General features: G+C 47.5%; 8 protein-coding genes and 2 long non-coding RNA genes across 12 annotated transcripts; 4 read left to right on the plus strand and 6 right to left on the minus strand.

Moving 5' to 3' along the window:
- Positions 1-2,237: 2,237 nt before the first annotated feature.
- LOC136534089 (classical arabinogalactan protein 9-like) lies at positions 2,238-3,081 on the plus strand. Its single transcript, XM_066526566.1, has one exon. The coding sequence runs from the start codon at positions 2,378-2,380 to the stop codon at positions 2,930-2,932; it is 555 nt and encodes a 184-aa protein (XP_066382663.1). The 5' UTR covers positions 2,238-2,377; the 3' UTR covers positions 2,933-3,081.
- A 3,240-nt stretch (positions 3,082-6,321) lies between these two features.
- LOC136534100 (mavicyanin-like) lies at positions 6,322-7,571 on the minus strand. Its single transcript, XM_066526577.1, has 2 exons — positions 7,106-7,571; positions 6,322-6,987 (listed from the first exon to the last, which is right to left on the minus strand). The coding sequence occupies exons 1-2, from the start codon at positions 7,275-7,277 to the stop codon at positions 6,539-6,541; spliced, it is 621 nt and encodes a 206-aa protein (XP_066382674.1). The 5' UTR covers positions 7,278-7,571; the 3' UTR covers positions 6,322-6,538.
- Positions 7,572-11,405: 3,834 nt separating this feature from the next.
- On the minus strand, positions 11,406-12,422 carry LOC136534093 (peroxidase 3-like). The gene has a single exon (XM_066526569.1). The coding sequence runs from the start codon at positions 12,420-12,422 to the stop codon at positions 11,406-11,408; it is 1,017 nt and encodes a 338-aa protein (XP_066382666.1).
- A 3,245-nt stretch (positions 12,423-15,667) lies between these two features.
- Positions 15,668-16,352, plus strand: LOC136534094 (uncharacterized). Its single transcript, XM_066526570.1, has 2 exons — positions 15,668-16,174; positions 16,263-16,352. The coding sequence occupies exons 1-2, from the start codon at positions 15,668-15,670 to the stop codon at positions 16,350-16,352; spliced, it is 597 nt and encodes a 198-aa protein (XP_066382667.1).
- Positions 16,353-20,757: 4,405 nt separating this feature from the next.
- Positions 20,758-23,084, minus strand: LOC136534090 (peroxidase 1-like). Its single transcript, XM_066526567.1, has 3 exons — positions 22,626-23,084; positions 22,346-22,514; positions 20,758-21,301 (listed from the first exon to the last, which is right to left on the minus strand). The coding sequence occupies exons 1-3, from the start codon at positions 23,079-23,081 to the stop codon at positions 20,760-20,762; spliced, it is 1,167 nt and encodes a 388-aa protein (XP_066382664.1). The 5' UTR covers positions 23,082-23,084; the 3' UTR covers positions 20,758-20,759.
- Positions 23,085-25,658: 2,574 nt separating this feature from the next.
- Positions 25,659-31,207, minus strand: LOC136534095 (peroxidase 1-like). Its single transcript, XM_066526572.1, has 5 exons — positions 31,116-31,207; positions 30,608-31,037; positions 30,335-30,503; positions 29,705-29,892; positions 25,659-25,991 (listed from the first exon to the last, which is right to left on the minus strand). The coding sequence occupies exons 1-5, from the start codon at positions 31,205-31,207 to the stop codon at positions 25,659-25,661; spliced, it is 1,212 nt and encodes a 403-aa protein (XP_066382669.1).
- LOC136534102 (uncharacterized) lies at positions 26,173-29,135 on the plus strand. Of its 2 annotated transcripts, none has more exons than XR_010778656.1 (3): positions 26,173-26,227; positions 26,746-27,009; positions 28,301-29,135. It is a non-coding gene; the product is annotated as an uncharacterized lncRNA (long non-coding RNA). The 2 variants fall into 2 exon arrangements; XR_010778657.1 differs by having other exon boundaries at positions 26,198-26,227; positions 26,676-27,009.
- Positions 31,208-41,248: 10,041 nt separating the features above from the next.
- LOC136534092 (peroxidase 1-like) lies at positions 41,249-43,575 on the minus strand. The gene is made up of 3 exons (XM_066526568.1): positions 43,117-43,575; positions 42,837-43,005; positions 41,249-41,792 (listed from the first exon to the last, which is right to left on the minus strand). Exons 1-3 carry the CDS (start codon positions 43,570-43,572, stop codon positions 41,251-41,253), a joined length of 1,167 nt encoding a protein of 388 aa, XP_066382665.1. The 5' UTR covers positions 43,573-43,575; the 3' UTR covers positions 41,249-41,250.
- A 2,574-nt stretch (positions 43,576-46,149) lies between these two features.
- Positions 46,150-51,698, minus strand: LOC136534096 (peroxidase 1-like). Its single transcript, XM_066526573.1, has 5 exons — positions 51,607-51,698; positions 51,099-51,528; positions 50,826-50,994; positions 50,196-50,383; positions 46,150-46,482 (listed from the first exon to the last, which is right to left on the minus strand). Exons 1-5 carry the CDS (start codon positions 51,696-51,698, stop codon positions 46,150-46,152), a joined length of 1,212 nt encoding a protein of 403 aa, XP_066382670.1.
- LOC136534103 (uncharacterized) lies at positions 46,664-49,626 on the plus strand. 2 transcript variants are annotated; one of them, XR_010778658.1, is made up of 3 exons: positions 46,664-46,718; positions 47,237-47,500; positions 48,792-49,626. It is a non-coding gene; the product is annotated as an uncharacterized lncRNA (long non-coding RNA). The 2 variants fall into 2 exon arrangements; XR_010778659.1 differs by having other exon boundaries at positions 46,685-46,718; positions 47,167-47,500.
- Positions 51,699-69,071: the final 17,373 nt, after the last annotated feature.

Genomic DNA, 69,071 nt, shown 5'->3' on the forward strand with positions numbered 1-69,071 from the left:
AAGACGAGGACATCATACATAGGTGGGATATCCCGCTTTGAGATGGTCTTTGGTTCTGAGACAGGCAGAGTCACAGACGTTCCATCAACGAATATGCTTCCTAGATCTAAGCACTGTATGCCACAACACCAAAATCTTTATCACCGTCGGCTCGCAAACCCCCCATCACCGTTGGTTTTTCGAGTCGGTGATGTTATTTAGCGGTGGGTGAGGGAGGGGGGGGGGGGCATGACCGCTGGATTAAAGCCGATGGTGAAAAATTTGGTCCGGCGAGGTCCCTTGTTAGTTCCTTGCGTCCGCGCGCCATGGCTGCTCGAGCTCGCTCCCTCGCGTGGTCGTGCCGCCGCTCACCCAAATTTCGGCCAAGGCCCTTGGTGGCTGCTTGTGGCCTCTCATCGCCGCCACTTGCCCAGATCTAGGTCAAGTCGTCGCTCGCCGGGAGGGGAGCCGCCTCGCGTGGCCCTTGCGCCCTCACGCTGCCCCTGTGAGGGAGTGAAAGGGAGGACCTGGCCAGCATGCACAGGAGGGAGAGGGTGGGGAAGGGGCCATCCCCATGAGGAAGAGCAAGGGAGGAAAATATAATAGGGAAGAGGATTATTATAAGTTTATAGCTAACTGGTGCACAAGCTCTATGAGAAAAGAAAGTAGACCATGTCTTAATGATAAAGTATGTTCTAATAGTGGATTACTGTATGGGCCGGCTGATAGCAGGCTGTAAATGAACATTCAACTAGCAGTTTAGGTGATATCGGCGCGTCGACACGACCAACGATTTTCTTTAAATCAAACATTTGAAACTTAGTAGTGTCTTTGAAAGTTTTGAAAACATTCTAAATATCGTTTTTATAAGTGGGATAAAGTATATTCTGTCAAAAAAGTGGGATAAATTATAATAGGAGTATTGGACCCCAGAATATCTAGAGCTTCAAACAAAACTGAACCTTTTGTTCACCCACTCCTTCTCTCTCTAGAGAAAACTATTTTTTTCTCGATCGTGTCCTTGTGATAAATTTTTCATTAAGAAGAAGTAGAGTTTAAATGGTTACAACCAACCCAAGTAATCCAGAGACTACCAAGTAGGGAAGTGACCCCAACACATAAAAGAGAGGAACAATGGCGAAGAGGAAGAACCCACAACCCCAAAACCCTACTAGCCATAAAATGCAAGAAGATACATCAACGCAAAAGTTGCCTGCAGACTAGGCCACGGTGGCAAAGCATCCGCCCGAGCAACCCTGGCGGCAAAGCATCCGTTAGGTGAGAGGCCCACACATACTCGGCAGCAAAGTATCTGCTAGAGAGGGGGCCCAAGACAGTGACAGCGGCAAAGTATCCGGAAAGTGAGAGTCCCACACCAGCATGGCAGCAAATCATCTGCCGGAAAGGGGATCAAAGCCAATAACAGTAAAGCATCCGTCAGAGACCAAACTACGGTGGCTAAGGCCCTGTTTAGATCCCACCCAAAATCCAAAATTTTTCAAGATTCCTCGTCACATCAAATCTTGCGGCACATGTATGGAGCACTAAATGTAGGTAAAAAGAATAACTAATTGCACAGTTTTCCCGTAATTAGCGAGATGAATCTTTTAAGCCTAAATAGTTCATAATTAAACAATTTTTGTCAAATACAAACGAAAGTACTACAGTAGCCAAAAAGCCAAAAAAATTTTGCATCTAAACAGGCCTTAAGTCAAAGCACTCAGGTAGGCAGACTCTGGGGACGCTGGACAATGCACGCGGAGTACTACTATGGTTATGGTTGTACTACAAGTAGTAATCATTTATTTATTACTGAATTTCTCTCCCTTTTTTCGGTGCTCATTTCCTGTGCCTCTCTCGCAGGAGGTACTCTCTCCAATAAAACATGCCTGGCAAAAGTAATTTATGTTTGATCAGATTTTTAGTGAATACTATTTATATTTATAACTTCAAATTAATTTATTAAGAAAATATATTTTATAATGAACCTAATGGTATTTATTTGATATTATAAATATTAATATTCTTTTATTTATAATTAATCGAACTTGTGATACTAAACTACGACTTAAACGGAGGGAGTACCGGTAGTATAGCCAGCAGTAGCATTCCTACGTTTTCCTTGTGAAGCACAAGGTCAATCCACCATGGGCCATGCGTCAATGGCAGGTCTCGTGCGTTAATGGCGACGACCGACGAAGGGCCTCTGCCACTGTGTGTGTGATCCAATCTGGACCGCACAGTCGATCACCACCAGCCGGTCTTGTGTGACACGAGTAACTCCACCTCCACTGCTGAGAGCCTGAGAGCGAGAGCAATCAGCTTCCCAGGCAGCCACCACCAAGGCGTCGAGTCGGAGTGTCGGACGGCTGAGAAGCAGAGCAGAGCGGCAGCGGCCATGCGGGGCGGCTGCTACGTGGGCAAGGCCACCAAGATCTTCCTCGCCCTCTTGGCCGCTCTCGCCGTCGTCGGCGTCGTCCTCGCCTTCCGCGCCGTCCTCCACCGCGCCGCCGCCAAGTCCAGCTCCAACTCCGCCCCATCCGCGTGCGCCGCCGCCGACGCGTGCCAGCCCGTCCTGCCCGACACCGACCCCGCCGTCCAGCAGCCCGCCGCCGCCACGGCCGCCCGCCCACCGCCCACGGCCGCGCAAAATCCCACCTTTCCCTCCCCGGACGCCGCAACCTGGCCGCCGCCGCCGCCGCCCTCGCAGCCGATGCCTGTGCCCGAGACCCCTCTGTCGCCGCCGCCGGTGCCCGTGCTCCCACCTCCCCAGCAGCAGTTGCCGCCGCCGGCACCAGTCGTGCCACCCCCGCCGGCAGAGATCGCGTCGCCCCCACCCGCACTCGCGTTGTCACCGCCGGACCTTCTGCCGCCGCCTCCAACACCACCTGCGTTGCCGTCGCCTCATGCGCCGCCGGCCGCCCCAGAGGCGCCCAGCCCAACGGCGTCTTGACTCATCCTCCATGCCGACGAGCAGGGCAGACCTGCGGCACAGAGGGAGAGGTGGATTTGTTAGAGGAGTTAGCTGCCGTTGATGTACTCACTGCTTGTGCTTGTTCAGTTTGTCTGATAATTCAGTTGCAATTTTGTTGAATTTCCATCGATCACCGTCAGGATCTCACAAAATCAGTCTGCGCGCGTCTCTCTTGTCCAAAAATCTCTTCTGTTCTTTGCATTTTGTTTCAATGTGCAGAATCTACATTCTTTGCTGAGAGACAAATCTTTAGTGTTTCTCGGGGAAATTCAGTTTGTAGCATCACTGCTTTTCACACCTGCATGTCGACTGGATTGACATGAATTAACCATGGAGTCTAGTCTGGTCTGGTCATGGTCTCATGGAGAGAGTCTGTCTGACAGCACCAGAAGCATGCGTCAATGGCCATGACCTGTTGTTGACCACCTTGGGTTGTGCTGTATGAGATGAGAGTGACTGAGAGATAAGATTCCTCGGCTCCACAGATCTACCCACCACTCTGCATCTAACAAAGCACACATGACAGCGGTGCTTCTCTAATTTGGTCTCTAGCGCCTCCACTTGCAGCAAAAGAAATAAGAGAACAGCTAAAGAAAGAAACAAGAGAAGAGGAGCTGCCCACTTGCCCAGAAATATTCTGCTATAGGAGTACTTTGGTACAAGTATCCATGATTTTCGTAATAGCAGAGGTAGTTTTGGAGAATTGTGCAGAGTGACGTTTCAACATCCACGGAGCTACAGATCACTCCATCACTCCCAGTTGTTTTTTAATAAAAGGTTAAGAATGCAGTGGCATGATTTTTGGAGAATTGTGCACAGTGCAATATGCAAGTATGATCATCCACAGAGCTACTACAGATCACTCAATCACTTCCATTTTTTTTAATCAAGAATGCAGTAGCATGAACATGTGTAGGAGACTAGGAGTACCTGCAATGCCTGAAGAAATGCATGGCAGCCACTAGATTCCATTCCACTTTTGTGAAACAGCAGCTCATCATCATTTACCTAAAAGAGCTCAGCAGCACCTGTAGTACAAAAAGAATCCATTACTCAGAAATTAGAAGAAAGGTTCTGCAATATATACCCTCAATGGAAGAAAGAGGTAGAAATCCTAAAAGAAGTTAGAGCAGAAATGAATGAAAATTTTGAAAAGATGAAAAAATAATATGATAACTCTTTTGATATCAACAAATATTTGCAAGATGACACTATATTAAATGAAAATATGGATATGAGCTCCTTTCATTATTAGAACAAGAGTGAAAATTATTACAGGAGAAGAGCTCCAGTCCTTTTCAGGAGAAACACCTGTGCTGAGCTTGGCAGCAGACAGCAGCTCATTCTTCTCGTCTTCCTCCATGGTCTCTGTTTCTTCTTCACTCAGAATATGCGAGAACCATTAAGAAGTTTAGTTTTTTACCAACAAAGCTACTGCTGCAAGGTGCAAAAGGGTGACTGATGCTCTTGTCGCATATTCTTCTCATGTTCCTCCATGGTCTATGTTTCTTCTTCACTCAGAATGATGCTCTATTGTCACATGCCCTTTACCTTGGAAAAAGGTTGAATCAGAAGAAAGTAAGCAGCCAGGGTCAGGGATATGCTGAGATGTAGGGAATCAGGATGAAGTTTTCTTTTCTCCCTCTGAAAGAAGAAAAGCTACCGCAGCTCTCTGTTATAATAGTATCACCTTACCTGTCGCCACATACCAAGTCCATGATTGTGCCTTTGTCATCTTTAGGCCCCCATTCCACGGGGTTAGAGGGGATCGAGAGGGATTAGGAGGGATTTTGACTTTCTAGGGATTTAAACCACCTCAATCCCCTTCAGGCCCCGATCGGCTGCATCAGAAGGATTCCCAGCGAATCAGTTTCTTCACTAATTTGTACTAGCATGGAAGATTTCGTGGCTTGGAACGTCCCATTCCAGGACAACCGAACAGGGCCTCAATCCTCTCGGATTCATTTGCAACCGAACGTGGCCTTAGGGGGAAAAGAAACAGAGCAATAGGCTTGCTACACCACATCGAACTAAGCGAACTGAACCGAACACGTGAGGACAAGGACAGGAGGGCATAGTGTCGTTTCTTCGGGTTCAGGTAGCTTTCTCTGTGCTGTGCAAAACTATAGGCGCATGCTGCCTGTTTTGTGTTTGGACTAGCTGTCAGCTGAGCTCTGCTTCTCTGAACTCAGCAATGCCAAATGGCCAAGCATCAGTTAGTAAGCAGAACGTACCCAATTAACGCTGAAAGAGTGAGGATAGATTCATCCCATCAGCAGTTAACAGATGAGTAGAGTCAACCATGCATGGCTGGATCTCTCAGATGGTCAAGGCCATCCCGACGGCGAGCGTCAAGCCAACCTTGTTCTCGAACAAGCGAATGCTCATCGCACCAGATGATCTCAGGACCGGCCGGCGCAGCCGTGGGCGTGGAGGCGGTGGGCATGTCGTCGGTGGACGACGGCACGGGACAAGGCTCCGGTGCTGCCATGGTAGGCGCCGGCCGGGGTGGGGGCGACGCTCCTCATCTGGTGCCGGGGCTGGCTCCTGGCCGGCGCGGGCGCGGTGACCGCGGCCACGGTGACGGTGACCTCGAGCTTCATGCCGCGCCGGGCGGGACGGGCGCGGCAACTGCTTTGACCACCGACGGCTTGGATTGGACCTTCTCCAACTCCCCTTCGTTCTCGCTCTCGCGCCAAATGATGGCAGGCCAGGCCACCTTCGGTTCCGTGCTGCCAAAGCGGGCTCCATGTGTAGACGACGTGCACCAAATCAAAAGCCTGCCGAGTCCACTCGTCAATTCCTTCGGTTCCCTCTGAATATTTTTTTGAGTGAAGTATTATAAAACTATTTCTCATAGTAAATCTTATTTATGTTATATTATATGAATTTCTATAAATTGACAGTCAACGATGGAAATCTTTGGCTTTACACAAACCTAAAACAACAGTATTTACGAAGAGAGAACTAAAACAACAACCCCTTTGAAGTTTGAAGCGGGGGAATTAGGTTTAGTCCGTAATAAAAATGGGCTACCAAGGAAACAAACTACTCCTAAGTCAATTCATATAGCGCTGTCCTCGAGGAATCCTGATGCATTTCTGGATCGTTGAACACGAATAAGCGCTCTGTGATTGAGCCTGTTAACATATCACACCAACTGTCAGACAGTGCTACAAAAAATTGTTTGGTACCAGTAATATATGTTCGCTGATGCTAAAATTTGGATTATGCTGAAACGTTGGGAGAGAAAAGTACTGTTCCATAATAACTGTTGAAAAGCACTTCTGAATAAGAACAACCGAACGTATCGTGATTCAGACCTTTAAAACAGGTCGTGTTCACCAAATACCAAATGTGTTGGAACTTGGAAGAATAATGATTAAATTATTCGATCAACAGTGACAACGAATACATATTATACACTAATAAATAAAGTAGTAGCAGTATAATAATCGAATCAAAAGGCAAAACAACAAAAAAACGGCGAACTTCTCAGCAACAAACTGTCGGTGCGCCGCACAATGCAATAATGAATGGCTGTATATATTTATCTGCAAAAATCATGCATGTCACGACCCGCTCTCACATGGCCAAGGCGGCCACGGCGACGGCGACGGCGAGCCCCACGACCGCCTTGCTTGCGAGCGTGGCGGCGCCAGACGACGACTTGGGCGACGGTGCGGCGGTGGGCGAGGACACGTTGGGCAGCTCGCCGTCGGTGGACGTAGCGGCGGCGTCGGGAGCCGGCGCGGACGGGGCCGGGGTCGGGGCGACGCTCCTCTTGTGGCGGGGCTTGGTCGTCTTGGCGGGCGCCGGCGCGGTGGCCGCGGCGGCGGCGACGGTGACCTCGAGCTTCATGCCCGCGGCGCAGTGGCCGGGAATGCTGCAGATGAAGTAGCGCTTGCCTGGCGCGGAGAGCTTCACGGTGGCGCTCCCGCTGGTGTAGGACTTGACGGGGTTGGCGCCCGAGCAGGCGTCGTAGCCGGCCTTGGTCACCTCCGTGACGTCGTGCGACGACAAGAACTTGAAGGCTGCGGGCAGATCCAGCACGAGAAGCATCGTCATATATATATATATATAGCTACTGCAGTATTGCCTGACAATGGCAATTGAAAAATGCAGCATATATTGTGTGTTTTGTGTTCTTACACAAGGTGTCGCCCTGCTTGAACGTCTGCTTGGCGGACCAGGCGTCGTAGCCGTTGCCGCTGGCGTCCCAGGAGCCGTCGCCTCCCACGGGGTGGTCCGCCGCCGCGGCGAGCTGCACCGCGAGAGCGGCGACGGCAGCGACGGCGAGGATGGCGGCCTTGGCCATTGCCATTATATATCTCTGACCAGAGATCTTCTTTCTTCTCTTCTTAGCTTCCTGATCCGGATCTGGCTGGCTGGCTGGCTGGCTATCTAGAGGCAGCTAACGGCTGTGCTGCGACCTGAGCTGCGCAATGCAATAGAGAGAACTGAAGCTTGTGGTAATGGACTGATGGCTCCTGCACACTGGGTGGCCTCGCTTTCGCTTATATAGATGGAGCAAACTGGGGCTCGGGAATGCCGGATGCATGCAATGGACAGCAAGGTGGCGTGGCCGTCGTCGTCGTCAGAGCCTACGCCTGATGGAGCCTCACTGACTGACTGATTGACAGGGAGGGAGAGAGACAGGCAGATCATGCAGGCCATGCCCGATGCATGGTTCACGGCCGGGGTTGGTGGCCGGACACCGGACACCGGACACGGACAGACAGACGCGCGCGACGCGGCAATTCTTTTGACCTCTAGCTTGCAGCTAAGCTCGCTGCTAGCTGTTGGTGGTTCAACTTCAACTTCAACTCAACTGTCCTCCTGTACGTAGCTTCCGGCCGCCATATTTTATTGCAAAAAAGTAGTGAATTGGGCACGCAATGCTCTTCTTCTTCTTCGATTCTTCTTCTTGCTTGGCTTGCATTGCAAAGAAGAGGGATGTCCATGTGCAGATGCATGATTATAATGTGAATGTGAACCAAACCAGCAGTAGTGCTTCTTAATTAACAATGGATTTAGTATGCCCTTCCGCGTACACGTACATCCATCAGCTGCGACTAGTAGTATATACATATTCTAATCCATCCGTCGTCGGTTAGCTGGGCATAGTTAAATGATGATTGTTTACAGGTAACGTCTCCACGTTAGGTACCGTTTAGTTCCCTCCCAAAATGCCAAAATTTTCAAGATTCTTTGTCACATCGAATCTTTGGAAGTATTAAATATAAATAAAAAATAAAACTAATTACACAGTTTAGACGAAATCCACGAGATGAATCTTTTAAGCCTAATTAGACTATGATTGGACACTAATTACCAAATAACAACGAAACTGCTACAGTGTTATTTTGCCAATTTTTTCGGCATCTAAACAGGACCTTAGTTTGGCGACTCGGACGGAGGCCGAAAAGCTCGGCAAACTATAGTCGCTGTGTGTGTTCATGGCTTCCACACACTAAGGAATAGGGATACCAAGGAAAGCTTACTTACAAATTAAACTATTCTAATTAAGCATTGATTGTTGATAGGATGGCATGTTGCTTCACATTGCCGTTTAGCAGCTGCTAGGCGTTTGCAGCCAGGGAAAGGGAGAGCACCTATCATGCATCATCCCGGCCGCCCCGGGAGACACAAAATAAAATGCATATACCACTTCGTCAAGGCATATATCTATTGACAGTTTGACACATTGAACTTTGGTTACTCACACACACACATATTATTGTTGTACTCTAGACCACCATGTCTCAACATTCCATTCCAACTATTGGAAAATGTTTTATATCTTCATAATCATAACATCTTTAGTACTCCCTCCGTTCCAAATTTTAAAAATCGTTCTGGCTTTTCTACGTACATAGCTTTTATTATGTATCTAAATATAGCTTGTATCTAGGTGTATAGTAAAAACAATGTTCCAAGAAAAACTAGAACAAACTATAATTTGGAACAGAGAGACTAGTAATGAAAGCCCCCGAATCGGTACTATTTAGTGGTCCTTCGGTTGAAGCTAGTGTTTGGTTCGAAGACGAGGACATCATACATAGATGGGATATCCCGCTTTGAGATGGTCTTTGGTTCTGAGACAGGCAGAGTCAGAGACGTTCCATCAACGAATATGCTTCCTAGATCTGAGCACTGTATGCCACAACGCCAAAATCTTTATCACCGTCGGCTCGCAAACCCCCATCACCGTTGGTTTTTTGAGTCGGTGATGTTATTTAGCGGTGATGGGGGGGTCCATGACCGCTGGATTAAAGCCGATGGTGAAAAATTTGGTCCGGCGAGGTCCCTTGTTTGTGCCTGTTGCTCCTTGCGTCCGCGCGCCACGGCTGCTCGAGCTCGCTCCCTCGCGTGGTCGTGCCGCCGCTCACCCAAATTTCGGCCAAGGCCCTTGGTGGCTGCTTGTGGCCTCTCATCGCCGCCACTTGCCCAGATCTAGGTCAAGTCGTCGCTCGCCGGGAGGGGAGCCGCCTCGCGTGGCCCTTGCGCCCTCACGCTGCCCCTGTGAGGGAGTGAAAGGGAGGACATGGCCAGCATGCGCAGGAGGGAGAGGCTGGGAGGGGGCCATCCCCATGAGGAAGAGCAAGGGAGGGAAGAGGATTATTATAAGTCTATAGTTAACCGGTGGTCTGGTGCCCAAGCTCTAAAAATATTATGAGAAAAGAAAGTAGACCATGTCTTAATGATAAAGTACTATGTTCTAATAGTGGATTATTGTATGGGCCGGCTGACAGTAGGCTGTAAATCAACATACAACTAGCAGCAGTGGGTTGTATTTAGCCACGGTCTAGAATGGAGAATTGGCGTTGGCATTGGCTTCCGTGCACAGTAGTGTGACTCTGAAACAGAGACGTTGGGGTTTGCGTTTTCGTGGGTCCGCAAGATTCCTGGTCGATCATAGAGTTGTTAACAAATGAATGACAAGGCTAGCTGGTGGATCGATGCAAATGAGAAAATTGTGCTCCTACTCGAACGCGTCGCATACACCTGCCTATGAATTTTTGATATATGTGTTGTTTATGTGCGTGTGGGAGTGGTTACTAGCTACTCCTACTTACTTTGGAGCCACCAGCCACCCATGTGCTTACCCGTTGCCTTTCAATCAATCCACAGCTTGTGCATAACTTTGCATTGCAACGAGCAGAGGTGCATTCTGACCAACGCTTCCCCCCTAACCTAAACTCTAGTAGGAGTAATAGTACCATTTGTTTGTGCCGTTGCTTCTTCCAAAATTGACCAGTACGACTAACTCTCATTATTAGCTCATTAGCTCATGGGCAAGGGTTATTATATTTATGCTTCGTACATGCACTACTAAACGAGGAACACGGCCGGCAATTGACAGTGCCTCCTCATACGTCTCAATATTGAAGATATGTGTGACCATCCATGCTAAGTTGAAGATTAGAATCGTCCTAGTGAAAAGGTTATACCACACACACACACACAAAAAAAAAAAAAAAACTAACTAACAACTATATGCATCGTTACATGATGGAAAGGCTCCTACAACTACAAGTTATATTTCCTTTTAATAAAAGGAGATGTCTTAATTGTTCTAGTTTTTCCTTAGCTCTACCTGTTTATCAATGTTCTCCATAGAAACACCCAAAGGTCTTGTTTGGTATATCTTCTCTGGGAAGCGCTTCCTGGAGAAGCTATACACTTTAATGTGAAGTAGTGTGTATACTATATAAAAGTTTCCTTCTTCCTAAAATCACAATGTGTGTGACTAAAGCAAAATTTGTCAATAAAAAAATGAGGTAGGGGAATTAGGAAGCTGTTTGAAGATCGTTAACCACGCTACCCAAGCTTGAGCTTGGGCCCAAGAGCAAGCTGGTACCATTCTCTTTCACAATTCCATATGGACACCGGTTGAGCCTAGAACGAACAAGCCCAATATCATTCCTTTTTTTTTCTTTCTTTGTTGATCAGAGTTTTTAATGTAAAAGGCCCAGCAGCCCAACCGTTGGAAACCTTTTAGGCCCAAGGTGACTAATGGTTTGTTTCTTTGGGCTGAACCTATTTGACCAGTTTGACAAGCCCACTTGTTTTTTTTATAAGGGAAGCCCAGTTGCGTCAAGCCGACGTGGGTGACACTCGTAGCCCAATTCATGATTATAGAGACGGTGATAATAAATAACGAGGAAAAAGTTCAGAATAAGGGTCATCATGTAAATAAGTTAATTACAAAAATTGTTTTCTTTTACCACAAATAACAAGCAATGAACCATCGAGCCAATTCGATGTTTCATCAAAATGTAATGAAGCCATTGAAGGACTGATCGACATGAAAGGGCAACATCGAACTTGAATGAAGAAGAAAGAAAAGTGAGAGAGCCGGAAGAAGCTAGGAGAATATAATGGAATGAAAAATCTCAGAGATCAGCCTGCCACATTGCCATGCATGCAACACGCGACGGTCATCATATCAGTCGACGTAGATGGCGCATGTGGCCCTGATCTCGCCGTCGGTGCCGGTGCGCACGGCGATCCTTCCCATTTTGAGCATGGAGACGCTGAAGTCCTGGAAGAAGGCCGGGGCGTAGGAGGCGTTGGTTGCCATGAGCGTCACGTAGGGCGCGGTGAAGCTGTCTTCCAGCAGCGCGGCGTCCGATGCCAGCAGTGCCCGGTGGTTGTACACGGACTGGAAGTAGCCCGTGTCGAAGGTGGTCGGCGACACCTGGTCCAGCGTCTGCACGCTGGCCATGTGCTCCGGCGTGCACACCGCCGTCAGGTTCTTGGCGTACTCCGGGTCCAGCGCCGGGTCCTGGTCGCCGGCGCCGGTGTAGTTGTACAGGCGGTTGGAGAACGACGAGCAGTGCGCGACGCCGATGGTGTGCGCGGCGGAGAGCACGGTCATGTCCTTCATGCTGAGGTTCTGCGCGGCGAAGTACCCCGTGAGGACGGTGACGTTGCCGTCGGCGGGGGGCAGGGACCGCTCCGCGTCCTCCTTCCGGGACACGTTGCCGTCGCGCCGGCCGGTCTCCACCTGGTACGCGGGTCCCCTGGTGAAGTTGACGGCGTCGCGCGCGGCCATGGCCATGATGTCGGCGCAGGAGACGGTGAGCGGGCAGGACTCCTCCACCTTGGCCTTCACGTCCTCGATGGCCTCGTACCCGCGCACCGTGGCGTTCGGGTCCGCGTCCCGCTGCGCCGTGCCGTTGTGGGACTTGAGCATGATGGTGGCGTCGCACCCGGCGGCGAAGCAGTCGTGGAAGTGCAGGCGGAGCAGGCTCGCCGGGAGCGTCATGTCGTCGGCGAACTTGGCCAGCAGCGCCTCGCGCACCAGGTCCTCCACCCCCGGGCACGTCTCGTTGTAGTAGTCGTACTGCAGCTGCGCCTGCGCGCCGCCCAGGGTTAGGATCAGGGTCGCCGCCACCGCGAGCTGGAGCACCGCCAGCCTGCGGAACAAGGACGACGACGACGACAGGCTGGAGGAGGCCATGGCGGGCGTCGTGGCCGGCTGCTAGGTTGATGGACTGCTTGATGCTTGTATGGCGACGGCGAGGTACAAGTACAAGGCTAACACTATGTATGTATAATGTATTTATAGGCTAGGCCACATTTCGATGAAACACGCTAGTGGGTAACAAGAACAAGGATTGAAAGGATGATGATCTTATTTGTTTAAGAAATAAAGAACAGAAACGTGGGCCGAGACGTGCGAGAGATCAAGCTCGAATCGAACAGGGAATGAAGAAGAAGAAGAAGAATGTTGATTCGTCCGCGGTGGCAGCCGCGTTGACCTTAGCTTGCTGGATATGCGCGCAGTTCATGGTCGGCACCACCACCGGCACCGTCGTCGACGACGTGCAGGCCATTGCCATGTGCCCAACAAACGGACTCTAGGACTTGTAATTGTGAGGAGTATACGTACTATTTCCTAAACACTAGTAGTGGCCACACACAAATTATTGCCAATGATTAAATCTCGCTTGTTATTCTGGATAACTCTTCTTCTTCTTCCTGTGTTCCATGCATGTTCTCGCTTTATTCTTGCCCGCCGGACAAAGGATTGAATTGCGTGTTCCTTTTGCGTGCGTGCAGTGTCTTGTTTTTTCAGACTTTTTATTACAATTACAATATGCTACTGCTACACATTTGGATCGACTGCAATATAATCTTTTCAGCTGATGAGGCCCTTGATGAATGCGGCACAGAGGCACCATGCAAGCATCTTGTTCAGCTGCTACACGTCTAGTATAGTAGTATTTGACTTTGGTATGTCTGTCTGTGCCTCCGGGCAAAAGAATTGTATACGGAAACGGAGCACTCTCTACGTCACCTGCACCGCGCCCACCCACCCTCGGTGCACAGCTACTTAGCTCCGCGTTACCGGCGACGAGCGTACCGACGACCTCCACGCGCCAACCACCCTGCGCACATCGCCACCCGTGCCGCCCCCACACCTGCCTTTTGTGCGCCACTACCCAGCTCTGCGCCGCCGGCGAGCAAACCGGTGACCTCTGTGTGTTGACGAGCCTCCAATTACCGAAGCAGCAAGGAGATGTTTGCGCTAAAGAAGGACCATGTTGCAAACATATGTTTCAAGTGTTTCAGAGGTATGTTGCAAGTGTTTTATATCGATGTTGCAAAAGTAGATCGAGATGTTGCAAAAGTAGATCGGAATATTGTACATGTTACAATGGCTATACACGTATGATTTAATTGTACGTTCAAAATGTTTCCGCTGTATCAAACGTATGTTGCAAGTGTTTTCATCTGGATGTTGCATATACATGTACGTTGCAAGTGTATGTTTAAAGTATTTTAGGTGTTTCATACGCCTGTTGCAAGTGTTTCATCTAGAGTTGCATATGTTTGCAATGGTTTTTAAGTGTTTTTCTAGGTGTTTTGCAAGTGTTTCAGCTGTTTTTGGACGTATGTTGCAAGTGTTTCATCTTGGTGTTGCAAAAGTAGATCTAGTGTTGTACATGTTGCAATAGGACCCACCTATCGCATCCACCTGCTACAGCTGTTGGGTGACATCCGAGTGGCGCGGGCCTGTTGCCGTGGCACCGCTGAGCGGGTGCAGAGAAACCAAGCGCAGGCGTGAGGGCTCACGCGGTGGGGCGTGCAAAAAACTAGGCAGCGGGGGCCTCCTTCTCTTGCGCGCGCGACATCGTCCGACGCTAGCACCCCGGATCGACGTTCGGGCGCTAGCAAGTCTGGAATTGTATATGTTAGGCTAGTTATAACTTGTAACAGCTTAGTTGTATCTTCATCAGGCTTCACTTGTTGTTGCTGAATGTACAAACATGATTTCTTCAATGGAAATGCTAGGTTTTTGCTACGGGTATATCCCTCACATCAGGCACCCAGAAAATTGTCGGTGGCCCATTTCAAAATAGAACAAATTTTAAATTCAAAATTAGTTACTTTTTTTTATCTCAGAATAACTTCACCAGCCCCCATTTCCCTTAAAATCTACTTTTGGGGATTGAGAACCGAATTGGAGAGTATAGGGGCCACGTGCTCCAGCAGATTGAGAAAGCTCCACCCCCTTAACATATAGGACCTACATGTCACTTGTGAAAAAAAATCTCTCTTTCTCCCTTCTCTCGATGATGCATGGGCCGCATGGCCCGCCCACCCACCATGTGGTGTGGTGGCGGTCTGCTTGGGCAGGGCTTGTTCGCTCAAATCGTGGTAGCGCGATTGTGGCCTGCCCAGCGTGGGGCGTGTTGTGCCATGACTGCGGCGACAGCTTGACTGGTACAACGGCGTTGTGGCATGCATGCCTAGTGTGGGATGCCTCAGCCCTCGACTGCTGGTGTTGCGGCAGGAGTGGTCGGCGGACCGCACGGCTTGGAGTAAAACATGGCGCCACGAGGGCGGTGCGCATAGTAGGGCTACCCCCATGGTGTGGGCGTGACAAAGCGGTGGCGCCAACATGGCGCCTCTGCGCTTACCTAGCTTAGTATGGGCCCAAAACGATAGTGAGAGAGAAAGTAAGAGCGAGGATTGAGAAAATCCTATGTTGTTTCCCCTTTCTTTGACGGAGTGATGGATGAATTTGAGGGATTGAGAAAAAAATAGAAAAAAGATTAGAAAAAGAATTTGGTAGAACTGTTAGTCTTTTGTAATTATAGTATATGTAATTATAGTAGGCAGCCTTGATTTGTGGCTTTGCTTCATTAGGCACCCCGGCGTCCATATGTACTGACGTACATTCATTGTATTGATTCATTCCAAATACATACACTTTCATGGTACCAGAGCTTACGATCTGCTTCCACAATTTTAGCCAGCCACTGATCTGATCGCTGCGCCCGCCGCTGACTCCATCGCCGGGAGCATCGCCGATCCCATCGCCTGTGCCTACTCCCCGCCGTTCCGATCGCCGGCTCCGTTCCCAGGTGCCGTCGCTGGTCCGATCGTGCCACAACTGCTGTTTCACTGCACTGCTGTTTCCTGATGGCAGCTGATGACGATGCTGCCACAGCCGCTGCCGCCAAGGCAGCCGAGGACCAGCGCCTCACTGCTGAAGCCGAAGCCCGCGCCGAGGCCGCCCGTCGTGCTGAGGCCGCGCGCCGCGCCGAGGAGGCTCGCCTCCACACCGTCGCCCTGGACGAATATGAGCGCGCCCACGAGGCTCTCTGGGCGCAGGCAACCGCCGTCGTCAACGTCAAGGCCCTCATCCCCGTCGTCCTCGATTAGGTCACGAACACCTACACCAAGTGGCGCGGCATGTTCCTCACCGTCCTCGGCAAGTATGCCCTCACCCGCCACGTTCTCGAGGATGAGGCCTTCCCCTCACGCTCGGCATGGGTGCAAGCGGACTGCTGCGTCCTGATGTGGATTTACGGCACCGTCTCCGGCGATCTGCAGCAATCCCTGATGATGCGGCAGGGTCCCGCTCGCGGGGCATGGTGCTACCTCAAGGATGAGTTCCTCGGCCAGAAGGAGTCCCATGCCCTCCTTCTCGAGATGAAATTCTGCAACTTCCAACAGGAGTCCCTGAGCATCACCGACTACTACCGCCAGTTCGAGTCGATGGCGGCTTCTCTTGCCGAGTTCGGCGATCCCATCGGGGATCGACAGATGGTGCTCACGCTCCTCCGCGGCCTCAGCGGCAAGTTCCACCACATGGTGTCCATCCTCAAGATGCACAAGCCGTTCCCGATGTTTGCGGAGGCCCGGACACACCTTCTGCTGGAGGAGATGGAGATTGACGCCCGTCCACCGTCCGCCCTCGTCGCTGCAACACCACGCCCTATGGCCCCTGGGGCCCCTACGCCTCCATGCTCGGGGGCACCTCATCCAACATGCCCTCCTACGCTAGCCAGTGGCCAACGCACTGGCCGCCGCCGTGGCCACGGCGGACGCGGAGGCCAACGGGCCCCTCCTGGCAGACACGGTGGTGCCCCCTTAGGCGGCCACGGTGGCACACCCCCTGTCGTCCATCCATCCTTCGCGTATCCGTGGGCTGGTACCGTACAGATGTGGCCCTACGACCAGTCCGGGCGCTCTCCATCTCCGCCTACATTCAGTGCTGTCCCCCAGTATGGCGGCTTTGGTGGCGCATCCAGTGCCTATGGCGGCACCTATGGCGCTCCACCTCCTCAGTATGGCGCGTTCTATGGGGGAGCTGTGCCTCCATCCTTCTAGTCGCCTTCCCCGAGCTACCAGGTCTCCCCTACAGCGCCCTGGAACCCTACACAAGGTGGGTCATGGCATCAGGACTCCCTTGCGCACTCCTTCAACACCATGACCCTGAACCTGCCGGCCCCTTCCTCTAAGTGGTACACCGATTCAGGTGCTGGTTCCCACATGACTGCGGACGCTGGTAAACTCTCCACCATCTCCCCACCATCTTCATTTACTCCTTCATCTATCATTGTGGGCAATGGTGCTTCACTTCCTGTCACTGCCACTGGATCACAGTTTTTTTCTTTACCACATCGCAATCTTGTTCTTAAAAATGTTTTGGTGTCACCCAACATTATTAAGAATCTGATTTCCATTCATCGTTTTACCACTGATAATAATTGCTCCATTGAGTTTGATCCTTTTGGCCTTTCTGTGAAGGATTTGCACACCCGGAACGTGATTGTCAGGTGCAATAGCTCCGGTGACCTCTACCCGTTCTATGCACCTTCCAATAGTTCTACCAGCACCTCCGCGTTCATCGCTGCACCCACCTCACTTTGGCATTGTCGTCTCGAACACCTTGGGCGTGACGCTCTGTCCAAGCTCATTAGTTCCAGTGTCATTTCTTGTAATAAAGATGATACCGACCACATATGCCATGCATGCCAACTTGGTCGCCATGCATGTTTGCCTTTCAGTTCATCTAGCTCTCGCGCTGCTCATAATTCTGATTTAATACATTGTGATCTATGGATATCTCCTATTGTTAGTGTGTCGGGATACAAATATTATCTAGTCATTCTTGATGATTGTTCACACTACCTTTGGACTTTTCCGCTCCGCCTCAAATCCGAGACATTTTCCACTCTCTCCAATTTTTTTGTATATATTCGCACACAATTTGACACCACCATCAAGAGTGTCCAGTGCGACAATGGTCGTGAATTTGATAATTCACAGGCCCGCACGTTCTTCCTCTCCCACGGTGTTGCACTCCGCATGTCGTGTCCATATACTTCCCAACAAAATGGAAAGGCAGAACGTTCCCTTCGCACTATTAATAACATTCTACGTTCCCTTTTGTTTCAGGCGAGTCTCCCTCCGGCCTATTGGGTTAAGGCCCTTCACACCGTGACATATCTTATGAATCGCCTCCCCACTAAAACCCTCGCCTTCTTCACACCATATAGCTCCCTTTATTCCACCCAGCCCTCCTACGACCACCTCAAAGTGTTTGGGTGTGCTTGTTATCCCAACATATCCTCCACAGCACCTCACAAACTCGCCCCTCGTTCATCCTTATGCGTCTTTCTCTGCTACTCCTCGGACCACAAAGGCTATCAGTGTCTTGAGCTCCAGTCGAACCGCATTCTTATTTCTGGACATGTCATTTTTGATGAATCCTTCTTTCCGTTCTCCAACATGTCTACCACACCCATGGCGCCCTCAGCCCTAGACTTCTTGACTGATGATCATGATCTTACCGCTTCAGTTCCTAGAGCTCGTTTTGTGCATGCAGGTCTCTCCATCACTTCGGCGACACATGTTGTGCATGGCGCTCTGCCCATACATGAGTCTGTAGCCACACCTGAGGCTCCACCTGTACCGCTGAGCACTAGACCATGGTCACCAGGCTCTGGCGCTGCTACCCCTGTGCACCCCGCACAGGCTGTTGCTAGCAGCGCTCCCTCTACGTCGTCGCCCGTGCCGACTACTGCTGCTGCGCCTGTGCATCCCGCACAGGTCACTGCCAGCGGTACCACCCCCACGACACCCCCGAGTACTACCGGTCCTGCTGCCCCTGATGCTAGAGCACAGGTTGTTGCTAGCGGAACCGGCCGTACAGCTGCCACTCGCCCGATCGCCATCCCTTCGGTCACCAATGCGCACTCCATGCGCACACGAGGCAAGGTAGGCATCGCACAGCCCGTGGATCGCCTCAACCTCCACGCTGTGCCCATGTCACCTCTCCCATGCTCTGTTCGTGATGCTCTGTCAGACCCCAATTGGCGCTCTGCTATGCAATCTGAGTATGATGCCCTTCTGGCCAATGACACATGGAGTCTTGTTCCTTGACCTCCTGGAGTTAATCTTGTGACCGGCAAGTGGATTTACCATCACAAGTTGCTAGCAGATGGCTCCCTTGATCGTTACAAGGCTCGCTGGGTTCTCCGGGGCTTCACACAGCGTGAAGGTATTGATTATGATGAGACTTTTAGCCTAGTTGTCAAGCCTGCGACAGTTCGAGTGGTCCTCTCTCTGGCTTTATCTCAGAACTGGCCTATTCATCAGCTGGATGTGAAGAATGCATTCTTACATGGCATTCTCAATGAGACGGTGTACTGTGTGCAGCCTTCTGGTTTTGTTGACTCCTCCCGTCCAGATTTTGTTTGTCGGCTAAACAAGTCCCTATATGGTTTGAAGCAGGCTCCTCGTGCTTGGCATCACAGATTCGCCTCTCACCTCGTGTCCCTTGGCTTTGTTGAGACCAAGTCAGATACTTCCCTGTTCATATATCGCCGAGGAACAAATATAGCCTACTTGTTGCTATATGTGGATGACATTGTTCTCACCGCTTCGTCTACTGGATTTCTCCAACATATTATTGCAGCTCTCCAGCGTGAATTTGCTATGACAGACATGGGCCAGCTTCATCACTTTCTGGGCATCTCCGTGACACGTCCCGTAGATGGGTTGTTCCTTTCTCAGCGGCAGTACATTCATGACATTTTGGAGCGCGCCGGGATGAGTGCTTGTAAGCCTTGCAGCACCCCTGTCGACCTGCACTCCAAATTGTCTGCAGATGGTCCTCCGGTTGCTGACTCCACACAGTACCGCAGCCTGGCTGGGGCACTTCAGTATCTGACTTTCACCCGTCCTGACATTGCTTTTGTTGTACAGTAGATTTGCCTTTATATGCATGATCCACGGGAACCCCACCTTGCTGTCCTTAAGCGGATTCTGCGCTACCTACAGGGCACTCTCTCGCTTGGCTTGACCATGCGCCGTTCATCACCTACTGATCTCGTTGTCTATATAGATGCCGACTGGGCTGGCTGTCCCGACACTCGCCGGTCAACTTCTGGTTACGCCGTGTTCCTCGGAGATAACTTGGTGTCTTGGTCCTCCAAGCGTCAGCATACGGTCTCCCGATCCAGTGCCAAGGCCGAATATCGAGCTGTGGCGAATGGAGTTGCTGAAGCTACTTGGCTGCGCCAGCTGCTCCATGAGCTTCGCCACCCGCCTCGTCGTGCCACCCTAGTCTACTGTGACAATATCAGTGCTGTGTATCTCTCTAGCAACCCGGTGCAACATCAGCGGACGAAACATGTTGAGATTGATCTTCACTTTGTTCGGGAGAGGGTCGCCCTCGGTCATGTTCGGGTCCTTCATGTCCCTACGACATCCCAGTACACCGACGTCTTTACCAAGGGCCTTCCTACTTCCTTGTTTCAGGAGTTTCGGTCCAGCCTGAACGTTCACTGTGCTCCCGGTCAGACTGCGGGGGAGTGTTAGCCTTTTGTAATTATAGTATATGTAATTATAGTAGGCAGCCTTGGTTTGTGGCTTTGCCTCATTAGGCACCCCGGCGTCCATATGTACTGACATACATTCATTGTATTGATTCATTCCAAATACATACACTTTCAAGAACATATATTTTTTCCTCAATCTCCTTTGTTGCTTGTTATATGAGAAGAGAATTGCTTTTAGTCAGTCTGGTGGAGTTCCTCTCAACTCGGCTCGTTAGATTTGGTTCTAAGTTGGATCTCAAACAACACGGAAGATAATGAGATAAAAAGATCAAATCAATGTGCACAAAAAGTTTAGTTTTCTTATCTAAAAGATTCAGAATGAGGTGGCACGACAGGAAGTAGCAGGAAGAAGAGGGGTCAAGTGCCATCCACCCCCATCCTATTGGACTGGATGTCTAGATTGGCCAGCCGCCCACTGTAGTAGGCCTCTGCCCCTCTATGCTATGCGAGCACAATTTTGCCCAAATGCACGTCGAGAGAAATCTACTTGCAAAGCAAAAGCAAAAGCAAAAGCAAAATCAAAATCATGGAAGCCCACGAACCAAGTGTGGCAAGCACAAATCAGAACCAAATCGAAGCAAATCACAAATTAATAAACAACAATGACCAATGCACCACTATGCTAGCATGCTTGCTGGACTAGTCTATCAGAGTCAGAGCACGAGAGCCACAGCCAGAGCGAGGGCCAACCCGCCGGTGGCGGCGGCCAGCTGGTAGCTCCTGGCATCGGCGCTGGACGACGGGGACGGCACCACCACCGGCGGGCTGTCCGACGGCGGGTTGACCTTGGAGCAGACCTTCCTAATTTCGCCCTTGTGGTGCGTGAGCACGTCGAGCCTGCTCATGGCGACGAAGGACTCGGCGAAGTCGGCGAAGAACTCGTCCGGCGAGGCGGCGCTGGCCTGGCGCTCGACGTAGTCGCGGGTGGCAGGGTACTGGAGCAGCGCGGCGTCGGTGGAGAGGAGCCCCCTCTTGCCGGCGACGAGGGCGTAGTAGTCGGCGTCGAAGATGGCCGGGGTGGTCGGGTCGAGGTCGAGGTCGACGAGCGTGGCGTTGTCCCCGGGCTTGCACTGCCCGCGCAGGGTCGCCGTGTAGTTGCCGTCCAGCGCCGGGTCGGACGCGCCCTTGTGGCCGGCGAAGTCGTACAGCCGCGGCGACACCGTGGAGCACCGCGCCTGCCCGATCGTGTGCGCGCCTGAAAAAAGTGAAGCGAATCATCCATCACATTCACATGCAAATAGAGATACTAGTGGGCCTAATGTCGAGCCTATGGAGCTCTCAAGATATAATAGAAAATTAATTTGAAATTGTGGATATGATTTTTTTATTAACTTAGTCAAAAAGATTTCTGAAAAAAAAAGACTTGGGACAAAATTGAAACATCTTATATATTTTAGAATGGAGCGTCTATGCACTCAACGTGGTTTCTTAAGGCAAGTGGTAATTTGCAAAAAGTAATCGAACAATTTGTGAATAACCTAAAATGGTTTGTTTCCAAAGTTAACACTTGATTTGAGAGAAAATTGCAGTTGACAGGAGAGCGGGCCTATGTTGTATTAGTTACAGAGAATGCTCCGATGGACGTTGTACAAACATTTTAAAAAGGTGGGTCACCTCAGGCTACCACAAAAGACTCCTCTTTTATGGTAGTACTATTACCCCTCTAAGAGCATCTCAAACCAAAAAATCAGGCTCCAATATACTCCACTTTCAAATTCACTGTTATCATTTTTGCTCTCCCAAATCACCCTTCTTTCTCAGAAAAAAATGGGCGAGGACTATCTCCACCAGACACGGCACCCACCGTAAATTTGTACCACGTCTTCATACATAATCACCCAATGCATGGGAGAGTTGTGATTTTTCTTAAAAACAACTCACAAGAAAATCTTCTCCTCGACGCTAGACAACATAGTTGCTTGCATGCACGGAACAATTATATATTCCCCTAAAAAACAAGAACTTTACGAAAAAAATAAAGGAGTCGCTATATTTCAGATGCCAGAATTTTCATGTAACAATTTTAGACAACCAATAAGTATTACAATTAAAATGATAACCCATAAGAGACAATTCAATTTTTTTCTCCATACTCAAACAATGATAAAATTACAGATTTCCTAAACGGTACAACAACAAAGATCAAGCAACTGAAATATAGGAGTTTCATAAAAAAAAAACTAAAATATAGGAGAAATGGAAAACTAAAGTGTGGATATATACGAAACAAGGAGCATACCGGAGAGGACGGCAACGTCCTTGGCAGTGAGGTTGAACCTAATAGCAAACAGGTTGATGATGTCAGTGATGGTGGCGTCTGGGGCCGGCGAGAACAAGGCCACGTCGTCGGCCACCGACCTGTAGCCGTCCCTCCGCCCGGTTGGGAGCGGGATGAATGGCCCTTTCGTCTGCCCATGCCAATGCATCATGTACATATTTCATCAACATCAAACTCATCACTATGATATTATTTTTTCATCTAAATAAATGCTCTTGTACTGAATTACTGATGCACGCACCAGCCTGATGGAGTCACGCGCGGCGAGGGCGAGCGCGTCGGCGCAGGAGACGACGCCGGGGCAGGCGGCGTCGAGCTTGGCCTTGATGGCGTCCACCACCTCGTACCCGCGGACGCCCCGGTTCAGCGGCGCGTCCTTCTCGGCGGTGTTGCCGGCGGTGGAGTCGAGCAGGATGGAGCCCTCGCAGCCGTCCACGAAGCAGTCGAGGGAGAAGAGGCGGAGCACGGCGCCCGCGAGGTGGGGCTTCTCGGCCACGATGGCCGTCATCTCCTTGAACACCACGTCCTCCGCCTGCGGGCACGTCTCGTTGTACGCGCCCATCACCACCACCTGAGCCTCCGCCGCAGGCATCGCTATCGCACAACCGATCAGGAGAAGGGGTACGGCCGCCGCCACCGCAGGACCCAGTAATGCTGCTGCTGCCATTGCTCTTGCTCTTGCTCTTGCGGCGGCCATCGATCTTGAGTTCTTGACTGGTGGGGAATTGCAATTGGGGATACTCGACGGACCTTGTTTGTTCCTAGCTACAGTATTAATTGTTGTGTATGACTGGCTTAGGAGTATACTCCTATATATCTGGAATGACTGAGCTGGGCAGCAGCCAAGATTGAATTGGCTGATCATATTTGGGCACAGCTATGTGTATTTATAGCAGTGCCAACTGGCTTTGCACTGCAAGCAAGATAGTACTAGTTATATGGGGATCCTAGGCAGGAACTTTACTGCCTGACTAGAATGGAGATAGATTTTACAAAATATATAGCTTTATATAATATTTTATTTATATTAGATGACAAAAAACAAATGATATAATAATGATTTTGATTAACTTAATCGTTTTTTATAAACTTGAGTGAACTTTTTTTCACATTATTTTGACTCCTTAATTTCCCGATGATAGTTTTACACAGCAAAGTCATTTAAATTTCAAATAAAATAAAAACTGAAAAGATATTATAATGATTTGATATTCTGGTTTCTGGAGTCATTTTTTCATAGAACCACCAAATTAAGATGTTGATAAAGATTTTTTTGTTAGCATTAGGACCTTTATGTTTGGCGATTGCACGGATTTTTTGCGTCAATTTTCATTGAGAATATGAAACAGATGTGGACATGGTTAGAAGCTCACTAGAGGGGAGAAGGATGAGTGGGGTGGGGATATATGATGGGCAAAGAGGTTGCCTGCAGTCGAAGAAGAAACCAACTAGTGACGGGGCAATGAACGGCGGCAGGGTATTTTTTTCACCCCCCCTACATTTCCATATGAGGCTCAAATTCCCAACTTCCTACGAAGATGGCAAGGTTGCCTTCGTTAATGGATATGGCGAGGTTGCTTATTGTCGTCGGTTGACGTAGGCATTGCTTGGCTGGTTTAGAGCTAGGTTTTACATTTAGGTAATGCTCAGCGACTGTTCTTGGGACACCCGGACATGTCATATGGCTTCCACGTGAAGGTGTTTTTATTATAGTGGAAGATGTTTTCCGATTCGTCGGAGCATGCATATGGGTATGAACAAAATGTTTTTACTTTGATTGTTTTATTACTTTGTCATCTCAAATTGTTGAATATGATAAAATCAAATATAAAGTGGAAAACTAACAGTATACTTTATTGATTATTTAAAACATTTGAGAAAATATGCACTGCACATTGTTCCATTTAGCTTTTGGGTTTGTTTGTTTGAGCTACAGTTTTTGAGCTTTTAACTCAAAAGTGGCATTTCTGACTTTTAGCTTCAAGCTCTTGTAATTTTGCCGAAGGCTTTTGTAATAAATTTATAGCTTCTTAGGGCTTCCCCGGCGCAAGTACGTGGCATACTGCCCTAGACGCCACGTTGATGCCAAACATCCACGTCAAAAAGACTTGTAGCCTTGCAGTGCGCAGAGTGGCCTGCAGAAGAAGTAGCGATCTTGTTAGACCAAAAGATGAAGCTACTATATATGGAAGATGTGTAGGGAGTGTGGTCCAGAAAAAAGTAGAGAAGTGAAAAAGAATATGAGAGATTGGAAAGGGACATGATGTGATGGTGCAGTAAAAAAAGCAAAGCTGTCTCCGATAGGAGTGTGTTAGCCAGAGGTACGTGTACTAGTCATTTTAGCCAAGGCCAACAGCATGTGCGGCCTCCGTTAGTGGTGCCCTTAGCACATCAAAACCAGAAAAGCTGTTTTCATCATGTTTTTTACTTTTTATTAGTTTATTATAGCTTCTCAGCATACCAAGAAAGAGAAAAGTTGTTCTCAACATTTTTTTAGTTTTTAGTTTATTTCTTCGTGAGCCAGTTTTTTAGCTTTTCAAAAGTCAGCTCAACAACTGAACTGTTTGTTTCATCATTTCACAAAGCGGCAAGATGGCTTGATGATGTGCCGGATGCACTGACGGCAGAGGCTATGGCTGCCGCTTGTGCTCGCAGCGGAAAATGGCTATGACAAAGTTATCCTTGAGGTTGATTGCAGTGGCCTCAAGATGCTGCTAGATGGTGATGATGGTACGAGATTGGCTATCGGGGGCCTTTGTCTCGATATTACAGAGCTAGGCAGGAGTTTTGTCGACTTTCGTGTTGTGTGGGTGCGTAGGAAAGCCAACTCGGTGGCCCATTGCTGTGCATGTATGGTGTTGGCCACCGAGCGCTCGTTTTTCTGGCTCGACTATATCCCGGATTGGTTGTCGGGATTAGCAGCAGCTAATTGTACTCCCGTTATTGATTAATGGAAGCTCTATAATGCTAAAAAAAACCAGCAAAAAGATGAAACAAACGCATCCTTTTTAGGGGGACAGCATGCGGTGCGTGTTCATTTTATTTGAGGTCTCAATACAAACTGGACTTGCCCAATGTAATTGACAACGAAAAACCATGCAAAGCAAATTCCATGCGAAATCATGGAAACCAACACATCAAGTCACGCAAACACAAATCAGAGGAAATTAAATCGCCAAATTGAAACAAATCATAATAAACAGGCAGCTAGCAACCACCATGCGCTGGCTGTCGTATATGCATGGCATGCAGATTGCAGAGTCTGTGTCAGTAGTTAGAGCACGAGAGCCACTGCCAACCCACCGGTGGCGGTCAGCTTGGCAGCGGCGGCGTTGGTACTGCTGGACGGCGACGGCGGGTTGACCTTAGAGAAGACCTGCCTGATCTCGCCATTGTGGTGCGTGAGCACGCCGAGCTTGCTCATGGCGACGAAGGACGTGGCAAAGTCGGCGAAGAACTCGCCCGGCGGCGCGGTGGCGTTAGCCTGCCGCGCGACGTAGGCGCTGGTGGTGGCATCGAGAAGGAGTGCGGCGTCGGTGGAGAGGAGGCCCTTGTTGCCGGCGACGATCGAGGGCGTAGCAGTGGGCGTCACTAGGTGAAATGGTTTCTAGCAACGGGACAATTTTTTTTTATGAGCGGCTGGTGATAGAGCCACCCTACAGTGGCGTGTTTGGAAGCCTAGAATAACAGGGACGGCTGGTAATACGAGCCACCCCTACAAATAGATCAGTTTTGTAGGGGCGGCTCACTCATCAGCCGCCCTCGCTATTACTGTTTATAGGGGGGGTCATCCTGCACCTAGAATCTTTGACGACTGTCAGTCGTTGCTGCACTTCGTAACAGGTACTTTCCAGTGTATTTCCCCTCTAATATTTATGCGATTTGAGCCACAGATTCGTTCCCCATACTTCCAGTTTCATTTTCCTTCGTTTTTTTTCATTTGGTTCACGGATTCATTTTTGCAAACTAAAAGAAGGGTATCGTAGTACAGGTTGGGGTGGAGAATGGTTCTTTCAATGGTTAAGCCTTCACGTACCACCAGGCACAACCCAATTAGAAAGTCTGTGCTAGACGAAATATGCACAAGATATTTAGTCTGTAGTAGAGAAATAAATTTTTATGAAATAAGATGGACCGCTGATATCCTGTAGTTTTTAATCCATGAACTAGGACTGCAGATATATATCCTCATCTGAGAATATTAATTTTAAGATGGATTGATGTTATTCATGCTTTTTTATTCCACACATAAGACCAACTAAATAAGAGCTGACTTTTCATGTTCCCATAGATGGACAACCCTTCAGATTTTTATAGGAAATTGGCTTTTATGGTTGCATCTATGGTGGCATATTGGGCAGATCTGGCAGCTGTCTGAGCAACCCCCTCCGGCCATCGGATTCTGGGACGACGGCTCCTTCCACCACAGCAATCAAGAACACGGCTCCTCTCCTACAGCTCCACTTCTTTGTGTGACTGTCTGACCGGTGGGCTTCCCCCATTTTTGCTTTTGCTAGACTAGCTGATGTGATGTGCTCAGACCTGGTCCTTTGTTTGATGCATGTTTATCTGAGGATCATAAAGTAAAGAAGCAAGGATGGAGATCATGACAGAAGGGACCAGAGGTGAATGTTCCCTGAACTCATATCCCTTCAGTAGCAAGTTGTTATTTTAGTGGAATGCTTATTTCTGATTTTTTATTTTCCTATCATGCTTGCCATAGCTTAGTGGAGCTTTATGTCCTTTGAAATTTCATCAGCACGAGACTGACATGTCTGAGTGGCTATGTACAAGAGCTTGAGTTACCAAGGTGTTGTTTTTAGATCATTAGATGCTGTCTCTGGAAAATTTAGTTACATTATTGTTCATCCCACTAATCAGAGTTTTGTTAAGTGGAATTAAACTATACATGATTTTGTGATTTTATGGTATGTATCACAGAAATGTTACCTGAAAAGTGATCAACCCACAACAGTCTAACTGAAACTATAAATGATTGTTGGCTAAATTATCTTTTGGCTAAGTTGTTCTTGTTCCTAACTGAAACAAGCATTATCTTAACTTCTGAACTGCATTGAATCTAGAAATGATTAATAGGACTGTGCACATTATATTTAGGTAGTAAAATCTGTTGTAAGAATTAGTGTGCTTCTTCTGAAAATTCAGATTAAACCCATTTCCAATGAACTGGTCATTTCAGTCAAACAGTTTATACATTTACTCTCCTCGGCTTGCTGCTCAGTGAACTGCTCATTCCAGAACACCACTACCACTGTAAATTTTCTGTTATTAGTACTCTGACATTTTTAGAAGTTGCTGATAGCCAGTTATCTTTAGTGAGGATTTGTTTATATGATTTTGTTGGACACAACCATATCTCGAATGCCATTGCATTACTTGTTCTGCATACTCTTCAGCCTACCGCTTGATTCAGACTAACACCACTATACCAGTGATTCAGTGGAAAACCAGAGGACCAGCTAGTGAAACAAAACATAGCAACGGTACATAACACATCATTTCCTATTTCTGGTTTGAGAACTACACTCACCATTTTCTGTTGTTATTACATAAGTGCAACTACACATTTAATGAGTGATTACAGATTAGTAAAAATATTTCAACTAATTGCTATCTTACTAATTTGCTAAATTGCCGAGATGTTCACTTAAAATAGGCAATAATGTGCTATCTTACTAAATCTGGAATATTCTTACAAAATTGCAACCATGTTCAATGGATGCCCACAAGTATTTATGGAAAGTCTGAAATGGGCAATAATGATATTGGGAGTTTGAGATGTGTGCTTACTGATTTTTTTAACTCAACTTTACTGATTTTCAACTCAAGTTTATCTAGTAATATTGTAAGAGCAGAAAAGAACTATTTCAGCTTATACGAACGGTCCATTTTCAGGTTGATGATGTACTAGAGTCGAAGTTGGATAGAAGATTTGAACTTGTCATGGATGAAAGGACTCTTGATGCAATTGGGCTCCATCCTGATCAACCTGTGATGAAGAGGTAAATGCATGTTTCCTGTGTAGATCTTGATGTGTTATGAGAACACCTTCTATGGTTTTGTAACATGTCGAACTATATTGTTGTTTCTATTTATCTAGGTAACAAGTGTAAAATGACATGACACCAGAAATGTAAAATTCTAAAAACAAATTTAGATATACACTTGCAATTCCAAAAACAACTGCTACTGTAGATTTAAGTTTAGATTTCAGTTATCAAATAATCTCGAATGGTGAGACCACAGTTAAAATCTCAGGTCAATCTCAGTTCATGTGGTCATTGGTGAGTAGATTCTTTTGAGTATGCTTTCCTAAGATATTTTTTTCTCTTCATGTGTTCCCTTACCAATGCCTAGCATTTCCAGAAGAGCCATGTTAGCTCCGTCTGTTTTCTTATGGTTCTAAGGTAGAGTAATATTAGTCTGGATCAGAACGGCTACTTCCAGGTCTGTTCTCTTATGGTTCTAAGGTAGAGTATTGGTCCTGATTGGAACTGCTACTTCCTGGTTAGCTTGAGCTTTGCAGCGACAACAGAAAGATCATCAGATTAGGCTGATTATTTGGCTTTATCAATACAATCTCTTTATAGATGCCCCATGTTCCTTTTGATTATAAGATACAAGGGGTCTACTGTTAGTCTTTCCTCTCTCACTTCTTTGTTGATGATGCTCGGCTTGTTGCTCAGCCACTAACTAAATGAAATATTATTGATTTTATTTGGTACTTTTGTGTTTCTATCACTGTTCAAGAAACTCACCCAGGAGAAGGCACTGATGTTTCCCTAGAATGATGAATTGAGTAGCGTAAGAAGTCTGGGGATTCCAATTATTAGCTTGTATCATCGAAGTTTGATGGTGGTTATTAGATCCTCAGTTGTTTCCTTAATTGGAACATTGGCAGTTGTATCATTTGAACTTTGATTAAGGTTGATGGAGACATGGAGTTGCACTTAGCCCCTTATCAATTGTGTTTGGCATTCCGGTTGAAGACTACTACAATTGATGGTCCTCATCACCTTATTTCTCAGCTAAATTGATTTATTTTTCTTCCGTTGCAACGCACATGATGATTTAGGGGAGCACGTGTTGGTAATTTAATTTTTTTTGTGAAAAAATGCACCGCCCCTACAAATCGAATTTTTAGGGGCGGCTCAGCCGTCCCTACAAATTTGTAGGGACGGTCTGGGAACCGTTTCTACAAATGCATGATTTGTATAGACGGTATGATAGGAGCGGCTAGCCAAATCGTCCCTACAAATACTCATTAGCCGCCTCTGAAAATCATATTTGGCGTAGTGCGTCGAAGGTGGTCTGCGTGGGAGGGTCGAGGTAGACGAGGGTGGCGTTGTCGCCAGGCTTGCACTGCCCGCGGAGAGTGACCGTGTAGTTGGCGTCCAGAGTGGGGTCCGACGCGCCGTTCTGCCCGCCCAAGCTGTACAGCCGCGGGGACACCGTCGAGCACCGCGCCTTCCCGATCGTGTGTGCGCCTGAAAAAACGTCGAGGATTTTCAGCCCACGCAGAAAAAATGGTTGATGGACTAGTCACATGCGAACTGAAATACCAGTGGGCCTAATATTCAATCCTCCATTGAGTTCTCCAATGGCCCGACCCGTGAAGGCGGCCCAATAAGCCTTCCTTTCTTTCACTATTTCTTTTGTGGGTTTGCAGTGTTTCAAAATTTCATTTTCCCCTCCTCATACCTGATCCAAGAAGAAGGTTGGGTTCGTGCAAAAATTTTTAAAACCTAAATAAACAACTTTGAGAGGTAATTACATATATGTGATGGAACAAAATCTACACTACAGCGTAATAATGAATTGCATTCCCAAGACAATTCTTATGAATTTCGTGAGCAAATTAAAAGACAAATATTTGAGTTTGGGCAAGGGGCAGGGGAGATCGGATATAATAATAATATAGGATTATACCGGAGAGGACAGCGACGTCCTTGGCGGTGAGGTTGAACTTTTTAGCAAACGGGGCGATGATGTCGGTGATGTTGGCGCCCGGCGGCGGCGAGTTGAGGGCGACGTCGGCGGCCACGGACCTGTTGCCGTCCCTTCGACCAGTCGGGAGCAGGATGAACGGGCCTTTCGTCTGCGCATACATATGTGGCCATTGCCCATCAAATTAAACTCAGTATTAATTCTTTCTTAGTGATGCATTCATGCATGCTTCAGTTACTAGGAACGTTTGCGTACCAGCCTGACGAAGTCTCGCGCGGCGAGCGCGAGCGTGTCGGCACAGGAGACGACGCCGGGGCAGGCGGCGTCGAGCTTGGCCTTGATGGCGTCCACCACCTCGTACCCGCGGACGCCCTGGTTCAGCGGCGCGTCCTTCTCGGCGGTGTTGCCGGCGGTGGAGTCGAGCAGGATGGAGCCCTCGCAGCCGCCCACGAAGCAGTGGACGGAGAAGAGGCGGAGCACGGCGGCCGCGAGGTCCGGCGACTTGGCCACGATGGCCGTCATCTCCGTAAGCACCACGTCCTCCGCCTGCGGGCACGTCGTGTTGTACGCGCCGATCACTACGACGTGGGCGTCCGCCGACGGCGGCGCCGACACAACCAGGAGCAGCACCACCGCTGCCATCGCTGCTGCCGCTGCTCTTGCTGCGGCGACGCCGAGTTGTTGGCTTTAGCTACCTCTGGCTAGTAGTAGTAGTATACACTACAGATTTACAGGTATATATATAGCTGCTAGCCTGTTGTACCTGAGTACATATACTACATATATACGTACTGCAAGTACATCATGCATGTCATCGAAATCGAACAGAGATGAGTCGTTGACGAAAACACACATCTCGCAACGAACAAGTACAAAAAGATCACGCATACATACAGTACGCACTTGCGCTGCTGCTGCGTTTGTACTACACGATACGATGTGTGAATGAAGGGGCCGGAGAATGTCAACTGCTACAAATTCATAGAAAATTTGTCTGGAGATAAGGTTGTATATTGGCTAGCTAGCGCCAACAAGAACATAATATTGTACTAATAATGGATATCAGTGACCATTTGCCGATGTTTAAAATTCAAGAGTAGTGCATATGCCCTGCTGTTATTAACGGTACACATGGCATATGCAGTATTATATTAGGAGGGTGGGTGAGAGTGAGACATGTCAACTTCGGCCATTATATATATACATTTCAGTTCCATATATATGGATATGGCTGTCCATTCTGAATCATGCATATATCCCTGCTGCAGACTGCAGTAATCCGAGTCGCGGCCATCTTAATCCGCCGCCAAAATAAGAAAAAAATATATATATTGCTGTTGGGAAATAGGGGTCCCAATAGAGAGAGTGACGGTGTGAGGTCTCATGCGGTGATCCCAAGACATAGGTTGACGAGGTACCAAGACGGAGGTTCTGGGTAGAAGGTCCCCGAACGAAGGTCCGGGGTGAAGGTTCCAGGGGAAAGGCCCGAGGAGGAAACTCATTAGGGTTTTCTAAGTGAAAGTGTGATAGAGGGGCCAGCTTGTTGCAGCTTGACACTAGGGGTCGAATGCTCCGCTCTGGGGCGGAGGCCTTTGACTAGCGGAGGCACGAATATAAAAATGAAGTTCAAACAATGACTGAGGCAATAGTTAGGGTTTTGAATTGCACGCCATCCTCCCCTATGGGATGACTCACTTCCCCCTTTTATAGGGTACGGTTACATCATTTGTCGAGTATAAAAATGCCCCAAGGGCAACTAAGGCATATTCTGGTATATTCTTGTACACTGTGCTCATGCCTCCAGGACATTAGAGTCTTTTTGTGTTGCTACCGCCTTTGTTGATGGGCCGCTATCGAGCGTGGGCTTTCAGCCCATTATTCGTCGCACCACAACCTTCGACTGTTCTTCATAGTGCCTGGACCTCCTACTTTTCACTACAGCCTCTGACTAATCTTCGTAGTGCCTCGACCTTTGACCTTTTCATCGTGGCCTCTGACCTATCTTCAGGGCATCTCGGCCTCCGACTTTTTCATCGTGACCTCTGATCTTTTCATCATGACCTCTAACTTTTCTACAAATCGCTCCGACCTCCAACTTTTTCATCACGACCTCTGACTTTTTATCACGGCCTTCGACTGATCTTCAAGCCACTACCCTAAATTCTATTAGGCCTCTTCAAGGGAAAGTTAGCCCATATTCCACATGGGCCCCCCCAACAGTAGCCCCTCAGCTACTAGGTTATGGCCGGTACCACATGACCTAGTAGATGTTCATATACAAGAAGAGGTGCAATTAAACTCAAACCTTGGTTGCGAGGATCACCCTTCGCAACATGTACGTGCGCCTCGCTAAAAACTTGTGGGGGTACGACCTCGGATACCCACGGTAGACTGCATGGGCTGTGCCACCGGGGGTGGTCCAGCCCACAAGATGAAGACTTACGATGCACGGTATTGCTCGGCGTGTACCGCAAGACAGCAAGGGCGATATCCTAAAGATGCTATGAGATCTGTTAGGATATGCTCGATCTCGTAATTCCTGTAATCTACTATTACTTACCGGTTATCTCCTAGATCTAATCGACTTGTAACCCTACCCCTAGCTATATAAGGTGGGTAGGGGACCCCCTCAAAACACACGCAATATCATACGATAGCCAATACAAACCAACAGGCCACAGGAGTAGGGTATTACGTCATGCTGATGGCCCAAACCTGTCTAACTTTTGTGTCTCTGTTGCCTTCTTATTCTTGATTACACGTGCCTCTACCGATCAATCTACCTTCGTGGGATACCCCTCAGAGGACTGGCGATAATATTCTATCGACAGTTGGCGTGCCAGGTAGGCGTGCACGTGATGTTTCCATGACGAACAAGATGGTACGTTTTTCAAGCTCTTCGTCCTCTCCAAGGCCCGATCAAGTCTTTACGGTCGGATCGATCTCTTGGGTCATCAATGCTGACGGAGATGGAGAGATCTTCAAGCCGGTGCAAATCAATTCTATGCCAACCACATGAACACCTGCAATAGCAGATCCGATCCCTGAACTACCTCAGAGGTAGTCTTCACCAATAACTCGCCGCTTGCTGCCCCGCTACTCGAAGAAGCAGGTCGGTAACGATGATATGATCGCATCCATCGATTAGGTCGGCCAGAAGCTCGTCGACTGCCTCTCCCTCATGGAATCGGCTCTGACCACTCTGGTTCAGCGCTGACCACCTTCCGGTTCTGATCTATCAGAAGTCGATCGGGAAACTCTAAGGGATATGGCCACCATCCATCAGGATGCCCTAAGGGACAAATTCACCGACCAGATTGGAGACATCTATCCTCTCGCCGACCCAATCACCGACCAGCTCTTGCCGACTATCAATATGCTGCAAATCGGCCAACATCCCAAAGAATCCCTCCATACCATCCTAGAGGAGAATCTAGACTCTGAGTCCTAGGGCTCTACGGAGATTGTCGCTGAAACCGCTGCCGTCCAACCTCCTTTTCCACCTTTCCATGGAGGCAGGATTTTTAATGTCAGCATCGATAGCCCTCCATGGGATGGAGAAACCAATGAGGACCGTGCAGCTCGCGTCAACAAAAACACCAACCGTGCGCAGCGCCGAGCGAATGAGGCTGCCATTGTGTTAGCCGAGGCTGTTCGCAACGAAGAACAACTCAACTTGCAAGGGAGGCCATACCCACTTTACCGCAACCTCGATGATGAATTCGTCCATGTCGACGGCCACGATGTCTACAAGACCCCAAGTGCCAACCTGGCCATGGCCGCTAACGAGCTTGCTCGGCTCGAACAAACGCCAGAGGTCGCCAAGGTCGCCACAATGCTTAAAGCTACACACTGCCAGGTCAACGAGATCTGCCAGGATTAGGGACCTTCTGATGAGGACATCACTCCTTCAGATGTACCCGCTGATCCTCCAACCGTCATGCAAGGTCCAATGACCCGGGCTTGAATGCGTCAACTCAATTTAGAGGTGAGCTCGTTCTTAAGGGATCCTTTTTATACTTTTGAGAATATACTACTACCTAATGATGTTATTTTGCTTAGAAACATTGGAGAGGGTCATGAAGTATTTAGAGGATGTAGTGAAGGCGAAGATGACCAGCAAGGATGTCCAACAGGAACCGAAGGCCCGATCCAACATGATTTCGAGTCTGCCTCGGCCTCTAGGACCAGTCTGCCTTAAACTGGTCACCCAGGACGCATCCAGACTTCGTTTATGATGATCCACATATGGATGGAAAGCTAATTTGATAAGGAAGCCAATCCAAGTGGTCTCATGTCAAAAGCTCTTCAGAATCAACAGGAATCGTTGAAACAAGTTAGCGTCCAGAATCTGCCAGGGTGCTATGACACCGTCTTTTGGTCCGTTGGACCGTGTATCGTGTTTGGGCCCATGAGGGGGCGTGTCCAGGATAGGCGATGACCCTAAGACCTTTATAATCATACGCCACCACCATTATTAGGTTTTAGGTTTTGCTTAGATTATTCTGTCAAGAACAGTTTCGCCGTTCATCGGTTTGTGAGACTCCAACTTTGAGAGATTAATCATTCATCTGCAATTTGGTTGTGTTCTTTCTTGTTCTTGCTTGTGTTCTTCGTTGCGTAGGCAGAGATTAGCCTTCTTGGTGAGGTCAACTTGGTCTGAGACTCGGTTGATAACCAGAGGAGCTGTGGTGCTAAGATTGTAGGGTTCGATCTTTCAATCTGAAGCCGGATCGGTGTGTTATTCTCCACCACAATGATAGTTATCACCACCTGACGGAAGATCAGGATCCCCGTTCCCATTAAGTGGTATCAGAGCAAAGGTATATCGTCAGGTTCACATTTATCCCCTAGTTTTGAGTGTTTCGCTTTCATCCCATAGTCCAGTGCCATACTTTTATTTCCTGTCCTAGAACCTTCCGCGCCATAGCCTTTGCATATTTCGGTTTCGGAGTCCGTCGTGTTGAGTTTGTGTCCTGGTCGAGGTCTTGTTGCTGGTTAGGTCGTGTTAGAGTCCAGTTCGTGTGTTTTTCCCCATCGTTTCCATCAAATCTTTGCTGTTGTGACCAGTTTTGCGCACATTGTTCCCGTTTTGTTCTCTAATTCGGAGCCAATTCTTAAAACTGGTCTAGTTTTCGCATACGAACTCTGATTTTGATGTTCCATATATCAAAATCGATCAGAAAAAAATTTCAGATCCATCCATCCCCTACTTTACTGGGGTTCAAAAATTTTAAATTGGTCAAAAAGTGATCACAAGATTCTCTTTTCATGGTCATAAGGTTTTTGTCGATTTTGAACAAGTTTTCTGAAAATTCCACAGGCCACGTCTTACACTTGTTTGAGCTCATATTTTCTGTAGTTACTTCTTTTGTGCTCCTAAGTAAAGAAAAAATATAAAAAAAAATAAAATAAAAAGTCAAAATTTCCCAAAAAAAACAACGACAACCCAAAAAATAGAAAAAAAGAGAGGGGCAAAAGATGAACAATATCTAGAGGAGCACATAGAGAAGACCAAAGTGAGCTGTATTTGCGTGTGTTGTCTGGTTCCTTGTTTGTGTTGCTATTTCCATCCACCATACTTGTTTTTCATACACCTGTCACCTTGCTATCCACCATACTTGCTTGTTTGTTACACACTTGGTACTTGGAGCATTTTAGACCAGCAACGAGAACAAGTACTTTGGACTATAATTCAGCATTACTTTCTGTTACCGACTTGTGTGCCAGATATACATATTACTCTTTTTGTGCCTTCCAAGCTCCACAAACTCTTCACATCAGTACAGAAAAAGGGCCTTGCAATCTCGGTACCACTGCCTCACAGGTATCACAAACCAGCCGTCGGTTGTACCGCCCACTACTTGCGTTGGTAAGAACTTTATAAGAGCTTGGTAAGACGCTTCCACTTGCTATGAAAAGTGACACCACTGCAACCACGTAGTCATTTGGTAGGGATAACTTTCACCGTTTGTTCCTATTTTTATGTTTACAATGGCAAGAGGTGATCAGACTGGAGATAACAATCCTAAGGGTTTCAGCGAGTGTGTCAGCCAAGAGCAACTACAAGCTATTGTAGAGGATGCTCAAAAAAGGATGAATGAGGCCGTCAGGAAGGCCGTCACTGACGCGCTCATTGAACTCAACATTGGCAATAGCATGGAGAGATTGGACAAACGAATTTTCACACTAACCGACAAGGTTATTGAGTTGGAAACCTTGGTGGCGGTCAACAACAATAACGTTTCCAATAGCAACACCGATGGTCTCTTGCCAGAAGACATGGTGCATGATGCCATTGGGAACATAGATTGAGCAGCCTTCTGACAAGCAAGATTACGACGACGTCTTCGCCACAACACGACAGGTATGGGTGGTGTCCACCACCATCAAGGTAATAATCACCGTGTACCTGATGATCCTTATGCTAAGATTAAGTTCACAATACCATCTTTTTCGAGTCATTATGATGCTGAGGGATATCTTGATTGGGAGATGATGGTAGAACAAAAGTTTAGTGCCCGCCTTGTGCCTAAGCATCATAGAGTTCGACAAGCTACTAGTGAGTTTAAGGATTTTGCCATTATTTTGTGGAATGGGCTAGCTGCACAGGATGCTTTACCTGGTACGTGGGAAGAACTTAAGGTAGCTATGCATGATCGCTTTATTCCTCCTTCTTATCATAGAGACTTACGTAAGAAATTGATGCGTTTAGAACAAGGAGATAAATATATACAGGATTACTATGGTGAGCTCCAAAAGGGATTGATGCGTTGTAGTGTTGTGGAAGGAAACGAAGATGCCATTTGTCGTTTTTATTCAGGTTTGAGGCATGAGATTTAGGACATTGTTGATTATAAAGAATTTAACACTGTCAACCAGTTGTTTCAGTTTGTTATGCTTACAGAAAAGGAATTGCAGGGGCATGAACAGCAGAGCAAGAGCAAGGTCCGCACCACCACATACACGCCATGCTCAGCACCATCTTCGGGGCTGACCGAGCCAACCACTTTTTGGGCACCTCCACCAGCGAGCAAGCGACCAACAGCCTCTGGAGTTTCCACTACACCTAAGGCACCTCCAACACGACCTTTAGATTCAGGTAAAAATTCTTTGCAGGTGCCTACCAAGAGTTCCTCATCCGTTGCATCGACGGGACACACTTCGGGCATTTAGTGCCACCGCTGCCATGGCATTGGCCATGTGCAGATGGACTGCCCAAGTTAGCGGGCATATATTGCTACAGAAGATGGTTACATCAGCACCTCTGGCATTGAGGATGAAGAAGACCAAGATGCAGATGAGGAGGACGGCGAAGTCCTTGGTGATGAGGCCATGATGGCCTATAGGAGCATCATTGTACAGCGGGTGCTCAGCTCACAAGTCCAGCAACCTAAGAAGCTACAACGCCATAACTTGTTCTAGATTTTCTTCGTCATCAGCAACCGTCGAGCATGTGTCATTATTGATGGAGGTAGCTGCAACAATTTGGTGAGTTCTGATTTGGTCAAGAAGCTTGGCTTGACCACACGCCCACACCCATGTCCATATCATATTCAGTGGCTAAATGATTCTGGTAAAGCAAAGGTAACCCAAACTTACAGAGTTTCATTTTCCATTGGTTCTTATGCTGATTTTGTTGATTGTGATGTGGTACCTATGCAAGCTTGTTCACTTTTATTGGGTCCTCCTTGGGAACATGATAATGATGCTACACACCAAGGTAGAAGTAATAAATACACTTTTGTGCATAAAGGAAGGAAAATTACTTTGGTACCTTTGACCTATGCTCAAATTGTACAAGCTGATAGAGAACGCGCTGCTAGTTTGAATGATGTCTAATCTAAAAATCAGCAAGTTGCTAATTCTATTTTCTCACCTAAAAAGGATAAGTCTACATCTATTTCCAAGGCTGAGGAAATTAAATTGAAGGGTGGTGTTATGCTTGCAACAAAATGTGACTTTGCTGAAATTTCTGATGATGATATTTGCTATGCTTTGGTATGCAAACGAGCTATGTTTTCGCTTGATGATATTGTTAGCTCGGTGCCTCCTGCTGTCACTAACCTTTTGCGGGAGTATGAGGACATTTTTCCAGCTGAGATACCCCCGGGGCTGCCACCTATGAGAGGAATAGAGCATCAAATTGATTTGATTCCGGGAGCAACCTTGCCCAACCGTGCTGCCTATCGAACCCATCCCGAGGAGACTAAGGAAATTCAGCAGCAAGTCCAAGACCTTTTGGACCACGGGTATGTACATGAAAGCCTTAGTCCTAGTGCTGTTCCTATACTTTTCCAAATACCTTCTTTAACTGTTCCAAAGACTTGATGGAATTTGGGGCGAGGCTCGTGAGCCAGTTCATTGCGATCGGTGTGAGCATGACAGGAAGATAGTTCGCCATGACACTGGTATCTCCCCTGGCAGCACGTACAGCGGTGGCATAAGCTTATAGCCACTGTATGGGATTCATCCACCCCTCATAGGGCTCGACCCCAGTGATTTTGAAACCACAGGGCCACTGGAGTGTTTGGAGTGCTCTCGTGAATGCTCGGGGCCCTTCGGGATCGTCACCGTTGGGATCAGGAGCATTGCCGATGTTAAGTGGCTAGCGGGCTACATCCGGACTACCGAATTCTTGCTTGTATTCTTGACGCTGACGTACTTCCTCCTCATGCTGAGAGAAACAGTGCCCATCGATGTGACATAGTGCATCCTAGAGGTTGTTGATGTGTTCTCAAACATCTTGATCGATTTCTTGGTCATGTTGGCAAGGGTTGTTGATATGGTTCCCCCTAGCTCCCCCTAGAGGGGTTGTCTATCATCATGATGTTGGTTGGTGAAATGGCTTCTACTAAGGCGGCGATTGGATCTTGGTGCCACAGATCGGTGATTCGAGCTTGTCGAGTAGTTAGATCCCTGATCTTGGTGGATCTCGTTGACCTAGTAGTATGTATCTTTAAGCATTGTGGTGACCTTGGTGACCTCTGGCATTTGTTCGAGCTGAGCAAGCTCGTTAGCGGCCATGGCCAGGTTGGCGCTTGGGCCAGGACAAATTCATCGTCGAGGTTGTGGCAAAGTGGGCGTGGCCTCCCTTGCGAGTCGAGTTGTTCTCCATTGCGATCAGCCTCGGCTAACACAATGGTGGCCTCATTAGCTCGACGCTGTGCATGGTTGGTGTTTCTATTGATGCGAGCTGCACGGTCCTCATTGGTTTCTCCATCCCATGGAGGGCTATCAATGCTGACATTAAAAATCTCGCCTGCACGGAAGGGTGGAAAAGGATGTTGGACGGCAGCGGTTTTGACGACAATCTCTGTAGAACCCTAGGACTCAGAGTCTATATTTTCCTCTAGGATGGTATGGAGGGATTCTTTGGGATGTTGGCCGATTTGCAGCATATTGATAGTGGGTGAGAGCTGGTCAGCAATCGGGTCGATGAGAGGATAGATGTCTCCAATCTGGTCAGCGAATTTGTCCCTTAGGACATCCTGATGGATGGTGGTTGTATCCCCTAGAGTTTCTCGATCGGCTTTCGATAGATCAAAACTGGAAGGTGGTCGGCGCTGAACCGGAGTGGTTAGAGCCAATTCCATGAGGGAGAGGCAGTCGGTGAGCTTTTGGCCGACTTGATCGATGGATGTGATTAGATCATCATTGCCGACCTGCTTCCTCGAGTAGCGGGATAGCAGACGGTGAGTTGTTGGTGAAGACGACCTCAGAGGCAGTTCTAGGATTGAATCTGCTGTTGTAGGTGTTGGTGTGGTCGGATCTACTATTGCAGGTGTTGGGGTAGTGAGACCAGACCACCACTAGGGCATGCATCACGATGAAGACAGCGACATCTCGGTTGAAGCCTTTGAAGTGTTCCCATGTCGCCTTGCACCTATCAATGATGGCGTCTGGACAGGGCAGCCTATCGTCAGGCTGACGAGCTACCTCCATATCAATATAGTCGAGCACCGGCTACCATGGCGTCAAATTTTCCCCTCTCAACTTTTGCATCTAGCTCCAGCACGTCAAACCACGCCTTGGTTTTTTATGGTATTCTACAGACATCAAAGGGATTCGTTGAATGAAGAAGTCATTTCAGCAACAACTCTGACCATGAACTACTCATGTGGGGGGTATGACCTCGAATGCCCATGGTAGACTACATGGGCTGCACCCCCAGGGGTGGCCCAGCCCACAAGACGAAGCCTTGTGGGGCACGATGCTGCTTGGCATGTTTCACAAGATACTACGAGATCTGTAAGGATACGTACGATCCCATGATTCTTGTAATTTGTTATTACTTTCTAGTTAACTCCTAGATCTAACTGACTTGTAACTCTACCCCTAGACTATATAAGGTGGGCAGAGACCCCCTCCAAACACATGCAATATCATACGATAGCCAATACAATCCAACAGAACATAAGAGTAGGGTATTACATCATGCTGACAGCCCAAACCTATCTAACTCGTGTTTCTCTGTTGCCATCTTGTTCTTGATTACATGTATCTCTACCGATCAATCTACCTTTGTGGGATACCCCTCAGAGGACTGCTAATGATATTCTATCGATAGTTGGCACGCCAGGTTGGGGTGTGTGTGTTGTTTCCATTGCCATCCACCCCCATCCTATTGGACTGGATGTCTAGATTGGCCAGCCGCCCACTGTAGTAGGCCTCTGCCCCTCTATGCTATGCGAGCACAATTTTGCCCAAATGCACGTCGAGAGAAATCTACTTGCAAAGCAAAAGCAAAAGCAAAAGCAAAATCAAAATCATGGAAGCCCACGAACCAAGTGTGGCAAGCACAAATCAGAACCAAATCGAAGCAAATCACAAATTAATAAACAACAATGACCAATGCACCACTATGCTAGCATGCTTGCTGGACTAGTCTATCAGAGTCAGAGCACGAGAGCCACAGCCAGAGCGAGGGCCAACCCGCCGGTGGCGGCGGCCAGCTGGTAGCTCCTGGCATCGGCGCTGGACGACGGGGACGGCACCACCACCGGCGGGCTGTCCGACGGCGGGTTGACCTTGGAGCAGACCTTCCTAATTTCGCCCTTGTGGTGCGTGAGCACGTCGAGCCTGCTCATGGCGACGAAGGACTCGGCGAAGTCGGCGAAGAACTCGTCCGGCGAGGCGGCGCTGGCCTGGCGCTCGACGTAGTCGCGGGTGGCAGGGTACTGGAGCAGCGCGGCGTCGGTGGAGAGGAGCCCCCTCTTGCCGGCGACGAGGGCGTAGTAGTCGGCGTCGAAGATGGCCGGGGTGGTCGGGTCGAGGTCGAGGTCGACGAGCGTGGCGTTGTCCCCGGGCTTGCACTGCCCGCGCAGGGTCGCCGTGTAGTTGCCGTCCAGCGCCGGGTCGGACGCGCCCTTGTGGCCGGCGAAGTCGTACAGCCGCGGCGACACCGTGGAGCACCGCGCCTGCCCGATCGTGTGCGCGCCTGAAAAAAGTGAAGCGAATCATCCATCACATTCACATGCAAATAGAGATACTAGTGGGCCTAATGTCGAGCCTATGGAGCTCTCAAGATATAATAGAAAATTAATTTGAAATTGTGGATATGATTTTTTTATTAACTTAGTCAAAAAGATTTCTGAAAAAAAAAGACTTGGGACAAAATTGAAACATCTTATATATTTTAGAATGGAGCGTCTATGCACTCAACGTGGTTTCTTAAGGCAAGTGGTAATTTGCAAAAAGTAATCGAACAATTTGTGAATAACCTAAAATGGTTTGTTTCCAAAGTTAACACTTGATTTGAGAGAAAATTGCAGTTGACAGGAGAGCGGGCCTATGTTGTATTAGTTACAGAGAATGCTCCGATGGACGTTGTACAAACATTTTAAAAAGGTGGGTCACCTCAGGCTACCACAAAAGACTCCTCTTTTATGGTAGTACTATTACCCCTCTAAGAGCATCTCAAACCAAAAAATCAGGCTCCAATATACTCCACTTTCAAATTCACTGTTATCATTTTTGCTCTCCCAAATCACCCTTCTTTCTCAGAAAAAAATGGGCGAGGACTATCTCCACCAGACACGGCACCCACCGTAAATTTGTACCACGTCTTCATACATAATCACCCAATGCATGGGAGAGTTGTGATTTTTCTTAAAAACAACTCACAAGAAAATCTTCTCCTCGACGCTAGACAACATAGTTGCTTGCATGCACGGAACAATTATATATTCCCCTAAAAAACAAGAACTTTACGAAAAAAATAAAGGAGTCGCTATATTTCAGATGCCAGAATTTTCATGTAACAATTTTAGACAACCAATAAGTATTACAATTAAAATGATAACCCATAAGAGACAATTCAATTTTTTTCTCCATACTCAAACAATGATAAAATTACAGATTTCCTAAACGGTACAACAACAAAGATCAAGCAACTGAAATATAGGAGTTTCATAAAAAAAAAACTAAAATATAGGAGAAATGGAAAACTAAAGTGTGGATATATACGAAACAAGGAGCATACCGGAGAGGACGGCAACGTCCTTGGCAGTGAGGTTGAACCTAATAGCAAACAGGTTGATGATGTCAGTGATGGTGGCGTCTGGGGCCGGCGAGAACAAGGCCACGTCGTCGGCCACCGACCTGTAGCCGTCCCTCCGCCCGGTTGGGAGCGGGATGAATGGCCCTTTCGTCTGCCCATGCCAATGCATCATGTACATATTTCATCAACATCAAACTCATCACTATGATATTATTTTTTCATCTAAATAAATGCTCTTGTACTGAATTACTGATGCACGCACCAGCCTGATGGAGTCACGCGCGGCGAGGGCGAGCGCGTCGGCGCAGGAGACGACGCCGGGGCAGGCGGCGTCGAGCTTGGCCTTGATGGCGTCCACCACCTCGTACCCGCGGACGCCCCGGTTCAGCGGCGCGTCCTTCTCGGCGGTGTTGCCGGCGGTGGAGTCGAGCAGGATGGAGCCCTCGCAGCCGTCCACGAAGCAGTCGAGGGAGAAGAGGCGGAGCACGGCGCCCGCGAGGTGGGGCTTCTCGGCCACGATGGCCGTCATCTCCTTGAACACCACGTCCTCCGCCTGCGGGCACGTCTCGTTGTACGCGCCCATCACCACCACCTGAGCCTCCGCCGCAGGCATCGCTATCGCACAACCGATCAGGAGAAGGGGTACGGCCGCCGCCACCGCAGGACCCAGTAATGCTGCTGCTGCCATTGCTCTTGCTCTTGCTCTTGCGGCGGCCATCGATCTTGAGTTCTTGACTGGTGGGGAATTGCAATTGGGGATACTCGACGGACCTTGTTTGTTCCTAGCTACAGTATTAATTGTTGTGTATGACTGGCTTAGGAGTATACTCCTATATATCTGGAATGACTGAGCTGGGCAGCAGCCAAGATTGAATTGGCTGATCATATTTGGGCACAGCTATGTGTATTTATAGCAGTGCCAACTGGCTTTGCACTGCAAGCAAGATAGTACTAGTTATATGGGGATCCTAGGCAGGAACTTTACTGCCTGACTAGAATGGAGATAGATTTTACAAAATATATAGCTTTATATAATATTTTATTTATATTAGATGACAAAAAACAAATGATATAATAATGATTTTGATTAACTTAATCGTTTTTTATAAACTTGAGTGAACTTTTTTTCACATTATTTTGACTCCTTAATTTCCCGATGATAGTTTTACACAGCAAAGTCATTTAAATTTCAAATAAAATAAAAACTGAAAAGATATTATAATGATTTGATATTCTGGTTTCTGGAGTCATTTTTTCATAGAACCACCAAATTAAGATGTTGATAAAGATTTTTTTGTTAGCATTAGGACCTTTATGTTTGGCGATTGCACGGATTTTTTGCGTCAATTTTCATTGAGAATATGAAACAGATGTGGACATGGTTAGAAGCTCACTAGAGGGGAGAAGGATGAGTGGGGTGGGGATATATGATGGGCAAAGAGGTTGCCTGCAGTCGAAGAAGAAACCAACTAGTGACGGGGCAATGAACGGCGGCAGGGTATTTTTTTCACCCCCCCTACATTTCCATATGAGGCTCAAATTCCCAACTTCCTACGAAGATGGCAAGGTTGCCTTCGTTAATGGATATGGCGAGGTTGCTTATTGTCGTCGGTTGACGTAGGCATTGCTTGGCTGGTTTAGAGCTAGGTTTTACATTTAGGTAATGCTCAGCGACTGTTCTTGGGACACCCGGACATGTCATATGGCTTCCACGTGAAGGTGTTTTTATTATAGTGGAAGATGTTTTCCGATTCGTCGGAGCATGCATATGGGTATGAACAAAATGTTTTTACTTTGATTGTTTTATTACTTTGTCATCTCAAATTGTTGAATATGATAAAATCAAATATAAAGTGGAAAACTAACAGTATACTTTATTGATTATTTAAAACATTTGAGAAAATATGCACTGCACATTGTTCCATTTAGCTTTTGGGTTTGTTTGTTTGAGCTACAGTTTTTGAGCTTTTAACTCAAAAGTGGCATTTCTGACTTTTAGCTTCAAGCTCTTGTAATTTTGCCGAAGGCTTTTGTAATAAATTTATAGCTTCTTAGGGCTTCCCCGGCGCAAGTACGTGGCATACTGCCCTAGACGCCACGTTGATGCCAAACATCCACGTCAAAAAGACTTGTAGCCTTGCAGTGCGCAGAGTGGCCTGCAGAAGAAGTAGCGATCTTGTTAGACCAAAAGATGAAGCTACTATATATGGAAGATGTGTAGGGAGTGTGGTCCAGAAAAAAGTAGAGAAGTGAAAAAGAATATGAGAGATTGGAAAGGGACATGATGTGATGGTGCAGTAAAAAAAGCAAAGCTGTCTCCGATAGGAGTGTGTTAGCCAGAGGTACGTGTACTAGTCATTTTAGCCAAGGCCAACAGCATGTGCGGCCTCCGTTAGTGGTGCCCTTAGCACATCAAAACCAGAAAAGCTGTTTTCATCATGTTTTTTACTTTTTATTAGTTTATTATAGCTTCTCAGCATACCAAGAAAGAGAAAAGTTGTTCTCAACATTTTTTTAGTTTTTAGTTTATTTCTTCGTGAGCCAGTTTTTTAGCTTTTCAAAAGTCAGCTCAACAACTGAACTGTTTGTTTCATCATTTCACAAAGCGGCAAGATGGCTTGATGATGTGCCGGATGCACTGACGGCAGAGGCTATGGCTGCCGCTTGTGCTCGCAGCGGAAAATGGCTATGACAAAGTTATCCTTGAGGTTGATTGCAGTGGCCTCAAGATGCTGCTAGATGGTGATGATGGTACGAGATTGGCTATCGGGGGCCTTTGTCTCGATATTACAGAGCTAGGCAGGAGTTTTGTCGACTTTCGTGTTGTGTGGGTGCGTAGGAAAGCCAACTCGGTGGCCCATTGCTGTGCATGTATGGTGTTGGCCACCGAGCGCTCGTTTTTCTGGCTCGACTATATCCCGGATTGGTTGTCGGGATTAGCAGCAGCTAATTGTACTCCCGTTATTGATTAATGGAAGCTCTATAATGCTAAAAAAAACCAGCAAAAAGATGAAACAAACGCATCCTTTTTAGGGGGACAGCATGCGGTGCGTGTTCATTTTATTTGAGGTCTCAATACAAACTGGACTTGCCCAATGTAATTGACAACGAAAAACCATGCAAAGCAAATTCCATGCGAAATCATGGAAACCAACACATCAAGTCACGCAAACACAAATCAGAGGAAATTAAATCGCCAAATTGAAACAAATCATAATAAACAGGCAGCTAGCAACCACCATGCGCTGGCTGTCGTATATGCATGGCATGCAGATTGCAGAGTCTGTGTCAGTAGTTAGAGCACGAGAGCCACTGCCAACCCACCGGTGGCGGTCAGCTTGGCAGCGGCGGCGTTGGTACTGCTGGACGGCGACGGCGGGTTGACCTTAGAGAAGACCTGCCTGATCTCGCCATTGTGGTGCGTGAGCACGCCGAGCTTGCTCATGGCGACGAAGGACGTGGCAAAGTCGGCGAAGAACTCGCCCGGCGGCGCGGTGGCGTTAGCCTGCCGCGCGACGTAGGCGCTGGTGGTGGCATCGAGAAGGAGTGCGGCGTCGGTGGAGAGGAGGCCCTTGTTGCCGGCGACGATCGAGGGCGTAGCAGTGGGCGTCACTAGGTGAAATGGTTTCTAGCAACGGGACAATTTTTTTTTATGAGCGGCTGGTGATAGAGCCACCCTACAGTGGCGTGTTTGGAAGCCTAGAATAACAGGGACGGCTGGTAATACGAGCCACCCCTACAAATAGATCAGTTTTGTAGGGGCGGCTCACTCATCAGCCGCCCTCGCTATTACTGTTTATAGGGGGGGTCATCCTGCACCTAGAATCTTTGACGACTGTCAGTCGTTGCTGCACTTCGTAACAGGTACTTTCCAGTGTATTTCCCCTCTAATATTTATGCGATTTGAGCCACAGATTCGTTCCCCATACTTCCAGTTTCATTTTCCTTCGTTTTTTTTCATTTGGTTCACGGATTCATTTTTGCAAACTAAAAGAAGGGTATCGTAGTACAGGTTGGGGTGGAGAATGGTTCTTTCAATGGTTAAGCCTTCACGTACCACCAGGCACAACCCAATTAGAAAGTCTGTGCTAGACGAAATATGCACAAGATATTTAGTCTGTAGTAGAGAAATAAATTTTTATGAAATAAGATGGACCGCTGATATCCTGTAGTTTTTAATCCATGAACTAGGACTGCAGATATATATCCTCATCTGAGAATATTAATTTTAAGATGGATTGATGTTATTCATGCTTTTTTATTCCACACATAAGACCAACTAAATAAGAGCTGACTTTTCATGTTCCCATAGATGGACAACCCTTCAGATTTTTATAGGAAATTGGCTTTTATGGTTGCATCTATGGTGGCATATTGGGCAGATCTGGCAGCTGTCTGAGCAACCCCCTCCGGCCATCGGATTCTGGGACGACGGCTCCTTCCACCACAGCAATCAAGAACACGGCTCCTCTCCTACAGCTCCACTTCTTTGTGTGACTGTCTGACCGGTGGGCTTCCCCCATTTTTGCTTTTGCTAGACTAGCTGATGTGATGTGCTCAGACCTGGTCCTTTGTTTGATGCATGTTTATCTGAGGATCATAAAGTAAAGAAGCAAGGATGGAGATCATGACAGAAGGGACCAGAGGTGAATGTTCCCTGAACTCATATCCCTTCAGTAGCAAGTTGTTATTTTAGTGGAATGCTTATTTCTGATTTTTTATTTTCCTATCATGCTTGCCATAGCTTAGTGGAGCTTTATGTCCTTTGAAATTTCATCAGCACGAGACTGACATGTCTGAGTGGCTATGTACAAGAGCTTGAGTTACCAAGGTGTTGTTTTTAGATCATTAGATGCTGTCTCTGGAAAATTTAGTTACATTATTGTTCATCCCACTAATCAGAGTTTTGTTAAGTGGAATTAAACTATACATGATTTTGTGATTTTATGGTATGTATCACAGAAATGTTACCTGAAAAGTGATCAACCCACAACAGTCTAACTGAAACTATAAATGATTGTTGGCTAAATTATCTTTTGGCTAAGTTGTTCTTGTTCCTAACTGAAACAAGCATTATCTTAACTTCTGAACTGCATTGAATCTAGAAATGATTAATAGGACTGTGCACATTATATTTAGGTAGTAAAATCTGTTGTAAGAATTAGTGTGCTTCTTCTGAAAATTCAGATTAAACCCATTTCCAATGAACTGGTCATTTCAGTCAAACAGTTTATACATTTACTCTCCTCGGCTTGCTGCTCAGTGAACTGCTCATTCCAGAACACCACTACCACTGTAAATTTTCTGTTATTAGTACTCTGACATTTTTAGAAGTTGCTGATAGCCAGTTATCTTTAGTGAGGATTTGTTTATATGATTTTGTTGGACACAACCATATCTCGAATGCCATTGCATTACTTGTTCTGCATACTCTTCAGCCTACCGCTTGATTCAGACTAACACCACTATACCAGTGATTCAGTGGAAAACCAGAGGACCAGCTAGTGAAACAAAACATAGCAACGGTACATAACACATCATTTCCTATTTCTGGTTTGAGAACTACACTCACCATTTTCTGTTGTTATTACATAAGTGCAACTACACATTTAATGAGTGATTACAGATTAGTAAAAATATTTCAACTAATTGCTATCTTACTAATTTGCTAAATTGCCGAGATGTTCACTTAAAATAGGCAATAATGTGCTATCTTACTAAATCTGGAATATTCTTACAAAATTGCAACCATGTTCAATGGATGCCCACAAGTATTTATGGAAAGTCTGAAATGGGCAATAATGATATTGGGAGTTTGAGATGTGTGCTTACTGATTTTTTTAACTCAACTTTACTGATTTTCAACTCAAGTTTATCTAGTAATATTGTAAGAGCAGAAAAGAACTATTTCAGCTTATACGAACGGTCCATTTTCAGGTTGATGATGTACTAGAGTCGAAGTTGGATAGAAGATTTGAACTTGTCATGGATGAAAGGACTCTTGATGCAATTGGGCTCCATCCTGATCAACCTGTGATGAAGAGGTAAATGCATGTTTCCTGTGTAGATCTTGATGTGTTATGAGAACACCTTCTATGGTTTTGTAACATGTCGAACTATATTGTTGTTTCTATTTATCTAGGTAACAAGTGTAAAATGACATGACACCAGAAATGTAAAATTCTAAAAACAAATTTAGATATACACTTGCAATTCCAAAAACAACTGCTACTGTAGATTTAAGTTTAGATTTCAGTTATCAAATAATCTCGAATGGTGAGACCACAGTTAAAATCTCAGGTCAATCTCAGTTCATGTGGTCATTGGTGAGTAGATTCTTTTGAGTATGCTTTCCTAAGATATTTTTTTCTCTTCATGTGTTCCCTTACCAATGCCTAGCATTTCCAGAAGAGCCATGTTAGCTCCGTCTGTTTTCTTATGGTTCTAAGGTAGAGTAATATTAGTCTGGATCAGAACGGCTACTTCCAGGTCTGTTCTCTTATGGTTCTAAGGTAGAGTATTGGTCCTGATTGGAACTGCTACTTCCTGGTTAGCTTGAGCTTTGCAGCGACAACAGAAAGATCATCAGATTAGGCTGATTATTTGGCTTTATCAATACAATCTCTTTATAGATGCCCCATGTTCCTTTTGATTATAAGATACAAGGGGTCTACTGTTAGTCTTTCCTCTCTCACTTCTTTGTTGATGATGCTCGGCTTGTTGCTCAGCCACTAACTAAATGAAATATTATTGATTTTATTTGGTACTTTTGTGTTTCTATCACTGTTCAAGAAACTCACCCAGGAGAAGGCACTGATGTTTCCCTAGAATGATGAATTGAGTAGCGTAAGAAGTCTGGGGATTCCAATTATTAGCTTGTATCATCGAAGTTTGATGGTGGTTATTAGATCCTCAGTTGTTTCCTTAATTGGAACATTGGCAGTTGTATCATTTGAACTTTGATTAAGGTTGATGGAGACATGGAGTTGCACTTAGCCCCTTATCAATTGTGTTTGGCATTCCGGTTGAAGACTACTACAATTGATGGTCCTCATCACCTTATTTCTCAGCTAAATTGATTTATTTTTCTTCCGTTGCAACGCACATGATGATTTAGGGGAGCACGTGTTGGTAATTTAATTTTTTTTGTGAAAAAATGCACCGCCCCTACAAATCGAATTTTTAGGGGCGGCTCAGCCGTCCCTACAAATTTGTAGGGACGGTCTGGGAACCGTTTCTACAAATGCATGATTTGTATAGACGGTATGATAGGAGCGGCTAGCCAAATCGTCCCTACAAATACTCATTAGCCGCCTCTGAAAATCATATTTGGCGTAGTGCGTCGAAGGTGGTCTGCGTGGGAGGGTCGAGGTAGACGAGGGTGGCGTTGTCGCCAGGCTTGCACTGCCCGCGGAGAGTGACCGTGTAGTTGGCGTCCAGAGTGGGGTCCGACGCGCCGTTCTGCCCGCCCAAGCTGTACAGCCGCGGGGACACCGTCGAGCACCGCGCCTTCCCGATCGTGTGTGCGCCTGAAAAAACGTCGAGGATTTTCAGCCCACGCAGAAAAAATGGTTGATGGACTAGTCACATGCGAACTGAAATACCAGTGGGCCTAATATTCAATCCTCCATTGAGTTCTCCAATGGCCCGACCCGTGAAGGCGGCCCAATAAGCCTTCCTTTCTTTCACTATTTCTTTTGTGGGTTTGCAGTGTTTCAAAATTTCATTTTCCCCTCCTCATACCTGATCCAAGAAGAAGGTTGGGTTCGTGCAAAAATTTTTAAAACCTAAATAAACAACTTTGAGAGGTAATTACATATATGTGATGGAACAAAATCTACACTACAGCGTAATAATGAATTGCATTCCCAAGACAATTCTTATGAATTTCGTGAGCAAATTAAAAGACAAATATTTGAGTTTGGGCAAGGGGCAGGGGAGATCGGATATAATAATAATATAGGATTATACCGGAGAGGACAGCGACGTCCTTGGCGGTGAGGTTGAACTTTTTAGCAAACGGGGCGATGATGTCGGTGATGTTGGCGCCCGGCGGCGGCGAGTTGAGGGCGACGTCGGCGGCCACGGACCTGTTGCCGTCCCTTCGACCAGTCGGGAGCAGGATGAACGGGCCTTTCGTCTGCGCATACATATGTGGCCATTGCCCATCAAATTAAACTCAGTATTAATTCTTTCTTAGTGATGCATTCATGCATGCTTCAGTTACTAGGAACGTTTGCGTACCAGCCTGACGAAGTCTCGCGCGGCGAGCGCGAGCGTGTCGGCACAGGAGACGACGCCGGGGCAGGCGGCGTCGAGCTTGGCCTTGATGGCGTCCACCACCTCGTACCCGCGGACGCCCTGGTTCAGCGGCGCGTCCTTCTCGGCGGTGTTGCCGGCGGTGGAGTCGAGCAGGATGGAGCCCTCGCAGCCGCCCACGAAGCAGTGGACGGAGAAGAGGCGGAGCACGGCGGCCGCGAGGTCCGGCGACTTGGCCACGATGGCCGTCATCTCCGTAAGCACCACGTCCTCCGCCTGCGGGCACGTCGTGTTGTACGCGCCGATCACTACGACGTGGGCGTCCGCCGACGGCGGCGCCGACACAACCAGGAGCAGCACCACCGCTGCCATCGCTGCTGCCGCTGCTCTTGCTGCGGCGACGCCGAGTTGTTGGCTTTAGCTACCTCTGGCTAGTAGTAGTAGTATACACTACAGATTTACAGGTATATATATAGCTGCTAGCCTGTTGTACCTGAGTACATATACTACATATATACGTACTGCAAGTACATCATGCATGTCATCGAAATCGAACAGAGATGAGTCGTTGACGAAAACACACATCTCGCAACGAACAAGTACAAAAAGATCACGCATACATACAGTACGCACTTGCGCTGCTGCTGCGTTTGTACTACACGATACGATGTGTGAATGAAGGGGCCGGAGAATGTCAACTGCTACAAATTCATAGAAAATTTGTCTGGAGATAAGGTTGTATATTGGCTAGCTAGCGCCAACAAGAACATAATATTGTACTAATAATGGATATCAGTGACCATTTGCCGATGTTTAAAATTCAAGAGTAGTGCATATGCCCTGCTGTTATTAACGGTACACATGGCATATGCAGTATTATATTAGGAGGGTGGGTGAGAGTGAGACATGTCAACTTCGGCCATTATATATATACATTTCAGTTCCATATATATGGATATGGCTGTCCATTCTGAATCATGCATATATCCCTGCTGCAGACTGCAGTAATCCGAGTCGCGGCCATCTTAATCCGCCGCCAAAATAAGAAAAAAATATATATATTGCTGTTGGGAAATAGGGGTCCCAATAGAGAGAGTGACGGTGTGAGGTCTCATGCGGTGATCCCAAGACATAGGTTGACGAGGTACCAAGACGGAGGTTCTGGGTAGAAGGTCCCCGAACGAAGGTCCGGGGTGAAGGTTCCAGGGGAAAGGCCCGAGGAGGAAACTCATTAGGGTTTTCTAAGTGAAAGTGTGATAGAGGGGCCAGCTTGTTGCAGCTTGACACTAGGGGTCGAATGCTCCGCTCTGGGGCGGAGGCCTTTGACTAGCGGAGGCACGAATATAAAAATGAAGTTCAAACAATGACTGAGGCAATAGTTAGGGTTTTGAATTGCACGCCATCCTCCCCTATGGGATGACTCACTTCCCCCTTTTATAGGGTACGGTTACATCATTTGTCGAGTATAAAAATGCCCCAAGGGCAACTAAGGCATATTCTGGTATATTCTTGTACACTGTGCTCATGCCTCCAGGACATTAGAGTCTTTTTGTGTTGCTACCGCCTTTGTTGATGGGCCGCTATCGAGCGTGGGCTTTCAGCCCATTATTCGTCGCACCACAACCTTCGACTGTTCTTCATAGTGCCTGGACCTCCTACTTTTCACTACAGCCTCTGACTAATCTTCGTAGTGCCTCGACCTTTGACCTTTTCATCGTGGCCTCTGACCTATCTTCAGGGCATCTCGGCCTCCGACTTTTTCATCGTGACCTCTGATCTTTTCATCATGACCTCTAACTTTTCTACAAATCGCTCCGACCTCCAACTTTTTCATCACGACCTCTGACTTTTTATCACGGCCTTCGACTGATCTTCAAGCCACTACCCTAAATTCTATTAGGCCTCTTCAAGGGAAAGTTAGCCCATATTCCACATGGGCCCCCCCAACAGTAGCCCCTCAGCTACTAGGTTATGGCCGGTACCACATGACCTAGTAGATGTTCATATACAAGAAGAGGTGCAATTAAACTCAAACCTTGGTTGCGAGGATCACCCTTCGCAACATGTACGTGCGCCTCGCTAAAAACTTGTGGGGGTACGACCTCGGATACCCACGGTAGACTGCATGGGCTGTGCCACCGGGGGTGGTCCAGCCCACAAGATGAAGACTTACGATGCACGGTATTGCTCGGCGTGTACCGCAAGACAGCAAGGGCGATATCCTAAAGATGCTATGAGATCTGTTAGGATATGCTCGATCTCGTAATTCCTGTAATCTACTATTACTTACCGGTTATCTCCTAGATCTAATCGACTTGTAACCCTACCCCTAGCTATATAAGGTGGGTAGGGGACCCCCTCAAAACACACGCAATATCATACGATAGCCAATACAAACCAACAGGCCACAGGAGTAGGGTATTACGTCATGCTGATGGCCCAAACCTGTCTAACTTTTGTGTCTCTGTTGCCTTCTTATTCTTGATTACACGTGCCTCTACCGATCAATCTACCTTCGTGGGATACCCCTCAGAGGACTGGCGATAATATTCTATCGACAGTTGGCGTGCCAGGTAGGCGTGCACGTGATGTTTCCATGACGAACAAGATGGTACGTTTTTCAAGCTCTTCGTCCTCTCCAAGGCCCGATCAAGTCTTTACGGTCGGATCGATCTCTTGGGTCATCAATGCTGACGGAGATGGAGAGATCTTCAAGCCGGTGCAAATCAATTCTATGCCAACCACATGAACACCTGCAATAGCAGATCCGATCCCTGAACTACCTCAGAGGTAGTCTTCACCAATAACTCGCCGCTTGCTGCCCCGCTACTCGAAGAAGCAGGTCGGTAACGATGATATGATCGCATCCATCGATTAGGTCGGCCAGAAGCTCGTCGACTGCCTCTCCCTCATGGAATCGGCTCTGACCACTCTGGTTCAGCGCTGACCACCTTCCGGTTCTGATCTATCAGAAGTCGATCGGGAAACTCTAAGGGATATGGCCACCATCCATCAGGATGCCCTAAGGGACAAATTCACCGACCAGATTGGAGACATCTATCCTCTCGCCGACCCAATCACCGACCAGCTCTTGCCGACTATCAATATGCTGCAAATCGGCCAACATCCCAAAGAATCCCTCCATACCATCCTAGAGGAGAATCTAGACTCTGAGTCCTAGGGCTCTACGGAGATTGTCGCTGAAACCGCTGCCGTCCAACCTCCTTTTCCACCTTTCCATGGAGGCAGGATTTTTAATGTCAGCATCGATAGCCCTCCATGGGATGGAGAAACCAATGAGGACCGTGCAGCTCGCGTCAACAAAAACACCAACCGTGCGCAGCGCCGAGCGAATGAGGCTGCCATTGTGTTAGCCGAGGCTGTTCGCAACGAAGAACAACTCAACTTGCAAGGGAGGCCATACCCACTTTACCGCAACCTCGATGATGAATTCGTCCATGTCGACGGCCACGATGTCTACAAGACCCCAAGTGCCAACCTGGCCATGGCCGCTAACGAGCTTGCTCGGCTCGAACAAACGCCAGAGGTCGCCAAGGTCGCCACAATGCTTAAAGCTACACACTGCCAGGTCAACGAGATCTGCCAGGATTAGGGACCTTCTGATGAGGACATCACTCCTTCAGATGTACCCGCTGATCCTCCAACCGTCATGCAAGGTCCAATGACCCGGGCTTGAATGCGTCAACTCAATTTAGAGGTGAGCTCGTTCTTAAGGGATCCTTTTTATACTTTTGAGAATATACTACTACCTAATGATGTTATTTTGCTTAGAAACATTGGAGAGGGTCATGAAGTATTTAGAGGATGTAGTGAAGGCGAAGATGACCAGCAAGGATGTCCAACAGGAACCGAAGGCCCGATCCAACATGATTTCGAGTCTGCCTCGGCCTCTAGGACCAGTCTGCCTTAAACTGGTCACCCAGGACGCATCCAGACTTCGTTTATGATGATCCACATATGGATGGAAAGCTAATTTGATAAGGAAGCCAATCCAAGTGGTCTCATGTCAAAAGCTCTTCAGAATCAACAGGAATCGTTGAAACAAGTTAGCGTCCAGAATCTGCCAGGGTGCTATGACACCGTCTTTTGGTCCGTTGGACCGTGTATCGTGTTTGGGCCCATGAGGGGGCGTGTCCAGGATAGGCGATGACCCTAAGACCTTTATAATCATACGCCACCACCATTATTAGGTTTTAGGTTTTGCTTAGATTATTCTGTCAAGAACAGTTTCGCCGTTCATCGGTTTGTGAGACTCCAACTTTGAGAGATTAATCATTCATCTGCAATTTGGTTGTGTTCTTTCTTGTTCTTGCTTGTGTTCTTCGTTGCGTAGGCAGAGATTAGCCTTCTTGGTGAGGTCAACTTGGTCTGAGACTCGGTTGATAACCAGAGGAGCTGTGGTGCTAAGATTGTAGGGTTCGATCTTTCAATCTGAAGCCGGATCGGTGTGTTATTCTCCACCACAATGATAGTTATCACCACCTGACGGAAGATCAGGATCCCCGTTCCCATTAAGTGGTATCAGAGCAAAGGTATATCGTCAGGTTCACATTTATCCCCTAGTTTTGAGTGTTTCGCTTTCATCCCATAGTCCAGTGCCATACTTTTATTTCCTGTCCTAGAACCTTCCGCGCCATAGCCTTTGCATATTTCGGTTTCGGAGTCCGTCGTGTTGAGTTTGTGTCCTGGTCGAGGTCTTGTTGCTGGTTAGGTCGTGTTAGAGTCCAGTTCGTGTGTTTTTCCCCATCGTTTCCATCAAATCTTTGCTGTTGTGACCAGTTTTGCGCACATTGTTCCCGTTTTGTTCTCTAATTCGGAGCCAATTCTTAAAACTGGTCTAGTTTTCGCATACGAACTCTGATTTTGATGTTCCATATATCAAAATCGATCAGAAAAAAATTTCAGATCCATCCATCCCCTACTTTACTGGGGTTCAAAAATTTTAAATTGGTCAAAAAGTGATCACAAGATTCTCTTTTCATGGTCATAAGGTTTTTGTCGATTTTGAACAAGTTTTCTGAAAATTCCACAGGCCACGTCTTACACTTGTTTGAGCTCATATTTTCTGTAGTTACTTCTTTTGTGCTCCTAAGTAAAGAAAAAATATAAAAAAAAATAAAATAAAAAGTCAAAATTTCCCAAAAAAAACAACGACAACCCAAAAAATAGAAAAAAAGAGAGGGGCAAAAGATGAACAATATCTAGAGGAGCACATAGAGAAGACCAAAGTGAGCTGTATTTGCGTGTGTTGTCTGGTTCCTTGTTTGTGTTGCTATTTCCATCCACCATACTTGTTTTTCATACACCTGTCACCTTGCTATCCACCATACTTGCTTGTTTGTTACACACTTGGTACTTGGAGCATTTTAGACCAGCAACGAGAACAAGTACTTTGGACTATAATTCAGCATTACTTTCTGTTACCGACTTGTGTGCCAGATATACATATTACTCTTTTTGTGCCTTCCAAGCTCCACAAACTCTTCACATCAGTACAGAAAAAGGGCCTTGCAATCTCGGTACCACTGCCTCACAGGTATCACAAACCAGCCGTCGGTTGTACCGCCCACTACTTGCGTTGGTAAGAACTTTATAAGAGCTTGGTAAGACGCTTCCACTTGCTATGAAAAGTGACACCACTGCAACCACGTAGTCATTTGGTAGGGATAACTTTCACCGTTTGTTCCTATTTTTATGTTTACAATGGCAAGAGGTGATCAGACTGGAGATAACAATCCTAAGGGTTTCAGCGAGTGTGTCAGCCAAGAGCAACTACAAGCTATTGTAGAGGATGCTCAAAAAAGGATGAATGAGGCCGTCAGGAAGGCCGTCACTGACGCGCTCATTGAACTCAACATTGGCAATAGCATGGAGAGATTGGACAAACGAATTTTCACACTAACCGACAAGGTTATTGAGTTGGAAACCTTGGTGGCGGTCAACAACAATAACGTTTCCAATAGCAACACCGATGGTCTCTTGCCAGAAGACATGGTGCATGATGCCATTGGGAACATAGATTGAGCAGCCTTCTGACAAGCAAGATTACGACGACGTCTTCGCCACAACACGACAGGTATGGGTGGTGTCCACCACCATCAAGGTAATAATCACCGTGTACCTGATGATCCTTATGCTAAGATTAAGTTCACAATACCATCTTTTTCGAGTCATTATGATGCTGAGGGATATCTTGATTGGGAGATGATGGTAGAACAAAAGTTTAGTGCCCGCCTTGTGCCTAAGCATCATAGAGTTCGACAAGCTACTAGTGAGTTTAAGGATTTTGCCATTATTTTGTGGAATGGGCTAGCTGCACAGGATGCTTTACCTGGTACGTGGGAAGAACTTAAGGTAGCTATGCATGATCGCTTTATTCCTCCTTCTTATCATAGAGACTTACGTAAGAAATTGATGCGTTTAGAACAAGGAGATAAATATATACAGGATTACTATGGTGAGCTCCAAAAGGGATTGATGCGTTGTAGTGTTGTGGAAGGAAACGAAGATGCCATTTGTCGTTTTTATTCAGGTTTGAGGCATGAGATTTAGGACATTGTTGATTATAAAGAATTTAACACTGTCAACCAGTTGTTTCAGTTTGTTATGCTTACAGAAAAGGAATTGCAGGGGCATGAACAGCAGAGCAAGAGCAAGGTCCGCACCACCACATACACGCCATGCTCAGCACCATCTTCGGGGCTGACCGAGCCAACCACTTTTTGGGCACCTCCACCAGCGAGCAAGCGACCAACAGCCTCTGGAGTTTCCACTACACCTAAGGCACCTCCAACACGACCTTTAGATTCAGGTAAAAATTCTTTGCAGGTGCCTACCAAGAGTTCCTCATCCGTTGCATCGACGGGACACACTTCGGGCATTTAGTGCCACCGCTGCCATGGCATTGGCCATGTGCAGATGGACTGCCCAAGTTAGCGGGCATATATTGCTACAGAAGATGGTTACATCAGCACCTCTGGCATTGAGGATGAAGAAGACCAAGATGCAGATGAGGAGGACGGCGAAGTCCTTGGTGATGAGGCCATGATGGCCTATAGGAGCATCATTGTACAGCGGGTGCTCAGCTCACAAGTCCAGCAACCTAAGAAGCTACAACGCCATAACTTGTTCTAGATTTTCTTCGTCATCAGCAACCGTCGAGCATGTGTCATTATTGATGGAGGTAGCTGCAACAATTTGGTGAGTTCTGATTTGGTCAAGAAGCTTGGCTTGACCACACGCCCACACCCATGTCCATATCATATTCAGTGGCTAAATGATTCTGGTAAAGCAAAGGTAACCCAAACTTACAGAGTTTCATTTTCCATTGGTTCTTATGCTGATTTTGTTGATTGTGATGTGGTACCTATGCAAGCTTGTTCACTTTTATTGGGTCCTCCTTGGGAACATGATAATGATGCTACACACCAAGGTAGAAGTAATAAATACACTTTTGTGCATAAAGGAAGGAAAATTACTTTGGTACCTTTGACCTATGCTCAAATTGTACAAGCTGATAGAGAACGCGCTGCTAGTTTGAATGATGTCTAATCTAAAAATCAGCAAGTTGCTAATTCTATTTTCTCACCTAAAAAGGATAAGTCTACATCTATTTCCAAGGCTGAGGAAATTAAATTGAAGGGTGGTGTTATGCTTGCAACAAAATGTGACTTTGCTGAAATTTCTGATGATGATATTTGCTATGCTTTGGTATGCAAACGAGCTATGTTTTCGCTTGATGATATTGTTAGCTCGGTGCCTCCTGCTGTCACTAACCTTTTGCGGGAGTATGAGGACATTTTTCCAGCTGAGATACCCCCGGGGCTGCCACCTATGAGAGGAATAGAGCATCAAATTGATTTGATTCCGGGAGCAACCTTGCCCAACCGTGCTGCCTATCGAACCCATCCCGAGGAGACTAAGGAAATTCAGCAGCAAGTCCAAGACCTTTTGGACCACGGGTATGTACATGAAAGCCTTAGTCCTAGTGCTGTTCCTATACTTTTCCAAATACCTTCTTTAACTGTTCCAAAGACTTGATGGAATTTGGGGCGAGGCTCGTGAGCCAGTTCATTGCGATCGGTGTGAGCATGACAGGAAGATAGTTCGCCATGACACTGGTATCTCCCCTGGCAGCACGTACAGCGGTGGCATAAGCTTATAGCCACTGTATGGGATTCATCCACCCCTCATAGGGCTCGACCCCAGTGATTTTGAAACCACAGGGCCACTGGAGTGTTTGGAGTGCTCTCGTGAATGCTCGGGGCCCTTCGGGATCGTCACCGTTGGGATCAGGAGCATTGCCGATGTTAAGTGGCTAGCGGGCTACATCCGGACTACCGAATTCTTGCTTGTATTCTTGACGCTGACGTACTTCCTCCTCATGCTGAGAGAAACAGTGCCCATCGATGTGACATAGTGCATCCTAGAGGTTGTTGATGTGTTCTCAAACATCTTGATCGATTTCTTGGTCATGTTGGCAAGGGTTGTTGATATGGTTCCCCCTAGCTCCCCCTAGAGGGGTTGTCTATCATCATGATGTTGGTTGGTGAAATGGCTTCTACTAAGGCGGCGATTGGATCTTGGTGCCACAGATCGGTGATTCGAGCTTGTCGAGTAGTTAGATCCCTGATCTTGGTGGATCTCGTTGACCTAGTAGTATGTATCTTTAAGCATTGTGGTGACCTTGGTGACCTCTGGCATTTGTTCGAGCTGAGCAAGCTCGTTAGCGGCCATGGCCAGGTTGGCGCTTGGGCCAGGACAAATTCATCGTCGAGGTTGTGGCAAAGTGGGCGTGGCCTCCCTTGCGAGTCGAGTTGTTCTCCATTGCGATCAGCCTCGGCTAACACAATGGTGGCCTCATTAGCTCGACGCTGTGCATGGTTGGTGTTTCTATTGATGCGAGCTGCACGGTCCTCATTGGTTTCTCCATCCCATGGAGGGCTATCAATGCTGACATTAAAAATCTCGCCTGCACGGAAGGGTGGAAAAGGATGTTGGACGGCAGCGGTTTTGACGACAATCTCTGTAGAACCCTAGGACTCAGAGTCTATATTTTCCTCTAGGATGGTATGGAGGGATTCTTTGGGATGTTGGCCGATTTGCAGCATATTGATAGTGGGTGAGAGCTGGTCAGCAATCGGGTCGATGAGAGGATAGATGTCTCCAATCTGGTCAGCGAATTTGTCCCTTAGGACATCCTGATGGATGGTGGTTGTATCCCCTAGAGTTTCTCGATCGGCTTTCGATAGATCAAAACTGGAAGGTGGTCGGCGCTGAACCGGAGTGGTTAGAGCCAATTCCATGAGGGAGAGGCAGTCGGTGAGCTTTTGGCCGACTTGATCGATGGATGTGATTAGATCATCATTGCCGACCTGCTTCCTCGAGTAGCGGGATAGCAGACGGTGAGTTGTTGGTGAAGACGACCTCAGAGGCAGTTCTAGGATTGAATCTGCTGTTGTAGGTGTTGGTGTGGTCGGATCTACTATTGCAGGTGTTGGGGTAGTGAGACCAGACCACCACTAGGGCATGCATCACGATGAAGACAGCGACATCTCGGTTGAAGCCTTTGAAGTGTTCCCATGTCGCCTTGCACCTATCAATGATGGCGTCTGGACAGGGCAGCCTATCGTCAGGCTGACGAGCTACCTCCATATCAATATAGTCGAGCACCGGCTACCATGGCGTCAAATTTTCCCCTCTCAACTTTTGCATCTAGCTCCAGCACGTCAAACCACGCCTTGGTTTTTTATGGTATTCTACAGACATCAAAGGGATTCGTTGAATGAAGAAGTCATTTCAGCAACAACTCTGACCATGAACTACTCATGTGGGGGGTATGACCTCGAATGCCCATGGTAGACTACATGGGCTGCACCCCCAGGGGTGGCCCAGCCCACAAGACGAAGCCTTGTGGGGCACGATGCTGCTTGGCATGTTTCACAAGATACTACGAGATCTGTAAGGATACGTACGATCCCATGATTCTTGTAATTTGTTATTACTTTCTAGTTAACTCCTAGATCTAACTGACTTGTAACTCTACCCCTAGACTATATAAGGTGGGCAGAGACCCCCTCCAAACACATGCAATATCATACGATAGCCAATACAATCCAACAGAACATAAGAGTAGGGTATTACATCATGCTGACAGCCCAAACCTATCTAACTCGTGTTTCTCTGTTGCCATCTTGTTCTTGATTACATGTATCTCTACCGATCAATCTACCTTTGTGGGATACCCCTCAGAGGACTGCTAATGATATTCTATCGATAGTTGGCACGCCAGGTTGGGGTGTGTGTGTTGTTTCCATGTCAAACAAGATGGTACGTTTTGTAGGCTCTTCGTCCCTCCCACAGCCTAGCCAGATCTTCACGATTGGATCGATCTCCTGGATCATCAATGCTGATGGAGTCGGAGAGCTCATTGAGCTAGTGCAGATCAATACTGCATCGATCACCCCAACACCTATGACTGTAGATCCAATCTTAGAACCGCCTCCAAGGTCGCTTTTGTCGACAATTCACCGCCCGCTCCCCCGCTACCCAAGGAGGCAAATCAACAACGATGATCTGATCGCATTTATCGATCAGGTTGGCTAGAAGCTCACTGATTGCCTCTCCATCATAGAATTAGCTCTGACCACTCTAGTTCAACGCTGACCACCCTCTGATCCAGATCTATCAGAGGTAGATCAAGAAATTCCAGGGGTTATGGCCCAACCTTTCGGGCTCACTGGCATCGCTGCTACCTACCAACATACCCTAAAGGGCAAGTTCGCCAACCAGGTTGGAGATATCCATCCTCTTGCCAACTAAATTGCCAACCAACTCCTGCTGGCTGTCAACATGCTACACGTCGGTCGACGCCCGAAGCATCCCTCCAAACCATCTTGGAGGAGAATCCTGACTCTGAGTCCTAGGGCTCTACGGAGACAGTCACCGAAACCATCGCCGAACAACCTCTTTTCCCTCCCTTCCATGGAGGCGCAATCTTCAACGTCAGTTGCCCTTGTGCTAGCCGCCCGTGTTAATAGGAATGTCAATCAGTGCACAGCGTCGAGCAAACAAAGCTACCCTTGTGCTAGCCTGAAGCTGTTCGCAACGATCAGCTTGACTCGTAAGGGAAACCGAGGAGGACCGTGCCACCCACGTCAATAGGAACATTAACCATGCATAGCGTCGAGCAAACGAAGCTGCCCTTGTGATAGCCGAAGTTGCTCGCAATGATCAGCTTGACTCGCAAGGAAGGACATGCCAACTCCAATGCAATCTCGATGATGAATTTGTCCATGTTGATGGCCACTACGTATATAAGACTCCAAGCACCAACCTGGTCATGGCCGCCAATGAGCTCGCCCGGCTCCTATAGACACCAGAGGTCACCAAGGTCGCCACCATGCTTAAAGTGGTGCACTGCTAGGTCAATGAGATCCGCTAGGATCAGAGACCTTCCTACTCAATGAGCTTGATTCATCGATTAGCCATGCCAAGATCTAATCGCCGCCCCAGCCAAAGTCATTTCACCGACCAGCACTACGATGATGGACAACCTCTCTAGGGGGAGCTAGGGGCAACCACGTCAACCACCCTTACCAACACGATCAGGAAGTTGACTAGGACGTCTGAGCACACCTCAACAATCTCCGAGATGCACGACAATGTATCGACGAGTGCCATTTTTCTTGCCATGAAGAGGAAGTACACTGCCGTCAAGAGTACGAGCAAGAGTTTAGTAATCCGAACTCAGCCCTCCAGCCACTCAACACCGTAGATCATGATGGTGATGATCCTGAAGGGCCTAAAGCATTCACAAGGGCACTCCAAACACTCCAGTGGCCCCATGGTTTCAAAATCACTAGGGTTAAGCCCTATGAAGGATGGATGAACCCCACACAGTGGCTACAAGCTTATGCTACTGCTGTGCGTGCCACCAGGGGGAGATACCAGCATCATGGCAAACTATCTTCCCATCAAGCTCACACCAACTATGATGAACTGGTTCATGAGCCTCACCCCAGACTCCATCAGATCCTAGGAAGAACTAAAGAAAGTTTTCACCGACAACTATATGGCTATGTGTACTCGGCTAGGCACCAAGCACGATCCAAACCACATTTACCAGAAGCCATCCGAGCTCCTCCGTAGCTACATCAGACACTTTTCTGAGATGAGGAATTCTATTCCCAACATCATGGAAGTAGAGGTCATCACCGCCTTCGTCTGAGGACTCCATCACCACGACCTTCGCTCCAAGTTCAACTATAAGCCGCCTAAGGGGATTGGTGAGATGATAACAACTACCGATCAGTACACTGACGTCGAAGAGGCCAAAGTGTGCTTCAATGAGGATGTGGGCACTCATCGCCCAACTCGCCACAGCGACGAATGATCCGATGACTAGTGCCACAGCGACCGCCGCTATGATGATCGCAGTCACCATCAGGGCAGTGGCCGTGATCGGCCAGAAGGGTGCAAATCTGGTCAATATCACCATCGCTGACCAGACCACATCATCGCTGCCATTGATGAACCTCGCGCCAAGCGCAACTATGATGAGAAGTATAAGAAGATCCTTGAAGGCCCATGCCCTCTCCACAAAAATAGCAAGCATATGATGAAGGACTACCTCGGCTTGGCTAAGGAGTTCCAAGCTAAAAAGCCAGACGATGACAACAATGATGGAGCCGGAGGCCGCCGACCACTTAGGGGGCAACAACAATGCCTTCTAGGATCATGACAAAGTGGTCACCACTATTTTTGGGGGCCTCACCGCCGCCAAGAGCAGGAAGAGATCGAAAGCTCACTGCTCGTCGGGTGCTCGCCGTCAATGCGGAAGACGCCATAGCTAATCCCAGCTATCGCCCCTGGTTCGAGATCCCCATCACCTTAGCAGGGCCAACCTAGTGGTCATATATCCCATACATAGGGCATTCCCCCCTTGTCCTTGATGCAACTGTCCAGAAAGTGCTTTTCAGAAAAGTGCTCGTCGACGGTGGGAATGCTCTGAACCTCCTCTTCGCCAGAGCCCTAAAGGAGCTAGGGCTTGGGATAGGACATCTCACACCCTCTAACTCCTCCTTCTAGGGTGTGGTACCTAGCAGGGCATCCAAACCACTTAGAGAGATCACCCTACCAGTACAGTTCAATACGGCTAGCAACTACCGCGTCGAGGACATCAACTTCTATGTCGCCGACTTCAACACTGCCTACAATGCCATACTTGGTTGGCCAACTCTAGCCAAGTTCATGGCCGTACCACACTACGCCTATCTGGTGCTAAAGATGCCTTCACCTACAAGGAGTCTTGGCCCTATGGGCCAACCACTCCATCGCCTATGCCTATGAGATAGAAAGTCTCACCCTCGTCGAAGCCACCGACCTCTCCATCTAGATGGCTAGCATGGTCACCGACGCCAAGACGGTGCCCGCTGACTGACCTAGAGATCCCAGCGCTAGAGCCTCCTCATGCCTTCACCAAGTGTAAGGAAACGAAGGAGGTCGGCCTTGGCCTCGATGACCCCTCCTAAGACCATCAAGATTGGGGCTCACCTTGACCCCAAATAGGAAAGTGCGCTCGTCTCCTTCCTATGTGCCAACACCAATGTGTTTGCTTGGAAACCTACAGACATGTCGGGGGTACCACGGGAGAAGATCGAGCACTACTTGAATGTTTCACCGACCGCCAAACTGATCAAGCAGAAACTCTGACAATTCATGCCAGACAAGAAGGAGGCTATTAGGGTAGAAATAAAATAGCTCCTAGCTACCGGATTTATAAAAGAGGTGTATCATCCTGAGTGGTTAGCAAACCCTATTCTCATTCAAAAAAGAATAAAGAATGGGGAATATGCGTTGATTACACTGATCTCAACAAACACTGCCCTAAGGACCCCTTTGGTTTGCCTCAAATAGACGAGGTTGTAGACTCTACCACTGGCTATGAATTGCTCTCCTTCCTCGACTGTTACTCCAGCTATCACTAGATATCCCTCAAGGAAGATGACAAGATCAAGATGTCGTTCATCATGCCTTTTGGTGCGTATTGCTATACCACAATGTCCTTCGGACTCAAGAACACCGGGGCAACCTACCAAAGGGCCATCTAGATGTGCCTCGATCAACAGATCGACTACAACATTGAAGCATACATCGATAATGTGGTCGTCAAGTCCAAGACCACTGATAATCTCATCGCCGACCTCGAACAAACGTTCGCCAACCTAAAAAGGTACAGATAGAAGTTGAACCCTTCAAAGTGCATCTTTGGAGTTCCATCCAGCATACTCCTGGGCTACATCGTCAGCGCCCGTGGCATCGAGCCTAACCCCGACAAGGTCTCCACCATCACCAACATGAAACAACCAATGTGCTAAAGGATATACAGAAGCTTACAGGTTGCATGGCTACTCTTAGCCACTTTATATCGCACCTCGACAAAAAGGGACTACCATTCTTCAAACTCCTGAAGTCCTCTGAGCGCTTCTCTTGGTCGAAGGAGGTAGATATAGCTTTCGAGCAGCTCAAGTTGTTTCTAATGAAGCCTTTGATCATGGCGACGCCTCGACCAGATGAAACTCTTCTGATCTACATCACCACCACTTCTTACGTCATTAGCACAGCTATCGTTGTCGAACGCGAGGAGGCCAAACACGCCTATAAGGTGCAACATCCGGTTTACTTCATCAGCGAGGTCCTTAATGAGCCCAAAACTCGTTATCCATAAGTTCAGAAACTGCTATACGCTATTTTGATCATGTCACGTAAGCTCCGCCATTACTTCGAGTATTACAAGATCGCCATGGTCACCGAGTTCCCTCTAGGGGACATTCTCCGCAACAAAGAGGCCAATGGCCGCATCATCAAGTGGGTTGTTGAGCTTGGCACTTACTCTATTGAATTCAAAAGCAGGCCTACCATTAAGTGATAGACGCTCGCAGACTTTGTCGCTGAGTGGACCGAGATCCAAGAGCCCATCCCTGCTACTTGCCTCGAGCACTAGGTGATGTACTTCGACGACACCCTTAACATCAACAGTGCTGGTACGGGCATTATATTCATTACATCGACCAAAGACAAGCTCCGATACGTTCTCCGAATACATTTTCTAGCCTCCAACAATGTTGCCGAATATGAAGCATGTCACCACGGACTCCGTATAGCCATCGAGCTCGGCATCAAACTGCCTCATGGTGTATGGAGACTCCATGCTGGTCATCAGCCAAGTCAATAAAGATTGGTCCTATTCCAGTAAGAAGATGGACGCATACTGCGCCGAGATCAGGAAACTCGAAGGAAAGTTCTATGGTATCGAGTACCACCATGTGGTATGAGACCAAAATTAGCTCGTCGACCACCTATCTAAGATAGGCTCTTCTCGCACCGCAATTCTACCTAGGGTCTTCATTCAAGACCTCTTTACACTATCTGTTAAGGAAGAGAAGGAAGCTCAAGAAGTTCCTCCCGCCGAGCAGCTGGTACGTACAGTACCTTCACCGATCATAGATTGGAGGGAACAGTTCATCAAGTACCTCACCAGCGCCAACGTACTCGCCGAATAAGACCAAAACTAAACATCTCATCCATCATAGCAAGCATTACGTGCTGGTAGATGGGAAGTTGATAAGGAAAAGCACCAAGGAAGGGATACTGCAGAAATGCATCACCCGAGAAGAGGATGCAAAATTACTTCTTGAAATTCACTCTAGTTTCTGTGGCAATCATGCGGCCTCTAGAAACCTGGTCGGCAAAGATTTCCAAGCTAGTTTTTATTAGCCCACAGCCATCGCTGATGTAGAAGACCTCGTCCGACATTGTGAAGGATGTCAATTTTTCACCAAGCAAATACACGTGCCGACACAAGAACTGCAGACCATCTCAGCTTCCTAGCCTTTTGCATGCTAGGGACTAGACATGATCAGGCCTTTCAAACCAGCGCTAGGTGGTTTCTGGTACATGTATGTCGCCATCGACAAGTTTTCCAAGTGGATCAAATACAAACCGCTTGTTTCGGCAACTACAAAGAAGGCAGTCGAGCTCTTCGAAGATATTATCCATAGATTTGGTCTCCCAAATAGCATTATCACTATCCTTCGAACTACATTCATTGGTCATCATTTTTGGGACTTCTACGAAGACCGATGCGTCTCTGTCAAATACGTCTCTGTTGCCCATCCTAGAGCTAATGGCCAGGTCGAATGGGCGAACGACATGATTCTTGATGCCCTCAAGAAGAGGCTATATCAGAAAGAGGAAAAGCATCCGGGCAGATCACTCAAATTGCTCCCAGCCATGATCTGGGGACTACGCACTTAAGCTAGTTGTAGCACCAGTGTATCTCCATACTTTTTAGTCTATGGCTCTAAGGCCATACTTCCAATGAACATTGCCTTCCGAGCACCTAGGGTGGAACATTACGATGAAGAGCAAGCCATAGCTGTTCGGACAGAGGACATCGATAGGGCCAAAGAAGAACGCCTGATCACCTGTATCCGCACGGCCAAATACCTAGAAGGCTTACGAAGATACTATAACTGCAACATCAAAGGTCATTCATTTGCTGTCGGCGACCTCGTTCTCTGTAGAAAGCAGAAAACCAAAGGGATGCACAAGCTCTCCTCCCCCTGGGAAGAGCCTTACATGGTCAAAGAGGTTACCCGACTAGAGTCTTATTAGCTACGCGACTTGGATAGAATCGATATCCCCAATTCATGGCACATCAAGCATCTTATATGTTTCTATCCTTGAAATGCTCCAGATATGTACTCTTCACTCCATAATGAATGAAGTTTTGGTCGCCATAATTTGTCTCCATTATATCTCCATTATATCTCCATTATGGTTTAATCTCCATTTCTGGTCGCCAGCTCTAAGCTACTACTTAACAAACTCCAATACATGATCTCCATAAATGCTTTGCTACATTTCTCCATATCTCCAAGATATTTTGCCAACCATCGAGCAGCACACGTCCCGCTCTATGCTCTATGGAGAAGACCTAGTCTCCGATCTCTCCCTACACGTGATACAAGATCCACGCTCTGTGTTATAGGTGGTCGACTATGGTTCCTTGGTCACGTCTATTCCTCCTACATGTGCACGGGCTCCGCGCTCGATGTTATGAACTATGGGCTAGCCAAGGCCAAGAGTCCAGTAAGGACTAACTGCTTGGACGCTACTTATACTACGTATATCTCCAAGATATTTCACCAACCGCCGAGCAGCACACATTCCGCTCTATGCTCTATGGAGAAGACCTAGTCTTTGATCTCTCCCTACACGTGCTATGGGCTCCACGCTCTGTGTTATGCATGCTCGACTACGGTTCCTTGGTCACACCTGTTCCTCCTACACGTGCACGGGCTCCGCGCTCGACATTATGGACTATGGCTAGCCAAGGCCAAGAGTCCAGTAAAGAGTCAACTGCTTAGACGCTACTTATACTATGTATAATCTTGTTAGGGTTAACACTACAATGATTTTTTCACCGAAATACTGGTAAATTGCATAAAGATGCACATGTCACTTTATAACATTGATACATATACATAAATGTCTGTATGCGCCCTTGTGTGTTTTAACTACCCTCTCTAGTTGTTACAGATCACTCTTCAAGTAGGTCATTTGGCTTGGTCATCACCATCCATTTCGCCGAACAGGTCAACGTCGCTGGCTAGCTTCTTCGCTGTGTCCCACCTCATCTTCTAGCTACTGATGCTCAGTCACGCCCATCCCTCTAGCGAATCTAGCCCCTATCGCTTGAAGGTCAATAATAGGGTAGTGGACCAAACCACCGCTAGAGCATGTGTAATGGCGGTGATGGTGGCATCATGGTTGAAGCTTTTGAAGTTCTCCCACGCCGCCTTACACCTATCGATGATGGTGTCCGGGAGTGGCGGCCTACCGTCGGGCTGAAGAGCTACCTCCATGCCGACA

This window comes from Miscanthus floridulus, unplaced genomic scaffold (assembly GCF_019320115.1).
Source record: "Miscanthus floridulus cultivar M001 unplaced genomic scaffold, ASM1932011v1 os_1486_1_2, whole genome shotgun sequence".
Taxonomy (NCBI): Eukaryota; Viridiplantae; Streptophyta; class Magnoliopsida; order Poales; family Poaceae; genus Miscanthus; species Miscanthus floridulus.

What these genes read in the sequence shown, in the direction of transcription:
- LOC136534092 (XM_066526568.1), bottom strand. Translation starts at nt 43,572, where the DNA reads ATGGCCGCCGCAAGAGCAAGAGCAAGAGCAATGGCAGCAGCAGCATTA. An exon ending in CGCGTGACTCCATCAGGCTG is followed by an intron (nt 43,006 to 43,116) that starts GTGCGTGCATCA and finishes TGGCATGGGCAG; the next exon opens with ACGAAAGGGCCATTCATCCC. An exon ending in GGACGTTGCCGTCCTCTCCG is followed by an intron (nt 41,793 to 42,836) that starts GTATGCTCCTTG and finishes CACTTTTTTCAG; the next exon opens with GCGCGCACACGATCGGGCAG.
- LOC136534090 (XM_066526567.1), bottom strand. Translation starts at nt 23,081, where the DNA reads ATGGCCGCCGCAAGAGCAAGAGCAAGAGCAATGGCAGCAGCAGCATTA. An exon ending in CGCGTGACTCCATCAGGCTG is followed by an intron (nt 22,515 to 22,625) that starts GTGCGTGCATCA and finishes TGGCATGGGCAG; the next exon opens with ACGAAAGGGCCATTCATCCC. An exon ending in GGACGTTGCCGTCCTCTCCG is followed by an intron (nt 21,302 to 22,345) that starts GTATGCTCCTTG and finishes CACTTTTTTCAG; the next exon opens with GCGCGCACACGATCGGGCAG.
- LOC136534089 (XM_066526566.1), top strand. Translation starts at nt 2,378, where the DNA reads ATGCGGGGCGGCTGCTACGTGGGCAAGGCCACCAAGATCTTCCTCGCC.
- LOC136534095 (XM_066526572.1), bottom strand. Translation starts at nt 31,207, where the DNA reads ATGTGTGTTTTCGTCAACGACTCATCTCTGTTCGATTTCGATGACATG. An exon ending in TATGTAGTATATGTACTCAG is followed by an intron (nt 31,038 to 31,115) that starts GTACAACAGGCT and finishes AGGTAGCTAAAG; the next exon opens with CCAACAACTCGGCGTCGCCG. An exon ending in CGCGAGACTTCGTCAGGCTG is followed by an intron (nt 30,504 to 30,607) that starts GTACGCAAACGT and finishes ATGTATGCGCAG; the next exon opens with ACGAAAGGCCCGTTCATCCT.
- LOC136534100 (XM_066526577.1), bottom strand. Translation starts at nt 7,277, where the DNA reads ATGGCAATGGCCAAGGCCGCCATCCTCGCCGTCGCTGCCGTCGCCGCT. An exon ending in CAAGCAGGGCGACACCTTGT is followed by an intron (nt 6,988 to 7,105) that starts GTAAGAACACAA and finishes ATCTGCCCGCAG; the next exon opens with CCTTCAAGTTCTTGTCGTCG.
- LOC136534093 (XM_066526569.1), bottom strand. Translation starts at nt 12,422, where the DNA reads ATGGCCTCCTCCAGCCTGTCGTCGTCGTCGTCCTTGTTCCGCAGGCTG.
- LOC136534094 (XM_066526570.1), top strand. Translation starts at nt 15,668, where the DNA reads ATGTTCCTCACCGTCCTCGGCAAGTATGCCCTCACCCGCCACGTTCTC. An exon ending in CCCGTCCACCGTCCGCCCTC is followed by an intron (nt 16,175 to 16,262) that starts GTCGCTGCAACA and finishes CTCCTACGCTAG; the next exon opens with CCAGTGGCCAACGCACTGGC.
- LOC136534096 (XM_066526573.1), bottom strand. Translation starts at nt 51,698, where the DNA reads ATGTGTGTTTTCGTCAACGACTCATCTCTGTTCGATTTCGATGACATG. An exon ending in TATGTAGTATATGTACTCAG is followed by an intron (nt 51,529 to 51,606) that starts GTACAACAGGCT and finishes AGGTAGCTAAAG; the next exon opens with CCAACAACTCGGCGTCGCCG. An exon ending in CCACGCAGACCACCTTCGAC is followed by an intron (nt 46,483 to 50,195) that starts GCACTACGCCAA and finishes TCCCGTTGCTAG; the next exon opens with AAACCATTTCACCTAGTGAC.